Genomic DNA, 72,089 nt, shown 5'->3' on the forward strand with positions numbered 1-72,089 from the left:
TTGTGTAATCTGGATGATAATTAAGTCTTTGTAGAGATTTTAGGAACAAAGGAGGACTGTAGTTACATGAATGTATGGCATGTATTGCAGTGACGAGTCCACCAATGAAGTGACAGCATATTCAGGAGGAGGAGTCAGGATCAAATGCAAATATGAGGAAGGTTATGAAACAAACAATAAATAATTCTGCAAATTAAAAAATGGAGCGAAACACACATGGGTGCATGAAGGCAGATTCTCTCTGCATGATAATACCAGTGCTAAAGTCTTCTGGGTGGTAATGAGAAACCTCACAGTGGAGGAGTCTGGAACCTACCAGTGTGGAGTGGATATAGAGAGATGGACAGACACATACAGACCAGTGAAACTGAAGGTGAAGGCAGGTGAGTTTTCATCCATGTCCTCCATTACTGCTCTTCTTCATCATACTACCTCTTCCAGCATTATTTGATCACAGAACGATCCCCTCTCACTGTCACGTGGTGCGGCCCGCCGTGTGCAGTGGGAGTTAATTGTTTGTCTCGTTTGTAACCATGCCCATGTTGCTTAGCACACACCTGCAGCTGTTTAGTCTTGTTATGTTGTCTGTATTTAAACTGCTGTAGGGGTGTGTGCTTAGTTGTCAGTCATTGCATCTGTTTGCGTTATCTTTGTTTGTTCCTTTTTTCAGTGTTGGTGTTTACGTTATGTGTCAGTGCCACCGTTGTATGTTAATAAACGTTTGTCACTGTCCAGGGAGTCTGTGCGTCCTGCACCACTCGGGCCGTTACATATTTATGACCAACTTCAGGGAGGGTGAAGATCCAAGCTCTCATACAGGACTCATTATAACAGTGTGATGTCAATATGCTTTTGGCAGGTGGTGTGGCCTCTAAAATAGTGACTGCATATGCAGGGTAGGAGTCACCATGAAGTGCAGATATGAGGATGAATGCAAAACCAAACTGAAATATTTCTGTAAGACTGGTAAGGATCAGTGGTGTTTAGGTGAAATAACAACAAATCCAAACAGTGATTGGACGCATAAGGACAGCTTCTCAATTAAAGATAACAGAAGTCCAGGATTCTTCAATGTGTTTATCGGAGAGCTAAGTGTAAATGACACTGGAACATACCAGTGTTCTGTTAATGTGTCAACTGCTCACCTACACTGAATTGAAGCTCAATGTAAAAGGAAGTGAGGAGCTATTGATTTACACTTTAGCCCTGATAATGTGAACTATGGGAAATTATGTGTGCATCAGGTGCAAGATTTAAAAGATTCACATTTACCTGACACGTTTATCCAAAGCAACTTACAATTATGACTGAGTACAACTTGAGCAGCTGAAGGTTAAGGGCCTTGCTCAGGATCCCAACAGTCACTTGGCTTGAACCACTAACCTTCTGATTACTACTCAAGGACTTTCAGCACTGACCTGCCACTCTTAACGTCTTAGGGCTTCTTCTCAATGTTTTTTGACAGACTCATGCTGTGGAAATTCTATGAGTGAGACTCTCTATGTAGGAGGAATTGTAAACATCAGCTGCAGTTTCTCAGAATCCACCAGAAGTGACCCTATGTTTCTCTACAAGAGTGTGGACACTGCTGTTTGTACTTATAAAACATCAATTACAGAGAGTAGAAGATGGATAAATGAGGGAAACAGTTTACTGTATGATGACAGAGCAAAGCAAATGCTGACTGTAACTATCAGAAACGTAACAGTACAGGACTTTGGTACATACTGGTGTGGAGCTGAATCAGACTGGGAATCTGATCATGGGTACAAGGTTTATATCGCACAGATGTACCTGAGAGTGACTGGTGAGTGGATACCATATTGAATATTTTTAGTGAACGATTTGTAGCATTATATTCAAGACTGAAGCAGTGAAATAGAGGGATCAATATACTTTGTATGAATTTTGGAGACTAATACTGATTCTTTTATCCATACTGTATGTTGATCAGCAGGTATTTTATTTACTATAAAAACTCCAGTTTAGAAATAAAAAAATATATAAATTCCCACTTGCCAACAAACCAGTGATGTTTACTATTTATTATTAAACATATCTGGTGTCCTAACAATGCCCTCCTCTTACAAAAGACAATGAGAAAATGTAGACATTTGACCACATGTTTTACTTAGTCAAACTTATTATTAGAGTGAAACAATTTTAACAAGGCAAATTATATACAGAGTGCCAGAAATATGTAAATACATGCTTGCAAGTAGATGGATTGTATGTTATCACAAGTAATCAATGAATTATCAGATGAGGAATTTGAGGATGACCATTTCAGAAACTACAGGTTACTAATTAAAAGATAGAAGTGTATATACATGGTAGGAGAGTTCCCTCTCCCTAGTCTGGGACACCCACGCACATAGTTTATAGTGATCTATAAATTAATTTACTGACAAGCATTTCCAAATAAGTCACCTCATTGCTGAAGACATATTCTGTGAAAGACAGGGAGTAGGCTGACACTCCCATATAAGATAATAATAATAATAATAATAATAATAATAATAATAATAATATTTACATTTATGACATTTAGTTGTAAATGTAAACAAGAACAACAACAACAATAATAATAATAATTGTAACCTTTTTGTATAGCCTTTACTTAAACACAGTTTACAAAGTGCTTTACAGAAAATAGAATGAATAGAGGTATAATAAAGCTTATTGCATCCTAAGATCTATAACCTCACCAAGAAGGTAAATTACAAAGAAAATAAACTTAAAGACAATTTAAAGAATTTAAAGCTGCATTTCCACCCATCAAAGTGCAGCTGCATTGACAGCCAAAGTACCCTTCTTCTTGAAAGTGTTTTAAGCCATCTTGTCCTTCAGGTCATCTAGGAGAGAATTTCAGAGTTTGGGGCCATAGCAGCAGCCTCAGAGCTCTATAGTCAGGTGTTGGGCACCATCAGCATGTTTTTATCAGCTGATCTAGGGCCCTTGACGGTGTGTGCCTCATGATCATACTACTGAGATATAGAGGGCCAAGACCATGTAAGCACTTGAAAGTAAGCAGTAGTATTATAAATTCAATTCTAGATGACACAGGTAGCCAGTGCAACTCTTGTAAATGTAGATGTAAATCTTTCATCTTTGCACATGATAGTACTCTGGCTGCTGCATTTTGAACCCTCTGTAGGCTTGAAATAGCATTCATAGGGAGACATGGGAGCAGTGCATTACAATAGTCCAGACATGCAATCATTGCATTACAGTAGTACAGATGTCCAATCATTGCATTACAGTAGTACAGACGTGAAGATACAAATGCATGGAGATTTTCACTATCAGTTGTTGTGAGGCTACATTACAAAAATGAACACTGTTCTGGGGACAATATGGCATTTAAAGCTTACATCATAGCCAAATTTGACACCTTGGTTCTTGATATAGTGTTTGACCTTAACTGATAGGACAAGAAATGATTACCCATTCAGGACTTGATATCTTCTAGATAGTTAAAAATCAAGTCAGTGGAACCGTAGGGGTAATGCAGTAGTAGTTTTCAATTCCCTGACTTTGGAATGCACCATCGTAATGAAGCCCATTTAACTGAGGAACTGAGAGAGGCCTAAATGAGAACACTGCCGTTATTACTGTAGCCATGCTGAAGACTTTATAGGACCCAGCAACCAGTATTTCTGCACAACACTGACCATTATTTCTGTAATTATGTTATTAGTTGTTACATCGTTATTTCTTGAGTTCTGTCTCTGGATGTCTGGGTTCCTGCAAGTGTACATGACATTCTCAGAATAACAGAAGTTCATGTAGGATGTGTGTGTATGGGTGTGAGAGAAACCCCATCTATAACCTATTAACTGTAACTGTAAATTTAACTGTAAACGTGTCTCAGCAAAGCACAACCCACCCACTGATCTCTAATGAAGCTGAGGACTCTATGATTTACTCCAACATGACCTTCTAAGTGTAACCAAAAAACCCAGTCTGTCCACAGTCATCAACAGAGCAACACATAAGACTGAACAACGGCTCATTTAATCATCCATTTAAAGGCTGCAAACAGTTGAGAACTCAGGAAAAACTCTTCCCTTAGAAACTGCATATCTATCATAACAGTCTATGCACAGCTGACTTGGGGAGGTGTAAGCCACAGAGTAATCGTGAGAAGACGACACTCAGAGTAAGTGTGAGGAGGAGAAGACACATGGAGTAAGTGTGAGGAGAAAACACACAGACTAAGTTTGAAGCAAAGAAGACACTCAGAGTAAGTGTGAGGAAAAGACAACACTCAGGGAAAGTGTTCAAGTCATACACAGTATAACTTGTCATAAACAGTATAACTCGCAGTGAAATGGTTTGAGAGTGCTCTGTCCAAACTGTGGGAAAAAAAAACCCAAAACAACAGGGGTGTATAGGGAAATATCTATCTATCTATCTATCTATCTATCTATCTATCTATCTATCTATCTATCTATCTATCTATCTATCTATCTATCTATCTATCTATCTATCTATCTATCTATCTAACTATATATATATATATATATATATATATATATATATATATGTACAATATATGTACAATATATGTATAATATGTTTATATACACAATGTACAATCTATATATGGATATGTATAAATGTATGTACACAATGTACAATTCCAGCTTACAATTGAATATTTACAGTTACATGGTAGTGGTGGTCCCCACAGTTGAGGAGTTTCCCTGATTCAGTGTCCAAATGCCCTGTGGGAAGAAGCTCCTCTTCAGTCTCTCTGTCTTGGTCATCAGGGAGCGAAACCGCTTCCCTGACCTCAACAGAGAGAAGAGCCTATTGTTGGGATGGGTGGGGTCCTTCACAATCCTCCTGGCCTTGGTCTGGCGCTGCTTGTAATAAATGCTCTACAGGTCAGGAAGTTCCATATGAGTGATGCGCTCTGCTAAATGCACCACTCTTTGGAGTGCTTGTCTGTCCTACTTGGTGCCGTTCCCATACCAGACTGTGATGTTCCCCATGAGGATGCTCTCGATAGTGCAGGTGTAGAAGTTCCGCAGTACCTTGGAGGGCAGTCTGAAGTCTTTTAGGCGTCTGAGGTGGTAAAGATGCTGACGAGCCTTCTTTGCCAGGGAGTTGGTGTGACGGGACCAGGACAGGTCCTGCGAGATGTGAACACCAAGGTACCTGAAATTATCTACTCTCTCCACCGTGGTTCCACTGATCCTCACAGGTTGGTAGTGCCGCTCCTGCTTCTTGCTGCAATCCACGATCACCTTTGTCTTGCTGATATTTAGGAGGAGATTATTTTCCTGGCACCACTTTTCCAGGTGTTTAATCTCCTCCAGGTAGGCCTTCTCGTTATTGTCCGAGATCAGACCCATGACAACTGTGTCGTTAGCATCTTGACAATGATGGTGGAGCTGGAAGTGGCTGTGCAGTTGTAGGTGTACAGTGAGTAGAGCAGGGGGCTTAGGACACAACCCTGAGGAGCTCCAGTGCTGAGGGTGAGGGTGGATGAGACACAGTTGCCCACCCGTACTGATTGTGGTCTGTCTGTTAGGAAGTTGGAGATCCAGTCACACAGGGATGTATGCAGTCCTAGATCCTCCAACTTAGTAGTGAGTAGGGAGGGGATGATGGTGTTAAATGCTGAACTGTAGTCTACAAACAGCATTTTAACATAATTACCCCTCCATTTGTCCAAGTGGGTCAGTGTGTTGTGGAGCAGATGTACAATTGCATCATCAGTGGAGCTGATGTGGCGGTATGCAAACTGCAGTGGGTCCATGGAGGCTGGCAGTGTAGGAAAGTGTGAGGAAAAGACACTCAGAGTAAGTGTGGGGAGAAGACAACACTCAGGGTAAGTGTGAGGAGGAGAAGTGTAAATATTTGTAGGTATTCAGATCTCCTTACTCAACTTGTGGAGCTGGCAGCACTGCACTGTTTAAAACTCTCAAAGGAACGTTTGCCAGTGAGCTGTTTCTGCACACAGGACTCTCAGTAATAATATAATAATATACATGTATCATGTATGTAAATGTTATTCTGTTTGTTCTGTTTTTGTGGCAGTGGAATTTACCTGATGAGTTCAGGAGGAAACAGTGTCATCTGGTGGAAATAATATGCTTTTTATATTAATATGCTTTCTGATATATTAAAGGTTTTCATTTGTAAAAAACCTTTTAACAGCTACAAGAAATTGTCCCAGTGGATCTAATAACAGGGTGTCTAGGACAGACTGTAACAAGAAATTATGTGAAACGTATGCCTACTGTATGTGTATGTGTGTGCATGCGCATATATATGTGTGTGTGTGTGTGTGTGTGTGTGTGTGTCTGTGTGTGTGTGTGTGTGTGTGTGTGTGTGTGTCTGTGTGTGTTTGCTTCTGAATTAAAGAAAAATGACAAAGTGAGGGAAAATAGGAGAAGGTGACTGTATATTTAAAACTCTGTATAATACAAAACACTTCCCTCAGTCCTTAGTTATTCCAAAATCACAGACAGACACACCCAGTTCAGCGCAAATGGCAGCCACACCCTACTCCTGCTGAACTGACCAGAGCATATTTACAAGGGAGTCTGTTGTAACAGGTACCACTTTAGGCCTTTTAAAAAACAACATCACTGTGTCAGGGCAAACTACAGGTTTATTAATATAATTTAACAACCGTAAAGTAAAATACAATGAGCAGAAAATCTGGTTCTGCATTTCAGGCACAAAGGACTTCACTGACATTTAACGTAGCCACCATCACACATGTGCATAAATCACTTCAATACAATTGATGATAAACTAAAATATTTCCACACCATGGCTAATAAATAAAATAAAATAAAATAAAATAAAATTCTACATCACAAAAGTTTTTTCTTTGATCACTACCTATGATCTTGTATGCTCTCAGTTTATAATTGTATGAGTCAAGCCTTCTGACATTATTTATTCAACTGGATTAATATACGTATATCCATTTGAATATGAATAATGAATCCATATGAACAATATTTTATTGTAAATACATTTTCTGATAAATTATAATAATATAAATTATGAATGAATAAGATTACTACTTCCATTTCCTCACATACTATGCATTACTGTGGCATCAATGTTATAAATTAGATCAAATTGTTATTATTTATCATCTGAGTAAATGCTTGAATATAGGTAAAAAAAAACATTCTATAAAAACAGGAATTTACAGGAGTTTACTGGGCAAGGTAAGTTCAGTCAGGTGATTTCTGAACATTAGTAAAAAATAAATAACTTAAAATTTCCTCTCTCGATAACTTGAGTGGATTCAAATGTGTTACAGATCTGTAGGAGCTTGACTCATGTACATTTTATTCATTAGAAATTAGGTGGCTGCTACATTCTGACTGCAGGGTAAGTTCAAACTATCGCCAGACTACAAAAGTTAGAAAAGTCACAGTCAAAAATACAAAAAGAGTGTTAGAAATATAAAGACTGAGAAGCAGACAGAGAAAAGCGTACATAGAGAGAGACGAAACCTGACAGTGATGATTAGACAGAAAAACTGACAGTGTAACATGGAGTGCTAGGGAGGCAGATGCATTTGCTGAAGAGAGTGAAATTTAGTAGGGGCAAATGCAAGATGAAGGTCAATATCACACTCCAAGGTCAGACAACACAGAGAGCCCAGGCATACATAGTACACAAGCAGCAGTGTGAACTAAACAAGCGAACACATAACAGGCTAGAAATACAGTTACCACAGGTAGAGAAACCACATACAAGGAATAAATTAACAAAGACCAGCAACAAGACTGGAAAAAACACAGGGTATATATACACAAGTAGAAGTGAGAACTCACAAGAAACAGGTGACTTAAATGAGACAGCAAAAACCAAAACAAGGACCGGAACAGGAATGGAGAAAATGAAACAATGAAAAAAGACGATGGAGGTAGATGGTAGGAAGGGGCCAATCATGACAGACAGACGACAGGAAGAGTAAACACTGAATCATTCATTGTGCTCACACCATTCAGACGTGGAGTAACTGAGGAAAAAACACACAAGTAAAACCTCATTTTACTGTGTTATTTTTCCCCAGAAACACATGATACATTATTAGGGTATACAGTCTATGCTGACAAGCCTGTTGTACTCAGAGATGAAATGTGTAGACATACTCGTACTGCAGCTGCAGTGATGCTCACTGAACTCTAGATGGCAGTACTGGTATGCTGTACTGTAGCATGGACCTTTGACTAAGTGGGAATATCTTAACCTCCTCCCCTTCCCCTAGGGGGTACAGTCCCCCAGGGGACTGTGGTTTCTGATTGAGAGTAAGCTTTGCATAAATTGGCTCCTGTTTTTCATAGGTATGTGAGTGATTTGATTGTACAAAGCTGGTTCCTGTCTGTAAAGAGTCCTTGGGTTTGAGAAAGGTACTATATAAATGTGTCAGATCAGTGAAAGTTTGAAGTTTGGATACATTAAACTCTACTGGGTAAAATTGATACAGGTCAGAGGGGACCCGACAGAGGACCCAATTTAGCAATGCCAGTGTGCAGAAAACCTTCTTACCACAAGAACAGCAGAGCATACAACTGTGGAACCAGCTACCGATAACTGTACAGCTCCTTATTTGTGACAATGTGTCAAAAAAAAACATGAGACTTTTTAACCTCAGTGGAGATAAACAAGTAAATAAGCTGAGTGCATCATTACTGCAGGCTGTTTTAGAGAAGTTGCACAGCAACTGTGAAAGCATCTGAGAACTCAGTGTATGACATAACAACACAGATACGGACAATGCAGTTGCTGTGTTGGTCTAATGTGCAGTATTTGTTCTGGTTGCTCTACTTATTAGATCAACATGAAATACAGAGCAAAATGTTTAAAATGCAAAATAAAGTTGAAAATAAAATGTTCCCACCTAGCGCTTTTAACCTGAACAAGATGAGCCTGGAGTTGGAGGTTTTATGCAAGAACTTTGCAGCTCGTTGTGATGCAAATAAAACATGAAACTTTTAATCTACATGGAAACAAACAAACCAACCTACAAATAGAGAAGTTGCAGTAATGGAGAAGTTGCAGCAATTGTGACAGCCTCTGAGAACTCAATGTTTGACATAGCAGCACAGGCACAGACAATACAGTTGCTGCCTGTGATTTAATGTAAAGTATTAGTTCTGGCTGTTATATATTGAAACGGTTGATATTGAAATAATGACACACACAGGAAAAGGTGCAGGGAGGTTTAGAAATGAGTCTGAGAAAAAGAAAAAGGAAGTGGCAGGAGCTCACTGTGGGTTTTTTGTTTTTCTGAACATGCATATTGTTTATAAAACACCTGGACAAAACATGTCCAAGACTTCCTTCACATCATTGTTTAACATCAGTGTGTTCACCACTGTGTGTGAGGTCACATTAGGACTTAGGTGATGGCTCTCCAGATATATACTACACCTGATCTTGGACTACGTCACACTCTCAGTGAACTCAGTTCAGTCACACTCTGAAAGAAAGATAGAAAGAGAGAAAAGAGAACAAAATGAGAAATCCAAAGACAGAGAGAAGAGCTCTGAAAAAATGAGAGAGAATAGAGGCGGTGATTGGTTACACACACCACTTTAAGCAGTGATGAGAACTGAAGGGGGAAGTGTCAGACTATGAGACAGTTCTCACAGAACTCTCACCACCCAGTTCAACATGTGGACACTTATACTCGTCTTGTCCAGTCTATTCCCAGGTGAGTTGTCCATTTACTGCTCACTTTATCATCAGACAGGTTCAGCACATTATTAGTTTACCTGCCACACAGAGAGGGACTTGGTAGTGAAGTGAATAGTCATAACAGTGGATCTTCTGCATGTACTGTACATTACTAACACAATGATTTATTTTACAGCTGGAACTGCTGCTGTAACTACAGTAACTGGATACAAGGGCCGTTCAGTTCAGATCAGATGCCCCTATAAGTCTGGATATGAAACCCACTTGAAGTACCTCTGCAGAGGAGAATGTTATACTTTCCAGACTAAAAACATCCCTGTTGATTCTAAAACTGCTAAAGATGAGAGATTCTCTCTGAATGATGACACAGCAGCCAGAGTCTTCACTGTCACCATCACTGATCTGAGATCAGAGGATGGAGGAAAATACTGGTGTGCGACACAGCAGAAAGTGCGTGATCACTACACAGAGTTTCTGTTAGTGGTTAAAGTGGGTGAGTGATGAGCAGATAAGGACAATTATGATGATGATGATGATGATGATGATGATGATGATGATGATGATGATGATTAACTGAGGCAGTTATGTGATGTTGGGATTTATAATACAAAATATACAAATGTTCAACATAAAAAGCATGATTTTTTCAAGTTCATAAATGTATTTTGTATTTGTCCTGTTCTGTATTTATTATTGTTTATTTAATGTTTATTTAATGACATTTTGCACAATATTGGACTGTTTGCACTTGTGTAGCATGTTGTCTGTTGCACTGTTGTTTTTATGTTGCTCCATGGTCCTGGAGGGACATTGTCTCATTTTTGTTGTGTACTTGTATATAGCTGACATGACGATAAAACCTCTTGAACTTGAACTTGTATCTATAAAGGCCTGTACCCACAATGTATGTGAAAGGCTTCCAGACCATATATACCTGCTATTTTGTGTTGTGGAATTAGAGAAGATTCTGACTTGCTATGACCGCAAAATGTGACATGTAGTTACACTGAATCAGATCAGTTCTATTTTCTCTAAGGACAAACTAGCAGAAATAGCAGTATTGCATGCACATATGATTTCATATAAATTCTATGTAGTATATGTGGCCCCTGTTGTTCTACCAGAGACTGAGATCTGTGCTCTCCTCTCTAATGCTTTACTAGGATCCTTCATTATTTTATTTGTGGTTTTGGTCATAATGACAATCATTCTTCTGGTGTGTGTAATAATGCTGCAAAAAATAAAGAAAAAGAAGAAGACATCAAAAGGTAGGAAACACAGAGAGAGAGAGAGAGAGAGAGAGGGAGAGATATTCCACATAATCACTAATTATGTTAAATATCTTTGACATTTAACTGCTTGTACTAAAGAAATCGCCATTTTTAGATGTAACAGTGTGCATCTGCTCCACTTTCATTGGTAAGAAATGGGGTTTATTAGGCCCCAGTGTGTCTAACAGTGACAGCCTGTTGCTGCCCATACTCATTTATCATTTCATTGATTAACTTATGTTTATCTCTTATTAGCTTGTCTTGTGCACTAACTTATACTCCATGTCAGACCTGCTGCTCTTGACACCATCTAATGTTCAAACTCTGAATGGTCTTGAAAGAACAGACAGCATTTACATTTAGCTTTATCCAAGGCAATTTACAGTTATGACTGAGTACAACTTGAGGGTTAAGGGCCTTGCTCATGGGCCCAAGAGTGCCAACTTGACAGGAGTGGGGCTTGAACTAAAAACTAAAAACAAACAAAAAAATAATATTGTATATGTACTATTATATGCCTGGAAATTTGAGAGTCCTGCATAGTATCTTAGCCATTCCCAGGACTGCACACTTCTGGACCGAGATCTCGGATGTTGTTCCTGGGATCTGTTGGAGCCAGTCTCGCAGTTTTGGGGTCACAGCCCCTAGTGCTTCGATTACCACGGGAACCACTGTTGCCTTCACCCTCCAGCTCTTTCTTCTGCACTTCAGCATTTCTCCATATCAGACACTTCCACTACCTGCCAGTGGTACATATTGTACATAATCTCCTCCCAGTCAAACATGCTCTGCAGCATCTGTGTCTTCTACACTCAAATAGTGGCTCAGCACCTTTGCTTAGAATAACTAGTTAGTGCTTTATGACTTTTGAGTGATACACAGGCTGACTAAGCAGTGAGCAGTGTGTAGGTGAACTGCTAAGTAAAGTAAGCAAGTAACTACACTGCCAGAGCTGATATAAGATAATCTGCTCTTGGCTCCACCCATACCCAACAGTAGACTATTACTGGTCAGTGCATCCAACCTCTGAACAGGTAAATCACAAGCAAAGGCATTACCTATGACTCCCTTAGGAAATCCACAGCTATCCAAATATTGTATAACTATAAAACCCATATCACTTAATAACAATATCACTCTGTTTATTAAAATTTTTAAGTGCAGAGTATTACTCATTTGGTAGATTAATTATTTAGTTGCTTTATTGAAATGTATGTTACCAATAACCTTTTTGCAGATATTAATAAATACTCCTTATTAAAATATGATTATATAGCCAAATATTAAATGCCAGTAATGGACTTACATTCATTAGTAGGAGGCTTTGTACGTACAAATTTTAAGTCTTTTGATAGTACAGATTTCTCCAGAGAATTTGATTCTAAAGCACTGGGTGCTCCCTGCCGAACCTGTAATCCCACCAATCACATCCCACTTCCTCGTTCAAGACCTCCTGATTGCTATTCATGTGCACATGTTTGCTGTTTCTGTGTGTGTGTGTGTGTGTGTGTGTGTGTGTGTGTGTGTGTGTGTGTATATCAGCCTTTGTCAGTTCATGCTCTGTGAAGTATCACCAAGGTTTACTCAATGGGTACTGAGAGTTTTCTCTGTTTTTGCCTTTCCTGTGTGCTGACCTGTTTTTGTTCTTTGACTCTGGTCCCTCTCTGATGTTTTTGTCACTGATCTTTTATGTATTGTGTGTCCCTCAAGCTGTTGCTGATGTGTGACTGTTTTGTGACCATGTTTTTGGAAGCCCCGTTTGTTTACACCCACTGCGTTTGTATTTTACTGCATGTATCAGATCCAGTTCTGTAGAATTTAAACTGGGGATGGTGACAACTTTATTGTGGTTTAAATAGGCAGGAGGAACAAGTAGTTCTACTGTTTTCATCTCTTTTCGAAGAAAAAATAATTTATCTACACTCTCAGAGTTTTATAAACGCATGGAAAGAATGGTATGACTTAAACATCAACTCTTTCTGACAAACTGATATCACCTCCTCAGAAGTGCTTTTCTAGCACAGCTGATGAAGGATCTCTGTCTGAAACTTCCTTTTTCTGGAAACCTTGAGTACTTCACTGCAATTTTGACTACTTTTACTCCCGGAAGGCTTCAGATATATATGTGTGTATATAAGAGGGAATATACAGAAGAAAAAAAAAACAATATATTGTTGCTAAATTCTTTTTCTCTTCACTCAGGTTCCACTTTCTGTCTGTGACAGTGAGGAGATTAAAGACACCAGAAGTGATTCTGTCTCAGATGCTGGAGCTCCTACAGCCTACTCTACTGTCAATCTACCCACAAACCCCTGTGATTCCTCCCAAACTGTTTATGCCAACACCCATTTATCCACAAACCCCTGTAATTTTTCATATGCTGTTTCTGCTACTGCTCCACTACCATCAAACTCTCCTGATCAGAACACTTACGGTATGGCTCTTTTACCCAAAATATACTCTGATTCCTCAGTGTGTGATACAAATCAGTCTGAAGGGTTGTTTGCTGAAGCTCAAACTTATACATCAGTTTTATAAGAATGCACACAATTTTAATGATGCTGTGACCAGTGAGACCTCCAAGGAGGACTCGTGTGAATATTCCACTGTTAATCATGTCACAGGATGGGTCTAGGCTTGCATTCTTTCATGTTTTTATGAAGACTGTGTAAGGGAGAGGGGGAGGGGCTGGGGATGAGAGCTGGAAGTACAAGTCACCAGTGTGCTGCCCTGTCTGTTAGCTGCAGCACTGTCAGTGGTACGGGGGCAGATAAACAGCAGCATGTTTGTGTGGATTCTGCCTGGATCATTTGAATGCTTCTAGAAGCCACAATAAGAATCATACAATCAATCAACCAATCAATTATTTACAAGAATATAAGGCCAGCCAGCCTGTGCTGTTCTGAGCCAGAAAGTGGGGGAAGAGTAGGAGAGAGAAAGTGGATGATATAATTCACGAGTGAAGGGACGATTGCTTTATTTTCATTGTTAATATATTATGTTTAAAGCATATACCTTCTACGGTTTTAACATTTTTTCAGAGACAATCTTCTGATCTACTTAAAGCTCACCTAAGTGGAGCATGACTGTTAAGTAAAGAAGACTGTAGATTTCTTCCTGAGAAACTAGTAGGTCACTGCAAACATCTGAACACATAAAACTGTCAGAATGACTGAGAAGATCAGGCAAAGATGATGTCTGAGCTCCCAATCTATAATTTTATGCAGTGTCCACTTGGGGTCTTTTCTTTTGAATAACTGCAGCTGAGGTTTACGGCTCTTCTTACATGCCAGACTTCCTAGTGGACTTTCCACAGCATGAGGGTCAATTATGAACAATCTGATAAATATTCTAATCAAATAACAATTATTAATAATCACTGCATATCCTGGCACTTAATATGCCACTAAAAGGGACATACATGAGATGTTGCTATTCTAACATTATCCTGTCTTATAAACATCAGTTAAAGAGAGTGTGAGATGGATAAATGAGGGACACATGTCTCTATATGATGACAGAACAAAGCAAATCTTCACACCGACCATCAGACATGTAACAGATCAGGACTCTGGACAGCACTGGTGAACTGAATCAGACTGGCAACATGATCATGGATATTTGATTTAATTAAAATGTGTGCAAAGTTACAGCTTTGTTTCTGTTTGAGCCAGTGTTTTATCTTTGTACTTGAAGTCATTCAGTATCTAGATCTGAATTGTGATGGCCATATTTGATGTAAATGATGTAAATAAGGCATTACAATGTAAATAATGTGCTTAGAATGTTGTGCCGTATTGGCAGCAGCAGTGGGCGGGGCTAAACCCTCAGTGGCTCTATTGAACCATCATTATGTGCAAAGGGCTCTGAGGTCACGTGATGTCCACACCATCGTGGCTCAGTAGCACAAAACATCCAGGAGTTTCATTGTTCCGCACTAGATGGGGAAACACCTTTCTTTGTGCTTACAAACCACATAGTGAACAGCTCATGAGGGAAAATAATAAATAAAATAAAAACTTTTAAAAATGTCTGTAAAATGTTCACATTTTAAATATTTGAGTTTTCTGTACAACAAATTTGGGATGAGCTCTTAAAGTGTTGCTCAAGATGATTAAAATATTTTTTAAAAGAGTAAATATTCTTATTTCAGCAGTACGCTGAAAGGTGGTGACATCATGTATAAAATGTAGGAAACAACAGAAGAAATATAGTACAGTGAACAAGTTATGTGAAGGAAACTGACCTGAAGAAAATACAGTGCAGCATGAAATCACCAATTACATACAGAATCCATTAGTTTCTCCATTATTATAACTATATGTTTATAAACCATTACTATAACTATATGGTTATACCATTAGAACTGACAAACAGAATGACTGGCAGGTCCTAAATTAGTATGAAGTTACTTAAGGAAAAATGTGCTAGAATGAAATGTGAGGAGGATTATTGAACTATTTAAGTGCATGGTTGCCTGTGTGTGTGTGTGTGTGTGTGTGTGTGTGTGTGTGTGTGTGTGTGTGTGTGTGTGTCTATATGTTTGCATCAGGGTGTGGTATGTATGTGTGTGTTAATTTCTGCTGTAGCACACTTTCATTTGTACTCTCATTCTTCTTGCAGACATTGATAAAACAATACAGAGACCATCGTCATAGCAATAAACAGCAATAAACCACAAAACACAGTCTACAGGAAAAATGTGTGTGTGTGGGAGGGGGGTGAGAGAGATGGAGAGGGAAAGAGAGAGATTGTTGGGTGAAATGGCTGAAGGTGTCACAACCATATTTTATTGCCTGGCTCTGGGTCATGATGTAAAATTCCACAGTTTTCAGTCAGGACTTTGGAATAACACAAATATTTAATTTTAATAACACAAATATCTAATTTTGAGGATTTGCCATATTGCTGTTTCGGTTGTAGAAATTTTAAAATGTATTTCCTTACCTCATACCGATATAATTAAACATGATTGTTTGAAGATTATTTTAAGATTTGCATGAATAAATTTAAGATTCCCTGACCTTTTATGAAAGTAATGTTTTTTTTTGTTTTTTGTTGGGGTTTTTTTTTGTTTTTTTTGTGCATGTATGTCTCTCATGTGTTCACTGCAGTTGACTGAAGTTGTAGAGGGAGGTGGAATCTCTGGGTGCAGAATCTCTTGGGGGAGAGACCTGATTTCCTTTCACTTGTGCGTACCACAGAGATCTCAAAACATTGTCCAGCCATACATCAGGCCCATCTGATGCACAGCAGAAACACAACTGTGCAGCACAAACAACTATCTGCACCAACATATGATGAAGAACACGCCAGCTACTTCATTTATGGCTAAAGGTTTTTTGATGTATGTGTATAACAGAAATAATATATAATGTATAACAGCTGGTGCTGGGAGGAAGCTATAAAATCTCATAGCAGTGAAAAGTTTCTCATAGTCTGTGGTAACAGCGTGAATGTTCTCATAGTCTGTTGTAGCACTGCAAATGTTGTCATGGTCTGTGGTAGCAGCGTGAACGTTCAAATAGTCAGTGGTACCCATGTGTCATGAATGACCACCCTCCTGGCATCCCTGTTGTCATGATTTCCCTGTCTTCTGTTTTCCTGCACTCCCTGGTTCCATGCCTTAGTTTCATTTTCTCCGCCCCTCGTTTGATTTTCCAAACCTGTCCCTCGTTAAGTTCGTGTATTTAAACCATGTCTTGTGCCCTGTATTTTTGCCGGTCTTTCAATTATTTGTGTATGTGTTTAGTTCATTGAATGTTTGCATGTTTATTCATATGGCAGTTTTGCCTAACCCTAACCCTAACCAAGGGACTCATTCACAGTGTCACAGATGGCAAATAACAAAAGTGGGACTCCCTCATCCCAATCTTTATCAGATTCCAAACAATACATCCTCAGCATATTCTTAAAGGTTTGATGGATCCGTTCCAAAGCACCCTGAGATTCTGGGTGATAGGCTCTGGATACTTGATGTTGTATGTTGAGCTCATGGGTAACCTGGGTAAATAGATAAGACATAAAATTTGTGCATCGGTCGGACTGGATACATTTGGGTATGCCAAATGTGGTACAGAACTTAATCAGTGCTTTGATCACAACTTATGACTTTAGGGAATGAAGGGGAATAGCTTCAGGATATCTCGTAACAGCACACATCAAGGTAAAAAGATAGCGATTCCCTGAGCATGTCTTTGGCAAGGGTCCAACACAATCAACTAAAACTCTTTCAAACGATTCACCAACAGCTGGGATGGGACACAGTGGAGCGGATGGAACAACCTGATTATTTTTCCCAACTAATTGACATGTATGGCAGGTACCACAGAACTTTACTACATCAGTTCTAACTGATGTCCAGAAGAAATATTTTAAGATATGCTCAATGTTCTTTTTGACTCCTATATGGCCAGAGAGGGGATGATCGTGAGCTAGAGACAGTACTTGGGAGTGATATGAAAAAGGAACAACTATTTGAGTCACAAAATCACATTCTTGGTTAGTCGTAACTTGTATTAAAAAAACATAACTTGTATTAAAAATGTAAATTTATTACACACGGGCAACATAATTGGGTTAGAATCACTAATGTATATTTAAATGCACAATAGTTAAATTAATTCAATATAGTTTATTAAATCAAAACTGTTTTTTTACATATGAAGCATAAAAACCCAGAATTCAAGTTTAATGACATTAGCTCTATCACTACCCATAAAGCTATGCAACTTGTGAAAAGAAAAAAGAAAAATCTTGAATACTCAAAATGTTTAACTGTGGTAATTACAAGTTTTCACATCAAAACTCTGTACTGCTGACATGTGTTGTGATCTCATCTCATGGTAGTTTTGCTCTTATAACTTCACACTATTATTAACATTTAACACTACAGAGTTAAGTGTGAGACCAGGTGACCCCTATACAGGGGCTGGCGGAAAAGACAAACTCCATGGGTCTGTCCCATTACTCAAACTTGTAGCTTCACTCCCTTCACTGTAGGAAAACACATTTATTTCATTATCCACAACAGTAGTACTCATGAGTGCCCCCTATGCACACTTGATGCACCTCTCCCACAAGTGTGCACCGGAGCCATGATAGAGACCCAATAATGAAGGCTTAAATTAATTTTGGGCAAGTTTCATTCATGCTTACTGACTGGAAGTAAGAGATTCAGGATAAAACATAAGAGTAATATTACATGGACCGCTCTATAAATAATTTAGATTAGTATGGACTACCCTCTCATGTAATTAAACTTAGTGTATGCAGTGTCTGATAAAACTTATGTAAGCTATACCCACATTACGACCACCAATTTCACACCAGAAAAGGAGAAATTTGACAAAATTGGTAAATTAGTAAATTTTGGAACAGTATTCTTTGGACACACTGAGTATATGTCCAGTTTGTGGCTAGAAGAGCAACTTTGAAAATATTAAAAATATTGAGTTTCCTTGGACTTTAAGACCAATAAAAATATGTGGATAAATATACTTAAAAAATGAAAAAAAAAAAATTATGCACATTAATATTTATATCGATCCTCTCTCTCTGTTCCTCTGTAGGTGTAATCTGTTCTTACTGTGCCATAGATCACTGAGGCCTTCTCCATTTTCTGAGTTGGTGACCTAAAGAACAAATATACATGATCACATTCAACACTGCAAAGTCACATACATTAACTAATGTATTGCAAGAAACTACAAGGGCTACAAAAACAGTTTTTGTCCAGCAGATGGCGCTACAACCCTGTTCCTAAATAACCCAGTTCTGCCTGCAGTTGCGCTTAATGCTGACAGCATTTTCACCTCCATGAAAAATTTTCGGGACCTTTGTCTCTTCAGGTGAAGGAACGTTTTTTAATCAACTTTACATTACAGGGGTCATACTTACAGAACTCACTCAGTGGCAGCAGTATGATGGTGGAATGTAACAATGGCATACTGGGCCTCCCCCTGCTGGTCAGTGCTGGTCACACTATCACACTGAACCCTGAGTGTAGAGTACTGAACAACATCCTGTACAGGTCTGGATCTGCTGGGTGTAACAGTGCCATACTGAACATCGTCCTGGGGGGAGACACATTGATGGAGATGGTAAATAACTATGCAGGAGTGAGAAAATCAATACTTAATGTTTTACACACTAAATATTTTCTATACATTATGCATGTTTTAAAGATATTTTCCATTTTTGAGGTGGTGTGGTGGGTGTGGGGCTCAATTACAATAAAGAAGGGAAAAATTCCAAAAGAGATGACTGCTACTAGACTAATTTTAGTTGTCATCTTACCTGTGTGGTTCCATGTTTATCGTTTTCACTGGGATTTCTATGTTTCCTTTGATTAGCGAGAAGGAGATCATTATTTTTTTTTTTCATTATTGTAGAAATACCTGCTAAGTTACATATTGTACATAATGATTAATAATTATAACTGGCCTGTATATGCAGATGAAGACAGTGAGAAGTAGAAAGGCTCCTCCTCCCACTATAGACCAAACAGCAGACAAACTCTGACCTCCTGAAGGAACAGGATCATCACCATCACTTAGTCTGTCATCAGTTTATGGACACTGTTATGTTCTCTAATTATTTACCACTTACTCTTAACACTGATGGTCACAGATACATTGAGAACTCCATGTTCATTCTGAGCTACACAGTAGTACAGTCCAGTGTGTTCAGCCATGATGTTGATGATGCTGTAATTCTGTCCAGATCCTACAGGTGAGGTTCCTTCTTCTTTAAACAAGGTGTAGCTCTGCACAGGTGGGTTGGCATCACTGCTGCAGGTCAGAGTCACTGAACTGCCCTCCACTATTTCACCAGAGGGACTGATGGACACTGATACATTCTTTGGAGGATCTAAAGACCAGGAAACAATGGCATGATTTAATCATCAGAGGAGGTATTTTCTTTATTGTACCTTTACAAAACACATAATTTCAAATTGTACAAAGTAAACAATAACTTACACATAACATTCAGTATTACAGATGAGTATTTTGATCCATGTTTGTTACTGGACTTGCACTTGTATTCTCCACTGTCCTCAGAGCTGATATTAGGAATAATGTGTGTGCTTTCTTTTCCTAATAATGTTTTCTCCTTGAACCAGTTGTAGCTCTGCACAGGTGGGTTGGCATCACTGCTGCAGGTCAGAGTCACTGAACTTCCCTCCACTATTTCACCAGAGGGACTGATGGACACTGATACATTCTTTGGAGGATCTAAAAAGCAGGAAACAATGGCATGATTTAATCATCAGAGAATGTATTTTCTTTATTGTACCTTTAAAAAACAAAATAATTTCAAATTGTACAAGGTAAACAATAACTTACACATAACATTCAGTATTACAGATGAGTATTTTGGTCCATGTTCATTACTGGACTTGCACTTGTATTCCCCACTGTCCTCAGAGCTGATATTAGGAATAATGTATGTGCTTTCTTTTCCTAATAATGTTTTCTCTTTGAACCAGTTGTAGCTCTGCAGAGGTGTGTTGGCATCACTGCTGCAGGTCAGAGTCACTGAACTACCCTCCACTATTTCACCAGAGGGAGTGATGGACACTGGTACATTCTTTGGAGGATCTATTAGTAGAAATTATTACTTTAAATGTAATATTTATCTTTTATTATGAAGATAATATAATTATTTCACTGTCAGTGCAAGATCGTATGGTGTTTAATCAGTTATTCATTTGTTTTACATTTGATTTTATGTAATGGAAGTAATGTATGAAAGCAAATATATAAATAATATATTTATAATATATAAATGAATATATTTATAATATATAAATGAAGCTATGTAAACTCACATCTGAAAGTAAGAGTTTGAGCAGGAGAGGGGATATGTTCATATCCTCTTACAGCACACCTATAACTGACTGAAAAACCACAAAGCACTCAACAAGCTCTGTAGCAGTAGTGTGGGGCATGTGGGAGGCTTTGGTAACCAATGTAAATTAACTTCATTAAATGGGAACATTGTGTCAGAAATTCGTTAAATGAGATATGAGAATGTTCCTAATATTTGTGCAGGTTTCAACAGTTTTGGAAATTTTACAAAGAAAAATAAAATTTTGATGAAGAATGCAGTCTTACCCAGAGACATGAACAGAGTGATGAGAGTGAGAGTTAGAAGAGGAGTTCTGAGTGACATCATTAAACAAACCTGCACAGACACACAACAGCACACAACACAGCTGAGTGCATCACATTTCTGCTTCTGTTTACACTGTTTCAAATATCAGTCAGACTGATCTGATGACACATCTGTATTACTGAAGAGATTTGGCTTTTGTCATCTCATTTCAATTCAGTTTTATTTCTTGAGTTAGTTCATGATTAAACAATCAATTTCTAGGAAATTAAACCATAATCTCTATTCTGTTAATTTTTATTGATGTTGCATTAATACTGTTGTGACCTAAAGAAAGAGTCTTACCGTTCTGTGACAAGAGTGATCACCAATGTTCAAATATCAAATGATAAGAACAGAGTCAGCACAAAACTAAAAAGCTAGATGTGGTTAACACATTTATTTCCTTCCTCTTTTAGAGTATGCTTGACCTTCTTGGCTAAAGCAGCTTTGTTGCATGCTCATGTGGTTTTTAAACAGGTGTTGAGAAAGAAGGCCCCTGCAAAGAGGCAGCAAAAATATGTTCCAGTGAGTTTTTATTTATAGCTTGTGATAATGCAAAATAAGAAATATGCATATCTGTGAAAAGTGAATTTCAAAAATACTAAATGTAGTCACCTGCTGCCATCCTCCGTCAGCCTTGGGCTGTCATCAAAGTACAAATAAAGCTAAAGACAAGCTCAGTCTATGACACTGCACCACCCCAGACCTCCAGAAAGAAGCACTGAGCCAAAGTGGGAATGTGACTAACACTCCAGACAAGCTCAATGAAATAGCTCATGTGTGTCACATTATATACAAGCAAAGGACTTCATTTTACTTACAAAAGAAAAAACAAACTTCACTGTTATCCCTGCTCTTCAATTCATGGGTCCGTTTTTTAGACCACATGTGAAAAGGATGTAGATGGGCAGCCTGCATTATCAGAGAGAAGATAATCAGTCAAACGTTTTGCTCTAGAAGAATGCATTCTTGCACCCTCTAGTGGGAAAATAATTAATTGCTTAAGCTTACTGCAGAACAGTTTCACCGCTGATTAAATGTGAGTACTGAGAGTTTAATCTAAATATCTCATTATCTCACAGCCCGCTATGGCAGGTTTTGCCCCCCCCCCTCCCCCAGTGGGGCATGCCACACAGGTTGAAATCTACAAATTTAATGTGCAAAACACAAGATTCTGTAAAAGCATATTGAACTGTGTCAGTATCACTGACACTGTTTTACCACACATTCCTGTACACAGTCCAAAGCTCAGTTCCACCTGTTCTGCTGGTGCTGTATGATCCAAAGATCAGCATTGGTGGATTTCTAAGTCCTGATCTCAGGACAGTGGGACCAAGCTCATCTTGTGCTGTTTAAAAAAAAAAAAAAAAAAAAAAAAAAGTGATCACATAATCTAAAGTTTGTTCCTTAAAAGTATCTCTGTAGCAGACATGAGGTGTTATGTCATAGGTGATCATCTCACAGAGACACACTAATTCATTGATTATGCAGCTCAGCTCCCTACTCTCTCATATACCTTAATTCACAGTATACACATGACCCAGTTATAACATTACTGTTACTGTTCCTATGGAATTATATCGTAATGTTTATTAATGTTTAGTAAAACCATTTTATCTACAAAGTTTCAGAAAATTAGCAGCAAGTCAGAATATAAGGATCAGTAAGTCATGATCACATGTCTGTTCCACTACTGTAATAAAATCAAATCAAATCACGCAACTGAAGCTGGCTGACACAATATGTTTCAAAATAGTTTTGAGCAGGCTGTCATTACAAGTGTCTTTCTCTAACAGTTGGATGGTTCTAATGGATGCATTCCAATTGCATACTTAGAACCAGTGATTTTTGTGTATGGTTTGGATGGACACTATTGTCCCATAATGCAATGCAAAATCGGAAAGGGAGGAGCTATTCTACTAAATCTACTCACATCATTTATAAAAAATGGTAGACAATAACAAGTTTAGTAGTGATGGTGGCTGATGAATGTTTAAATGTGACTTAGATTTCTTTTACTTTAGTAAAATTATTAATAAATATAATAAATGCTCACTATTTTGGTAAGAAAACTGTTTGAAACCCTAGTTAATTTATGTAAAGTAGTCACGGTAGACAACTAGTCTTTGGCCTTTGTAAGCAAGTTAACTAGCCAGCTGATGGCAGCTACATTTATCTGACTTATTCATATTTGCATATGAGGTAGAATGTGAGGAATATCTAATTTGGTTTAATATCCTAAATTTTACCCTGTATCTAATGTGAAGTGATCACAAGTATCTAATGTGGAGCAATCACAAGGAGGACGCATATGTGGAGAAGAGCGAGATTTATTAAGGGCAAATCCATTATCAGAGTTATTAGTATGGTCCAGGGTCAATGAGACAACTGATCATTTTTTGATATTCCCTTGAGTGCAATATCCATCCCTGCTCAAATGTTCTGAACTTTATCTTCTGTATGTAATTGGTGATTTCATGCTGCACTGTATTTTCTTTAGGTCAGTTTCCTTCACATAACTTGTTCAGTGTACTATATTTCTTCTGTTGTTTCCTACATTTTATACATGATGTCACCACCTTTCAGCGTACTGCTGAAATAAGAATATTTAATATTTTAATCATCTTGAACACCACTTTAAGAGCTCATCCCAAATTTGTTGTACAGAAATCTCAAATATTTAAAATGTGAACATTTTACAGACATTTTTAAAAGTTTTTCTTTTATTTATTATTTTCCCTCATGAGCTGTTCACTATGTGGTTTGTAAGCACAAAGAAAGGTGTTTCCCCATCTAGTGGAGAACAATGAAACTCCTGGATGTTTTGTGCTACTGAGCCACAGTGGTGTGGACATCACGTGACCTCAGAGCCCTTTGCACATAATGATGGTTCAATAGAGCCACTGAGGGTTTAGCCCCGCCCACTGCTGCTGCCAGTACGGCACAACATTCTAAGCACATTATTTACATTGTAATGCCTTATTTACATCATTTACATCAAATATGGCCATCACAATTCAGATATAGATACTGAATGACTTCAAGTACAAAGATGAAACACTGGCTCAAACAGAAACAAAGCTGTAACTTTGCACACATTTTAATTAAATCAAATATCCATGATCATGTTGCCAGTCTGATTCAGCTCACCAGTGCTGTCCAGAATCCTGATCTGTTACATGTCTGATGGTCGGTGTGAAGATTTGCTTTGTTTTGTCATCATATAGAGACATGTGTCCCTCATTTATCCATCTCACACTCTCTTTAACTGATGTTTATAAGACAGGATAATGTCTGAATAGCAACATCTCATGTATGCCCCTTTTATTGGCATATTAAGTGCCAGGATATGCAGTGATTATTAATAATTGTTATTTGATTAGAATATTTATCAGATTGTTCATAATTGACCCTCATGCTGTGGAAAGTCCACTAGAAAGTCTGGCATGTAAGAAGAACTGTAAGCATCAGCTGCAGTTATTCTAGAGAAAAGACCCCTACTGGACACTGCATAAAATTATAGATTGGGAGCGCAGACATCATCTTTACCTGATCTTCTCAGTCATTCTGACATTTTTATGTGTTCAGATGTTTGCAGTGACCTACTAGTTTCTCAGGAGGAAATTTACAGTCTTCTTTACTTAACAGTCATGCTCCACTTAGGTGGGCTTTAAGTAGATCAGAAGTTTGTCTCTGAAAAAATGTTAAAACCATAGAAGGTATATGCTTTAAACATAATATATTAACAATGAAAATAAAGCAATCGTGCCTTCACTCGTGAATTATATGATCCACTTTCTCTCTCCTACTCTTCCCCCGCCTTGTTCTCCCAGAAGCCGTGCAGTAGCTGCACTGATCACATGCGCTCATGCACACACACCAGTTACAGTATGTGTGTCTGTGGTGTGGTGGCTGTAAAAAGTCAGTCATTCCCAAGTCTGGGAATGCTGGTCCAAAATAATTTTAAAATGTACAAAGCTCTAATCCTAGAATCGCCCCTGCTTCTAATGAATCATGTATTTCTACCATGGTGATCATTGTAACTTACTCACTTTGTGCTCTAAATGGCAGTACAGACTTTCTGGCTCAGAACAGCACAGGCTGGCTGGCCTTATCTTCTTGTAAATAATTGATTGATTGATTGATTGTATGATTCTTATTGTGACTTCTAGAAGCATTCAAATGATCCAGGCAGAATTCACACAAACATGCTGCTGTTTCTCTGCCCCCGTACCACTGACAGTGCTGCAGGTAACAGACAGGGCAGCACACTGGTGACTTGTACTTCCAGCTCTCATCCCCAGCCCCTCCCCCTCTCCCTTACACAGTCTTCATAAAAACATGAAAGAATACAAGGGTAACCAATTAAAAATGCAAGCCTAGACCCATCCTGTGACATGATTAACAGTGGAATATTCACACGAGTCCTCCTTGAAGGTCTCCCTGGTCACAGCATCATTAAAATTGTGTGCATTCTTATAAAACTTCACTGATGCATAAGTTTGAGCTTCAGCAAACAACCCTTCAGACTGATTTGTATCACACACTGAGGAATCAGAGTATATTTTGGGTAAAAGAGCCATACCGTAAGTGTTCTGATCAGGAGAGTTTGATGATAGTGGAGCAGTAGCAGAAACAACATATGAAAAATTACAGGGGTTTGTGGATAAATGGGTGTTGGCATAAACAGTTTGGGAGGAATCACAGGGGTTTGTGGGTAGATTGACAGTAGAGTAGGCTGTAGGAGCTCCAGCGTCTGAGACAGAATGACTTCTGGTGTCTTTAATCTCCTCACTGTCACAGACAGAAAGTGGAACCTGAGTGAAGAGAAAAAGAAAACAGAATTTAGCAACAATATATTGGTTTTTTTTTCTGTATATTCCCTCTTATATACACACATATATATCTGAAGCCTTCCGGGAGTAACTGCAGTGTACTGTAGTAAAATATGTAGAAGTAGTCAAAATTGCAGTGAAGTACTCAAGGTTTCCAGAAAAAGGAAGTTTCAGACAGAGATCCTTCATCAGCTATGCTAGAAAAGTGCTTCTGAAGTGTTAGGAGGTGATATCAGTTTGTCAGAAAGAGTTGATCTTTAAGTCATACCATTCTTTCCATGCATTTATAAAACTCTGTGAGTGTAGATAAATATTTTTTTATTTGAAAAGAGATGAAAACAGTAGAACTACTTGTTCCTCCTGCCTATTTAAACCACAATAAAGTTGTCACCATCCCCAGTGTAAATGCTACAGAACTGGATCTGATACATGCAGTAAAATACAAACGCAGTGGGTGTAAACAAACGGGGCTTCCAAAAACATGGTCATAAAACAGTCACACATCAGCAACAGGTTGAGGGACACACAATACACAAAAGAGCAGTGACAAAAACATCAGAGAGGGACCAGAGTCAAAGAACAAAAACAGGTCAGCACACAGGAAAGGCAAAAACAGAGAAAACTCTCAGTACCCATTGAGTAAACCTTGGTGATACTTCACAGAGCATGAACTGACAAAGGCTGATATACACACACACACACACACACAGAAACAGCAAACATGTGCACATGAATAGTAATCAGGAGGTCTTGAACGAGGAAGTGGGATGTGATTGGTGGGATTACAGGTTCGGCAGGGAGCACCCAGTGCTTTAGAATCAAATTGTCTGGAGAAATCTATACTATCAAAAGACTTAAAATTTGTACGTACAAAGCCTCCTACTAATGAATGTAAGTCCATTACTGGCATTTAATATTTGGCTATATAATCATATTTAATAGCGACTATTTATTAATATCTGCAAAAAGGTTATTGGTAACATACATTTCAATAAACCAACTAAATAATTAATCTACCAAATGAGTAGTACTCTGCACTTAAACATTTTAACAAACAGAGTGATATTGTTATTAAGTTATATGGGTTTTATAGTTATACAATATTTGGATAGCTGTGGATTTCCTAAGGGAGTCATAGGTGATGCCTTTGCTTGTGATTTACCTGTTCAGAGGTTGGATGCACTGACCAGTAATAGTCTACTGTTGGGTATGGGTGGAGCCAAATTTCATATTTATTATAATGGTTTAGTATATATTACAAATCTAAAAGTTTATCATAAGTTAGTATATATTTCAAAAGTAAGTTTTTTTTTTTTGTTTTGTTTTCCTACTGAACCTACAATACATGAATCAGTTTGTTTGGCCAAGAGCAGATTATCTTACATCAGCTCTGGCAGTGTAGTTACTTGCTTACTTTACTTAGCAGTTCACCTACACACTGCTCACTGCTTAGTCAGCCTGTGTATCACTCAAAAGTCATAAAGCACTAACTAGTTATTCTAAGCAAAGGTGCTGAGCCACTATTTGAGTGTAGAAGACACAGATGCTGCAGAGCATGTTTGACTGGGAGGAGATTATGTACAATATGTACCACTGGCAGGTAGTGGAAGTGTCTGATATGGAGAAATGCTGAAGTGCAGAAGAAAGAGCTGGAGGGTGAAGGCAACAGTGGTTCCCGTGGTAATCGGAGCACTAGGGGCTGTGACCCCAAAACTGCGAGACTGGCTCCAACAGATCCCAGGAACAACATCCGAGATCTCGGTCCAGAAGTGTGCAGTCCTGGGAATAGCTAAGATATTATGCAGGACTCTCAAATTTACATATACAATAGTACATATACAATATTATTTTTTTGTTTGTTTTTAATTTTTAGTTCAAGCCCCACTCCTGCCAAGTTGGCACTCTTGGGCCCCTGAACAAGGCCCTTAACCCTCAAGTTGTACTCAATCATAACTGTAAATTGCCTTGGATAAAGCTAAATGTAAATGCTGTCTGTTCTTTCAAGACCATTCAGAGTTTGAACATTAGATGGTGTCAAGAGCAGCAGGTCTGACATGGAGTATAAGTTAGTGCACAAGACAAGCTAATAAGAGTGATTTACTGAGATACCTTTAAAGGGACTATCTATTTAGACATTTATATTTATAGATAATTTCTTAATAAATTCACTCAGCTTCCAGAACATAATTGTTATTAAGATGTTCCTTAATTACTTGTGGTACATATTTATATTTGCTCACTTATATCAAGTAGGTAGGAAATGCATCACAATCTTATACAACATAGTGCACAATTCACTCGTGAATGTGGTGAATATCTGTTTCAAGTGTGACCAGGACTCACCCCATGGCTGTGAGAGGAGTCATGCAGACACTGGGTTTGGGGTGAGGCTGAGAGAATGTTGACAATAAACCCCAAATTAATTAATGACAAATATGTTGTAACGGTTAATCAATTTAAAGATAAACATAAGTTAATCAATGATAAATGAGTATGGGCAGCAACAGGCTGTCACTGTTAGACACACTGGGGCCTAATAAACCCCATTTCATATGAATGAAAGTGGAGCAGATGCACACTGTTACATCTAAAAATGGCAATTTCTTTAGTACAAGCAGTTAAATGTCAAAGATATTTAACATAATTAGTGATTATGTGGAATCTCTCTCTCTCTCTCTCTCTCTCTCTCTCTCTCTCTCTCTCTCTCTCTCTCTCTCTGTTTCCTACCTTTTGATGTCTTCTTCTTTTTCTTTATCTTTCCCAGCATTATTACACACACCAGAAGAATGATTGTTATTATGACCAAAACCACAAATAAGGGAATGAAGGATCCTAGTAAAGCATTAGAGAGGAGAGCAGATCTCAGTCTCTGGTAGAACAACAGGGGCCACATATACTACATAGAATTTACATGAAATCATATGTGCATGCAATACTGCTATTTCTGCTAGTTTGTCCTTAGAGAAAATAGAACTGATCTAATTCAGTGTAACTACATGTCATGTTTTGTGGTCATAGCAAGTCAGAATCTTCTCTAATTCCACAACACAAAATACACATGGTCTGGAAGCCTTTCACATACATTGTGGGTACAGGCCTTTATAGATACATTTATGACCTTGGGTATGTGTCACTGGACCACTGGCTGTACAGGCTTTATCGGGTTTTGGACCAGTTTGGTTGCTGATAATATTAACCGTGTATCTATCTATTTATTTATTTATTTATTCATTCATTTATTTATTTTATTTATTTATTTTTTTTTTTTGGGGGGGGGGGTCCTCTAGCAGTAAGCCTGGGGTAATAGTTGTAGACATGCAGATGCAACAGAGGTAGTGATGTACATGTATGCTGTGCTGTTATACTGTGTGTGTAAAGTGTGTAGGAATGAGTGTGTGAGGGAGAGGTGACAGGGATGTGTGATATCATAGAGTGAGATAATGTGGTTTGAGCCAGGCCTGGTGTGTCACGTCCCTGTAGTGATGTCGTTCACGGCCCTGCCTGCCATCTAAACCGACAGAGAGGTTTTTAGCTTTTACTCTTTACCATAATTAATTCCGTTTCTATACGTTTGTGGTGAGTTTTGTGTTTCAAAGAAGCATATCTTCCTAGGTAATAGAGTGTAGTTTGCTATCCACTAAAATGGCCCAGGAACAGCTCACAGGAATCTACACCAGTGAGATTACACTCTAACGGTTTCCAGGAAATATACAAGTGGATACATTCCAATCATCTTGGAATTTAATTTTAATTATTTCATATAGATGCAGCTGGAAGTATTAAAAGATGACATTACAGCTGAAACATTAAGTTTCTCAAAAATCCAGTGTTACTAAAATCTTATTTAGAGTTTGCTTGTTCACAACCATGTTCAGGCAGCCAGATTAAAAAAAAAAAAGTTTGTCAGTGGAAAACAATTATTACATTTAGCTAATGATCCTGTATGAATCACAGATAACTGCCGGCAGAAAGCCATTTTTACAGAGGGTTCATTTTAAAGAAGTGAATGCTACTGCAAAATGCTAAGGACAAACATCGCAGCTGTACAGGAGACATGACAGTTATAGAAAACAGAAGCTCTTCACACTCTAACCCGCAGTGGTGATTTGCATGGTTCAAACTCATATGTAACCATGGCAACACTTCCTGTGTCTCTCTCTGTTCTATGGTGGTGCTGTGCTTGTTTTCTCTCTCATTATTTCTGTCTCTCTCTCTCATATTAAAGAACTGCTAAACTCAAAGTGTATAAAAGCAGCCCAACATATATGAACAAGTTAAACTACTTGACTAATTGGTCCATGTGAAGCTATTCATATCCACAGTGATTATTTGATTATATTTCTATATTCCTGTTGAGGTACTATTTAGCAGGATAGTATCAGTGTTTAAGACTATTTATATATTCTAATAGTAACATTTAGTGTCCTCTATCCTACACTGACCACTTTTAATCACTTTCTGTGTATTGGTCAAGCAGTGTTTACACTGTCACTCACCAGTATGTTCCTCCATCCTCTGATCTCAGATCAGTGATGGTAACAGTGAAGACTCTGTCTACTGTGACATTATCCAGAGATAATTTTCTACAGCATTTAATGTTAGTGTTTATTCAAAAAAAGAAAACCTTACAGGGAACAAGTACATGTGCAAGTGAGAGTGGCCTTGCTCAGGGGCCCAACAGTGGTAAGCTAGCAATGTTGGGGCTTGAAACAGCAACCTTCTGCTCACTAGTCCAGTACATTAACTGGTGGATCTTAGACGCTCTTTGCTTTTCCAGACTGAGAGTTAACATGGATATCTGTAATAGTTTTAATCATTGCCTGTTTATTACTTTGTTTTCTGTAATGTCCTCCTGGTCTGTGAGCTTTTATCAGTAAATCTTTTGTTTTACTGAAAATACACTCGACTCAACTGCTGCCTGTTCATCCTGACAATGGTACATACCATGGAGTGAGGGACTGTTGCTTTGGAGGTTTACATCATTTACTGTGTGAGCTGGAAAAAGAACAGTGGAACATTATAAACCATATGATCAAGATATAGCAAAGGAGATGTGCAAACCCCTTTTTAGGCATGTAGATAGATAGATGTCTCTCTCCCTCTACCTCTGCCTACCTCCAGTTGACCATGTGGAGTCAGTATTTACTGATGTGCTGAGATCAGGTGTTGGAGGGGTGTGGGTGGAGTGTGAGACAGTAACATTCATAGATGTGTCTGAAAGACAGAAACAAACTTATCTATCAACAAATCTATCATCTCATTTTCAGTACACAAAAATCATGCTTTTTATGTTGAACATTTGTATATTTTGTATTATAAATCCCAACTTCACATAATTGCCTCAGTTAATCATCATCATCATCATCATCATCACCATCATCATAATTGTCGTTATCTGCTCATCACTCACCCACTTTAACCACTAACAGAATCTCTGTGTAGTGATCACGCACTTTCTGCTGTGTTGCACACCAGTATTTTCCTCCATCCTCTGATCTCAGATCAGTGATGGTGACAGTGAAGACTCTGGCTGCTGTGTCATCATTCAGAGAGAATCTCTCGTCTTTAGCAGTTTTAGAATCAACAGGGATGTCTTTAGTCTGGAAAGTATAACATTCTCCTCTGCAGAGGTACTTCATGTGGGTTTCATATCCAGACTTATAGGGGCATCTGATCTGAACTGAACGGCCCTTGTATCCAGTTACTGTAGTTACAGCAGCAGTTACAGCTGTAAAATAAATCATTGTGTTAGTAATGTACAGAACATGCAGAAGATCCACTGTTATGACTATTCACTTCACTACCAAGTCCCTCTCTGTGTGGCAGGTAAACTAATAATGTGCTGAACCTGTCTGATGATAAAGTGAGCAGTAAATGGAACTCACCTGGGAATAGACTGGACAAGACGAGTATAAGTGTCCACATGTTGAACTGGGTGGTGAGAGTTCTGTGAGAACTGTCTCATAGTCTGACACTTCCCCCTTCAGTTCTCATCACTGCTTAAAGTGGTGTGTGTAACCAATCACCGCCTCTATTCTCTCTCATTTTTTCAGAGCTCTTCTCTCTGTCTTTGGATTTCTCATTTCTTTCTCTTTTCTCTCTTTCTATCTTTCTTTCAGAGTGTGACTGAACTGAGTTCACTGAGAGTGTGGCGTAGTCCAAGATCAGGTGTAGTATATATCTGGAGAGCCATCACCTAAGTCCTAATGTGACCTCACACACAGTGGTGAACACACTGATGTTAAACAATGATGTGAAGGAAGTCTTGGACATGTTTTGTCCAGGTGTTTTATAAACAATATGCATGTTCAGAAAAACAAAAAACCCACAGTGAGCTCCTGCCACTTCCTTTTTCTTTTTCTCAGACTCATTTCTAAACCTCCCTGCACCTTTTCCTGTGTGTGTCATTATTTCATATATATACTGTTGTGCTTTCCTTTACTTTAGACTTTTTGCTTTACTGTACATCAGACCAAAGCAGCAACTGTATTGTATGTGTCTGTGTTGCTATGACAAAGACTAAGGTCTCAGATGCTGTCTGTCCTAAATAGTCTGCCGTAATGACGAACTAATCTTATGTATTTGTTTGTTTCCATTTAGGTTAAAAAAGATTCATGTTTTGTTTGACACATTGTCACAAACAAAGAGCTGTACAGTTATTGGTAGCTGGTTCCACAGTTGTACACTCTGCTGCACCACTGTGCCATTTAGTGGTAAAAACATTTTATGCAACCTGGCATTGCTAAATTGGGCCCTCTGTCTGGTCCCCATTCCCCTGTAGCAATTTTACCCAGTAGAGTTTAATGTATCCAAACTTCAAACTTTCACTTATCTGACACATTTATATAGTACCTTTCTCAACACAAGGACTCTTTACAGACAGAAACCAGCATGTTACAATCAAATCACTCACACACCTATGAGAAGCAGGGACTGTACCCCCTAGAGGAAGGGAAGAGGTTAAGATATTCCCAGTTAGTCAAAGGTCCATGCTACAGTACAGCATACCAGTACTGCCATCTAGAGTTCAGTGAGCATCACTGCAGCTGCAGTACGAGTACAGCTGCAGTAGAGTATGTCTACCCACTTAATCTCTGAGTGCAACAGGTTTGTCAGCATAGACTGTATAGCCTAATAACTTATCATGTGTTTCTGAGGAAAAATAATCACACAGTAAAATGAGGTTTTACTTGTGTGTTTTTCCTCATCTGAATGGTGTGAGTGCAATGAATTTTATGGCAGGGATTTATTAGGCGTGGTGTGGAAATAAGCTAAAATATCATGAATTGTATTGACGAAGTGATTTATGCACATATGTGATGGTGACCACGTTAAATGTCAGTGAAGCCCTTTGTGCTTGAAATGCAGAACCAGATTTTCCACTCATTGTATTTTACTTTATTCAAGTTCAAAGTTCAAAGTTCAAAGAGGTTTTATTGTCATTTCAGCTATATACAAGTACACAACAAAAATGAGACAATGTTCCTCCAGGACCATGGTGCAACACAAAACAACAGTGCAACAGACAACATGCTACTCAAGTGCAAACAGTACAATATAGTGCAAAAATGTCATTAAATAAACATTAAATAAACAATAATAAATACAGGACAGGACAAATACAAAATACATTTATGAACTTGAAAAAATCATGCTTTTTATGTTGAACATTTGTATATTTTGTATTATAAATCCCAACATCACATAACTGCCTCAGTTAATCATCATCATCATCATCATCATCATCATCATCATCATCATCATCATAATTGTCCTTATCTGCTCATCACTCACCCACTTTAACCACTAACAGAAACTCTGTGTAGTGATCACGCACTTTCTGCTGTGTCGCACACCAGTATTTTCCTCCATCCTCTGATCTCAGATCAGTGATGGTGACAGTGAAGACTCTGGCTGCTGTGTCATCATTCAGAGAGAATCTCTCATCTTTAGCAGTTTTAGAATCAACAGGGATGTTTTTAGTCTGGAAAGTATAACACTCTCCTCTGCAGAGGTACTTCAAGTGGGTTTCATATCCAGACTTATAGGGGCATCTGATCTGAACTGAACGGCCCTTGTATCCAGTTACTGTAGTTACAGCAGCAGTTACAGCTGTAAAATAAATCATTGTGTTAGTAATGTACAGAACATGCAGAAGATCCACTGTTATGACTATTCACTTCACTACCAAGTCCCTCTCTGTGTGGCAGGTAAACTAATAATGTGCTGAACCTGTCTGATGATAGTGAGCAGTAAATGGAACTCACCTGGGAATAGACTGGACAAGACGAGTATAAGTGTCCACATGTTGAACTGGGTGGTGAGAGTTCTGTGAGAACTGTCTCATAGTCTGACACTTCCCCCTTCAGTTCTCATCACTGCTTAAAGTGGTGTGTGTAACCAATCACCGCCTCTATTCTCTCTCATTTTTTCAGAGCTTTTCTCTCTGTCTTTGGATTTCTCATTTCTTTCTCTTTTCTCTCTTTTTATCTTTCTTTCAGAGTGTGACTGAACTGAGTTCACTGAGAGTGTGGCGTAGTCCAAGATCAGTTGTAGTATATATCTGGAGAGCCATCACCTAAGTCCTAATGTGACCTCACACACAGTGGTGAACACACTGATGTTAAACAATGATGTGAAGGAAGTCTTGGACATGTTTTGTCCAGGTGTTTTATAAACAATATGCATGTTCAGAAAAACAAAAAACCCACAGTGAGCTCCTGCCACTTCCTTTTTCTTTTTCTCAGACTCATTTCTAAACCTCCCTGCACCTTTTCCTGTGTGTGTCATTATTTCAATATCAACCGTTTCAATATATAACAGCCAGAACTAATACTTTACATTAAATCACAGGCAGCAACTGTATTGTCTGTGCCTGTGCTGCTATGTCAAACATTGAGTTCTCAGAGGCTGTCACAATTGCTGCAACTTCTCCATTACTGCAACTTCTCTATTTGTAGGTTGGTTTGTTTGTTTCCATGTAGATTAAAAGTTTCATGTTTTATTTGCATCACAACGAGCTGCAAAGTTCTTGCATAAAACCTCCAACTCCAGGCTCATCTTGTTCAGGTTAAAAGCGCTAGGTGGGAACATTTTATTTTCAACTTTATTTTGCATTTTAAACATTTTGCTCTGTATTTCATGTTGATCTAATAAGTAGAGCAACCAGAACAAATACTGCACATTAGACCAACACAGCAACTGCATTGTCCGTATCTGTGTTGTTATGTCATACACTGAGTTCTCAGATGCTTTCACAGATGCTGTGCAACTTCTCTAAAACAGCCTGCAGTAATGATGCACTCAGCTTATTTACTTGTTTATCTCCACTGAGGTTAAAAAGTCTCATGTTTTTTTTTGACACATTGTCACAAATAAGGAGCTGTACAGTTATCGGTAGCTGGTTCCACAGTTGTATGCTCTGCTGCTCTTGTGGTAAGAAGGTTTTCTGCACACTGGCATTGCTAAATTGGGTCCTCTGTCGGGTCCCCTCTGACCTGTATCAATTTTACCCAGTAGAGTTTAATGTATCCAAACTTCAAACTTTCACTTATCTGACACATTTATATAGTACCTTTCTCAAACCCAAGGACTCTTTACAGACAGGAACCAGCTTTGTACAATCAAATCACTCACATACCTATGAAAAACAGGAGCCAATTTATGCAAAGCTTACTCTCAATCAGAAACCACAGTCCCCTGGGGGACTGTACCCCCTAGGGGAAGGGGAGGAGGTTAAGATATTCCCACTTAGTCAAAGGTCCATGCCACAGTACAGCATACCAGTACTGCCATCTAGAGTTCAGTGAGCATCACTGCAGCTGCAGTACGAGTATGTCTACACATTTCATCTCTGAGTACAACAGGCTTGTCACCATAGACTGTATACCCTAATAATGTATCATGTGTTTCTGGGGAAAAATAACACAGTAAAATGAGGTTTTACTTGTGTGTTTTTTCCTCAGTTACTCCACGTCTGAATGGTGTGAGCACAATGAATGATTCAGTGTTTACTCTTCCTGTCGTCTGTCTGTCATGATTGGCCCCTTCCTACCATCTACCTCCATCGTCTTTTTTCATTGTTTCATTTTCTCCGTTCCTGTTCCGGTCCTTGTTTTGGTTTTTGCTGTCTCATTTAAATCACCTGTTTCTTGTGAGTTCTCACTTCTACTTGTGTATATATGCCCTGTGTTTTTTCCAGTCTTGTTGCTGGTCTTTGTTAATCTATTCCTTGTATGTGGTTTCTCTACCTGTGGTAACTGTATTCCTAGCCTGTTATGTGTTCGCTTGTTTAGTTCATACTGCTGCTTGTGTACTATGTATGCCTGGGCTCTCTGTGTTGTCTGACCTTGGAGTGTGATATTGACCTTCATCTTGCATTTGCCCCTACTAAATTTCACTCTCTTCAGCAAATGCATCTGCCTCCCTAGCACTCCATGTTACACTGTCAGTTTTTCTGTCTAATCATCACTGTCAGGTTTCGTCTCTCTCTATGTACGCTTTTCTCTGTCTGCTTCTCAGTCTTTATATTTCTAATACTCTTTTTGTATTTGTGACTGTGACTTTTCTAACTGTTGTAGTCTGGCGATGGTTTGAACTTACCCTGCAGTCAGAATGTAGAAGCCACCTAATTTCTAATGAATAAAATGTACATGAGTCAAGCTCCTACAGATCTGTAACACATTTGAATCCACTCAAGTTATCGAGAGAGGAAATTTTAAGTTATTTATTTTTTACTAATGTTCAGAAATCACCTGACTGAACTTACCTTGCCCAGTAAACTCCTGTAAATTCCTGTTTTTATAGAATGTTTTTTTTTACCTATATTCAAGCATTTACTCAGATGATAAATAATAACAATTTGATCTAATTTATAACATTGATGCCACAGTAATGCATAGTATGTGAGGAAATGGAAGTAGTAATCTTATTCATTCATAATTTATATTATTATAATTTATCAGAAAATGTATTTACAATAAAATATTGTTCATATGGATTCATTATTCATATTCAAATGGATATACGTATATTAATCCAGTTGAATAAATAATGTCAGAAGGCTTGACTCATACAATTATAAACTGAGAGCATACAAGATCATAGGTAGTGATCAAAGAAAAAACTTTTGTGATGTAGAATTTTATTTTATTTTATTTTATTTTATTTATTAGCCATGGTGTGGAAATATTTTAGTTTATCATCAATTGTATTGAAGTGATTTATGCACATGTGTGATGGTGGCTACGTTAAATGTCAGTGAAGTCCTTTGTGCCTGAAATGCAGAACCAGATTTTCTGCTCATTGTATTTTACTTTACGGTTGTTAAATTATATTAATAAACCTGTAGTTTGCCCTGACACAGTGATGTTGTTTTTTAAAAGGCCTAAAGTGGTACCTGTTACAACAGACTCCCTTGTAAATATGCTCTGGTCAGTTCAGCAGGAGTAGGGTGTGGCTGCCATTTGCGCTGAACTGGGTGTGTCTGTCTGTGATTTTGGAATAACTAAGGACTGAGGGAAGTGTTTTGTATTATACAGAGTTTTAAATATACAGTCACCTTCTCCTATTTTCCCTCACTTTGTCATTTTTCTTTAATTCAGAAGCAAACACACACAGACACACACACACACACACACACACACACACACACAGACACACACACACACACACACACACACACACACACACACATATATATGCGCATGCACACACATACACATACAGTAGGCATACGTTTCACATAATTTCTTGTTACAGTCTGTCCTAGACACCCTGTTATTAGATCCACTTGGACAATTTCTTGTAGCTGTTAAAAGGTTTTTTACAAATGAAAACCTTTAATATATCAGAAAGCATATTAATATAAAAAGCATATTATTTCCACCAGATGACACTGTTTCCTCCTGAACTCATCAGGTAAATTCCACTGCCACAAAAACAGAACAAACAGAATAACATTTACATACATGATACATGTATATTATTATATTATTACTGAGAGTCCTGTGTGCAGAAACAGCTCACTGGCAAACGTTCCTTTGAGAGTTTTAAACAGTGCAGTGCTGCCAGCTCCACAAGTTGAGTAAGGAGATCTGAATACCTACAAATATTTACACTTCTCCTCCTCACACTTACCCTGAGTGTTGTCTTCTCCCCACACTTACTCTGAGTGTCTTTTCCTCACACTTTCCTACACTGCCAGCCTCCATGGACCCACTGCAGTTTGCATACCGCCACATCAGCTCCACTGATGATGCAATTGTACATCTGCTCCACACCACACTGACCCACTTGGACAAATGGAGGGGTAATTATGTTAAAATGCTGTTTGTAGACTACAGTTCAGCATTTAACACCATCATCCCCTCCCTACTCACTACTAAGTTGGAGGATCTAGGACTGCATACATCCCTGTGTGACTGGATCTCCAACTTCCTAACAGACAGACCACAATCAGTACGGGTGGGCAACTGTGTCTCATCCACCCTCACCCTCAGCACTGGAGCTCCTCAGGGTTGTGTCCTAAGCCCCCTGCTCTACTCACTGTACACCTACAACTGCACAGCCACTTCCAGCTCCACCATCATTGTCAAGATGCTAACGACACAGTTGTCATGGGTCTGATCTCGGACAATAACGAGAAGGCCTACCTGGAGGAGATTAAACACCTGGAAAAGTGGTGCCAGGAAAATAATCTCCTCCTAAATATCAGCAAGACAAAGGTGGATTGCAGCAAGAAGCAGGAGCGGCACTACCAACCTGTGAGGATCAGTGGAACCACGGTGGAGAGAGTAGATAATTTCAGGTACCTTGGTGTTCACATCTCGCAGGACCTGTCCTGGTCCCGTCACACCAACTCCCTGGCAAAGAAGGCTCGTCAGCATCTTCACCACCTCAGACGCCTAAAAGACTTCAGACTGCCCTCCAAGGTACTGCGGAACTTCTACACCTGCACTATCGAGAGCATCCTCATGGGGAACATCACAATCTGGTATGGGAACGGCACCAAGTAGGACAGACAAGCACTCCAAAGAGTGGTGCATTTAGCAGAGCGCATCACTCATATGGAACTTCCTGACCTGCAGAGCATTTATTACAAGCAGCGCCAGACCAAGGCCAGGAGGATTGTGAAGGACCCCACCCATCCCAACAATAGGCTCTTCTCTCTGTTGAGCTCAGGGAAGCGCTTTCGCTCCCTGATGACCAAGACAGAGAGACTGAAGAGGAGCTTCTTCCCACAGGGCATTTGGACACTGAATCAGGGAAACTCCTCAACTGTGGGGACCACCACTACCATGTAACTGTAAATATTCAATTGTAAGCTGGAATTGTACATTGTGTACATACATTTATACATATCCATATATAGATTGTACATTGTGTATATAAACATATTATACATATATTGTACATATATTGTACATATATATATATATATATATATATATATATATATATATATATATATATATATATATAGTTAGATAGATAGATAGATAGATAGATAGATAGATAGATAGATAGATAGATAGATAGATAGATAGATAGATAGATAGATAGATAGATAGATAGATATTTCCCTATACACCCCTGTTGTTTTGGGGGTTTTTTTCCCACAGTTTGGACAGAGCACTCTCAAACCATTTCACTGCGAGTTATACTGTTTATGACAAGTTATACTGTGTATGACTTGAACACTTTCCCTGAGTGTTGTCTTTTCCTCACACTTACTCTGAGTGTCTTCTTTGCTTCAAACTTAGTCTGTGTGTTTTCTCCTCACACTTACTCCATGTGTCTTCTCCTCCTCACACTTACTCTGAGTGTCGTCTTCTCACGATTACTCTGTGGCTTACACCTCCCCAAGTCAGCTGTGCATAGACTGTTATGATAGATATGCAGTTTCTAAGGGAAGAGTTTTTCCTGAGTTCTCAACTGTTTGCAGCCTTTAAATGGATGATTAAATGAGCCGTTGTTCAGTCTTATGTGTTGCTCTGTTGATGACTGTGGACAGACTGGGTTTTTTGGTTACACTTAGAAGGTCATGTTGGAGTAAATCATAGAGTCCTCAGCTTCATTAGAGATCAGTGGGTGGGTTGTGCTTTGCTGAGACACGTTTACAGTTAAATTTACAGTTACAGTTAATAGGTTATAGATGGGGTTTCTCTCACACCCATACACACACATCCTACATGAACTTCTGTTATTCTGAGAATGTCATGTACACTTGCAGGAACCCAGACATCCAGAGACAGAACTCAAGAAATAACGATGTAACAACTAATAACATAATTACAGAAATAATGGTCAGTGTTGTGCAGAAATACTGGTTGCTGGGTCCTATAAAGTCTTCAGCATGGCTACAGTAATAACGGCAGTGTTCTCATTTAGGCCTCTCTCAGTTCCTCAGTTAAATGGGCTTCATTACGATGGTGCATTCCAAAGTCAGGGAATTGAAAACTACTACTGCATTACCCCTACGGTTCCACTGACTTGATTTTTAACTATCTAGAAGATATCAAGTCCTGAATGGGTAATCATTTCTTGTCCTATCAGTTAAGGTCAAACACTATATCAAGAACCAAGGTGTCAAATTTGGCTATGATGTAAGCTTTAAATGCCATATTGTCCCCAGAACAGTGTTCATTTTTGTAATGTAGCCTCACAACAACTGATAGTGAAAATCTCCATGCATTTGTATCTTCACGTCTGTACTACTGTAATGCAATGATTGGACATCTGTACTACTGTAATGCAATGATTGCATGTCTGGACTATTGTAATGCACTGCTCCCATGTCTCCCTATGAATGCTATTTCAAGCCTACAGAGGGTTCAAAATGCAGCAGCCAGAGTACTATCATGTGCAAAGATGAAAGATTTACATCTACATTTACAAGAGTTGCACTGGCTACCTGTGTCATCTAGAATTGAATTTATAATACTACTGCTTACTTTCAAGTGCTTACATGGTCTTGGCCCTCTATATCTCAGTAGTATGATCATGAGGCACACACCGTCAAGGGCCCTAGATCAGCTGATAAAAACATGCTGATGGTGCCCAACACCTGACTATAGAGCTCTGAGGCTGCTGCTATGGCCCCAAACTCTGAAATTCTCTCCTAGATGACCTGAAGGACAAGATGGCTTAAAACACTTTCAAGAAGAAGGGTACTTTGGCTGTCAATGCAGCTGCACTTTGATGGGTGGAAATGCAGCTTTAAATTCTTTAAATTGTCTTTAAGTTTATTTTCTTTGTAATTTACCTTCTTGGTGAGGTTATAGATCTTAGGATGCAATAAGCTTTATTATACCTCTATTCATTCTATTTTCTGTAAAGCACTTTGTAAACTGTGTTTAAGTAAAGGCTATACAAAAAGTTTACAATTATTATTATTGTTGTTGTTGTTGTTCTTGTTTACATTTACAACTAAATGTCATAAATGTAAATATTATTATTATTATTATTATTATTATTATTATTATTATTATTATTATTATTATTATTATTATCTTATATGGGAGTGTCAGCCTACTCCCTGTCTTTCACAGAATATGTCTTCAGCAATGAGGTGACTTATTTGGAAATGCTTGTCAGTAAATTAATTTATAGATCACTATAAACTATGTGCGTGGGTGTCCCAGACTAGGGAGAGGGAACTCTCCTACCATGTATATACACTTCTATCTTTTAATTAGTAACCTGTAGTTTCTGAAATGGTCATCCTCAAATTCCTCATCTGATAATTCATTGATTACTTGTGATAACATACAATCCATCTACTTGCAAGCATGTATTTACATATTTCTGGCACTCTGTATATAATTTGCCTTGTTAAAATTGTTTCACTCTAATAATAAGTTTGACTAAGTAAAACATGTGGTCAAATGTCTACATTTTCTCATTGTCTTTTGTAAGAGGAGGGCATTGTTAGGACACCAGATATGTTTAATAATAAATAGTAAACATCACTGGTTTGTTGGCAAGTGGGAATTTATATATTTTTTTATTTCTAAACTGGAGTTTTTATAGTAAATAAAATACCTGCTGATCAACATACAGTATGGATAAAAGAATCAGTATTAGTCTCCAAAATTCATACAAAGTATATTGATCCCTCTATTTCACTGCTTCAGTCTTGAATATAATGCTACAAATCGTTCACTAAAAATGTTCAATATGGTATCCACTCACCAGTCACTCTCAGGTAGATCTGTGCGATATAAACCTTGTACCCATGATCAGATTCCCAGTCTGATTCAGCTCCACACCAGTATGTACCAAAGTCCTGTACTGTTACGTTTCTGATAGTTACAGTCAGCATTTGCTTTGCTCTGTCATCATACAGTAAACTGTTTCCCTCATTTATCCATCTTCTACTCTCTGTAATTGATGTTTTATAAGTACAAACAGCAGTGTCCACACTCTTGTAGAGAAACATAGGGTCACTTCTGGTGGATTCTGAGAAACTGCAGCTGATGTTTACAATTCCTCCTACATAGAGAGTCTCACTCATAGAATTTCCACAGCATGAGTCTGTCAAAAAACATTGAGAAGAAGCCCTAAGATGTTAAGAGTGGCAGGTCAGTGCTGAAAGTCCTTGAGTAGTAATCAGAAGGTTAGTGGTTCAAGCCAAGTGACTGTTGGGATCCTGAGCAAGGCCCTTAACCTTCAGCTGCTCAAGTTGTACTCAGTCATAATTGTAAGTTGCTTTGGATAAACGTGTCAGGTAAATGTGAATCTTTTAAATCTTGCACCTGATGCACACATAATTTCCCATAGTTCACATTATCAGGGCTAAAGTGTAAATCAATAGCTCCTCACTTCCTTTTACATTGAGCTTCAATTCAGTGTAGGTGAGCAGTTGACACATTAACAGAACACTGGTATGTTCCAGTGTCATTTACACTTAGCTCTCCGATAAACACATTGAAGAATCCTGGACTTCTGTTATCTTTAATTGAGAATCTGTCCTTATGCGTCCAATCACTGTTTGGATTTGTTGTTATTTCACCTAAACACCACTGATCCTTACCAGTCTTACAGAAATATTTCAGTTTGGTTTTGCATTCATCCTCATATCTGCACTTCATGGTGACTCCTACCCTGCATATGCAGTCACTATTTTAGAGGCCACACCACCTGCCAAAAGCATATTGACATCACACTGTTATAATGAGTCCTGTATGAGAGCTTGGATCTTCACCCTCCCTGAAGTTGGTCATAAATATGTAACGGCCCGAGTGCTGCAGGACGCACAGACTCCCTGGACAGTGACAAACGTTTATTAACATACAACGGTGGCACTGACACATAACGTAAACACCAACACTGAAAAAAGGAACAAACAAAGATAACGCAAACAGATGCAATGACTGACAACTAAGCACACACCCCTACAGCAGTTTAAATACAGACAACATAACAAGACTAAACAGCTGCAGGTGTGTGCTAAGCAACATGGGCGTGGTTACAAACGAGACAAACAATTAACTCCCACTGCACACGGCGGGCCGCACCACGTGACAGTGAGAGGGGATCGTTCTGTGATCAAATAATGCTGGAAGAGGTAGTATGATGAAGAAGAGCAGTAATGGAGGACATGGATGAAAACTCACCTGCCTTCACCTTCAGTTTCACTGGTCTGTATGTGTCTGTCCATCTCTCTATATCCACTCCACACTGGTAGGTTCCAGACTCCTCCACTGTGAGGTTTCTCATTACCACCCAGAAGACTTTAGCACTGGTATTATCATGCAGAGAGAATCTGCCTTCATGCACCCATGTGTGTTTCGCTCCATTTTTTAATTTGCAGAATTATTTATTGTTTGTTTCATAACCTTCCTCATATTTGCATTTGATTCTGACTCCTCCTCCTGAATTTGCTGTCACTTGACTCGTGGACTCTTCTATCACTGAAATACATGCCAAACATGTAAGCAGAGTCTTCCTTTGTTTGTAAAATCTTTACATTGGCTTTATTAATTATTATCTAGATTACTACACAACTGATGTCATGAAACTGCGAGAATCTTCCTCTAAATTAACAGCCCAGCCAACCCTTCATTTGATACTGCTGGGATTTAGAAGTGTCTGTTCTTACCTGAGATCAGGTAGAGGATGAAGAGGAGGAGGATCTTCATTGTAAGTTCAGGATCACAGATATCCAGACCAGCTCCACTCCACTCCAGACAGATATCAGAGGTTTTGTAGCTCAGTGCTTGGTCTCTTTATCTGCACTGTGTTTCACCCACATATTAACTAGTTTATGATAGGATGCCCATGTCCTCTTCTGACCCAGAGAGAGACAGCGAGAGATCTGCATGTCCAAGTTGTATGATATAATTGTATCTGAGCCAAGTTGCGAAGGAAGTGATCTCCAATGAGTTCAAAACATTTAAGTGAACAAACAGATGTTTTGGCTTCATGGGCTAAAGATGCTTCCTGACTTATTTCACTGCTTTCTCCAAGTCCCTCTTACTTGATAAGGTTAACCAGCAATTATCACACTTGTGTATGTTTCCTTCTGTTTCAGTTATTTTCCAGTTCATTCACTGTTACATGTACATATCTAACCTCACACCTTAATAACTTGATTTATGTACAGCTCCAACTACAAGCTACCAGTCTTGTTCCAGAAAGAGCTATTCTTTAAGACCTGGTCAAGGTCAGACTGAATTGAGAAAAGGTGTGTGTGTGTGTGTGTGTGTGTGTGTGTGTGTGTGTGTGTGTGTGTGTGTGTGTGTGCAAACGCAACAAGGGGGAAAAATGTTCAAACGTTTCAACAACTTTTGCCTCCCAGTATATTTTTATTGGTTTGCAATATTAAGATATGCTGCATTTTTATATACAGAGGGAAACACATACATATATAAAGGAATGTATATATGTGTATAAAGTGATGAGACAGCGTACACTTGACACCAAGTCTGTACTGCTATCTAGAGGACAAAGCAAGATAAACAATTATGCATCAATTGAAATGTAATTTTGTAAAGGTTTTTTTTTTGTATGAGCTTTGCATTAAGCATGTTAATGTGAATATCTGACCAGGACCAAAATTTTTATGTTCCTATCATTATTGCATTCCTATCATTATTCTTCTATTTGTTAGACTGCTCATATTAGTTAACTTATTCAAACTTCCAGAGGATTTGTACACATTAAAATGAAGTATGCAGAAGCCTTGCTTTGTTTTTTGTTTTTTTATACTTTCTATTTTCAGATTTCTAACAACAATTTACAGTCTATGTAAGAAACTGAAAGAGGTGTTATTATTACTAATGACAAGCACATGACACCTGTCCAGGTAGACATTGCACAAATCTAGATAAAAAGATCCTTCTGGTGAAAACATTGTGATTTCTTTCTTAAAGGTCTCCTTGGTAACAGCATCTTTAGATCTATCTGCATTCTTATAGAACTTCACTGTAGCATAAGCTGCAGCTTCAGCAGACATCCCTGCTGACTGCTGAGCAATCAAGATAGAAATGTGGGTAAACGAGCAATGCAGTAAATGTCCTGAGAGAGATGGTTATAGAGCAGTAGCATAAACAGAATGTGAGAAATCATAGAGGGTTGTGGGTAACTACTGCTGTCTTCAAATTAGTCTTCAATCCATATGGAAGTCCTGTGTGCAACCAGTGTGTAAAGAACATATCAAGCCAAACTGTAAATGTATGTCGCATCTGTAAACAATGGTGGTGATTGTTTATGAGAACCACAAAACCATTGTTAATGTGGATCAACCACTCTCCCACCATCTTAACTTAGAGAAAATAAAACACTTGAGTCAAAGGGAGAGTTATACACTTTCATAAACAATCAATAAATGCATTTTCAGTAAAAACATACAACTCTAACTTAACCACTTCCTGGGTCATGATTGACAGTAGCATAGTCGCATAAGTTTTTCTCCTTCTTAAAGGTCTCCGTGGTAACAACATGTTCATATATGATATCAGAGTTCCTGTAGCTCACACTGCCTGGGCTGTGTCTTCATCTGATTATTAAACAAAAAGTGGAGATGAATTTCCCTTTTTCATGACAGAGAGGCAGCGGAAACATGTCAAGTCAACTGTAAAATCTTATAGTAAAATATTTTCAAATAACTAACAAATTTAATGGCATTAGTTAAAGCTGTCTGATATCAGTATGAATTTTTTAAAGGAATCTAACAAAGGATACTTCCATTATTGCAGAAATATTTGTTGTTTGTTTCATGTCCTTCCTCATATTTGCATTTGATCCTGACTCCTCCTCCTGAATATGCTGTCACTTCATTGGTGGACTCTCCTGTCACTGAGATATATGACAAACAACTATGTAAGCAAAGCCTTATTTTGTTACTGCTAATACCGTTGATTATTTTGATGTATATTTCCAGATGTTTATTTACTGATATTTTTATTTTGTTTTCCATCTGCTGTCTCTTTTCACTTCCCCAGACTGTGTAGGTGTAGTTCAGTCCTAACCCGAAAGATTGAGTGAGACACCTGCTTCTTTTTCTGACTCTAAAGTGCAGATTTCCCAGGTCTAAAATGATTTGCATGGTTATCAGTTTGTTTTGTTCTCCATACCTTTTTTCAGATTACATATGATGTTCATACACAGGCTAAAACAGCACAGAGACACAGCAGGGGATCACAGTGAGGGAGTGAGTTTGGGAACCTTCAAGGTAGTGGCATATTCTGTTAAAGACTTCTTTTAAATAAATGGCAACCTACTTAAATGCAGATTTCACAGGTACACACATGCAACCAGTCTATTCACACTGAATAGGTCGGCGACATGAAACTGTTTAATCTAGTTTATTTATGTATACTTCATGCTCTTTTCTGCACTTAGTGACTCGACCCCACATATGCAGTTATTTCTCACAAGGCCTGAATTCATAAGTCTTAAGTTTCCAGAATGATCATTATTCTGGTTTTCTGGCTCTTCTATCCTGGGGAGGGACTTTCACACAAACCAATAAAAGTAATGATGGAATAAAGGTATAAAAAGTAAAGCTTATTCCATCTCCAGATCTATGGGGTGCTTGTGCACATGTTGCATGTGTACGTGTGCACGTGTGTGTGTGTGTGTGTGTGTGTGTGTATGCGCACGTGTGTATTTGTGTGTGTACATGTGTGTGTGTGTGTGTGTGTGTGTGTGTGTGTGTATGTGTGTGTGTGTGTGTGTGTATATGTGCACATGTGTGTATGTGTGTGCATGTCTGTGTGTGTGTATATGTGCACATGTGTGTATGTGTGCGTGTTCTATTGGCTGGGTGCCAACCGAATTGTGACACATTGATGCATGTTCTAAATCAGAACTGCACACTACTGAACTGAATTGGTCAGAGGCTTTCAGACGATATGGTAAATGGTACCCTCTGAAATGCTATTGGTTGAAATACTACAAGTTCTTTTCTTTTAACTTAACCTCTTTCTTTCTGTAGCCATAGAGAACCAGACAGTGGAAAGAAGTCATTTGCAGTTTAAGTGTTTCTTGTCATTTCAATCTGGAACACCTGCTTCCCCTTCACCCTGAGGGGCAGGTCTGCAGACCTCCCAGCGGTGTGACTCATGTTCTCAGTGTTCAAAATCCAGTGACTCTAACTATTTTAAATGAGCTTCTGTAACACTTGATTATTATTGTTGTTCTTGTTGTCTTTGATATATATAATTTATAATTATACATGTACCTGCCTGAGTGAAAATGTATTCAATCAACAATATCATAGACCTGGGCATGAGAGACAGGAAGCTCTTTAAAATCAGTAAACCACAGTACCTGTCAATGTGGTTGAGACATTTGTGTTGCCACAGTGACACATGCTAGGCCTCTCTGTGACCTGTAGTGTTGGTCTGGGAGTTGTTTATTTCTCACAAGCACAAACTCTACGACTCAGAAAAGCTAAGGGAAACATATATACACTATAGATATTTTTATAAAGAAAATCATTGTTTTATTATTGTGATTTGGTAATTAAATATTGTGAATGCAAAATCCCTTGCAATACTAGTTAACCTTTAATGGCACTTGGTTCCCTGCTTCATTTAAACCTAAATCAGTTATGTTTGTTGGGTCCCATGAATTGCATAACTCTTTGCAGAATCCATGGAACCATAAACATCTGAGGTTGGTGATTAATTACTGGACTAATCAATATTGTGGATGTCGATGTTAATATATCAATGATCAGTGATATATTGTTCAGCTGTGCCATACATAATAAGATACATTACTATAGGATGAAGAAATTGCTTTGATGGTTAATTTTTAAGCATTACTCAGGGTGTGAGCTGGAAAAAACAAACAAACAGATAAAGTGGTGACATGAGAGGTGACATGATGTTTATGTAAGTCACAAGAACAAAAGAGAGACGCAAATCACGTGTTATGAAGGGAGGGAATCAGAGACAACCTACCTGACTGTGTGGACCCAGTATGTACTGATGTACTGACGCAGAGAGTTGGAGTGGAGTAGCTGAAGTGGATGATGGTACTGTTATCAGAATCTGAGGGAAGGAAACGGTGACAGACTAAAATCTGTGGCAACAACTCATATTGTCTGTCCATACATAAACCAGTCTTTGTTGTAATGAGGAATCTTGTGTAATACTGTGATATACTCCACTTTGGTAGCTTGAATTGTGCATTTTAAAATTGAAAATCTGATTTGGTTACAACATATTCATAATTAGCTAATTTGTGTGTGTGTGCGTGCGTGTGTGTGTGTGTTTGCTGGCTTATATACCAGGACTTTTTTTGTGTCAGCAGCTACATCATAATGTAGTTTCATCATTAATTTACATTTGTTTGTTTCTCTTAGGACTATTATTATTATTATTATTATTGTTATCTGCTCAACACTCACCCTCTTTAACCTCTAACAGAATATCTTTGTAGTGGTCATGAAATCTCCCCTCTATCCCACACCAGTATTTTCCTCCATCCTCTGATCTCTGATATCACAGTGAAGACTCTGGCTGCTGTGTCATCATTCAGAGAGAATTTCTTATCTTTTGCAGATTCAGAATTAACAGGGATGTCTTTAATTTGCAAAGTATAACACTTCATGCGGGTTTCGTACCAAGACTTATATGGGCATCTGATCTGAACTGAATGCTCTGTATATCCAGTTACCGTAGTTACAGCACCAGTTCCAGCTGCAAAATAAATCATTGTGTTAGTAATGTACAGTAAATGTAAAAAATTCATTGTTATGAACATCCACAGCACTACGAGACTCAGAGATCTGAATCTAGAGACAGCCTGCAACACCACTATATCAGCCTGCTGTATTAGCTGATCTTTACCTGAAATAATAATGTGCTGAACATGTCTGATTGATAAACTGAGCAGTAAATGGACAACTCATCTGGAAATAGACTGGACAAGACGAGTAGAAGTGTGCACATGTTGAACTGGTTGTTTTGTGAGGAGTTCTGTGAGGACTGTGCCTCACTATTTATCAATGGACATCAAAGAGCCTTGTCAAACCTCACTGTCATTCCCCCTCTCTCACTGAACCTGTGTTGTATCTCTTTTCTCTTGTTTCTTTCCCTTGATCTCTATCTGTGTCTTTGTTGAAGACATTTGTATTTAAACATAATTTTAAGGATGAAGTGAAATCTCTATTGTAATCACATCAACAACACATTGTTTATGTCTTAAAGTGTAGGAAAGTTGAAACAGGGGCTTACAGGTTTCCTTACAGACATAATGTATTGGATAATTTGCTTGCACAGCTGTTGAAAAATCTCTGTCTAAAAAGTCCTTCTATAGGAACCTTGTGTACTTCACTTCAGGTTTGAATCCCTGTACATCTTTTACTAGAGTACACTGCAATTACTCCCTGAAACCTCTTCTTGTGCTCAAAGAGATGTTGTAGTTCACTCTTAAACAATTACATTATTTAATATCTTCCCAAAGAGCATCACACACCACTTCCTGTGGCCTGTCACTCTTTCAGTGTGAGCTGCTACTCTTTGGTCTACTGCATGCTCCAGAAGCTTGAACAAACACAACATATTAACATTAGAAATGGAAGTGTTTTATGGGCCTTAATTCTCGGGCATTATGTGGAGGATTCTGGATCTGGGTCCTAAATTCCTCCTCACACATGACTGAGCTTGGCTGAATTCTGAGTACAGGGAAGCATTTGCATTGTCTGGGGCAGTGTTGCTATGGCAATGGATGGGGAAATGTGCACAGTCCCACACTTTCTTGCAACTTGTGCAAAACTAGCATGCTTAGTGGTGTATAACTGTTTCAGTGTGAGCTGCTTCCCTTTGGTCTACTCTGCTCGAGAAGCTTCAACAAACACTGAACACATTAACTATTATTAATGTGAGGGATTCTGTATCAGGGTCCTAAATGCTGCTTCACACACAGGTCAATATTTAGTCAACTGCTCTGCCTATGATAGTTCCTTTAGAATGGAGTTCATCTGTTTTATTAATTATATATTAATCAATGAACATAATGAATGTAAACAGGACAATGTAAGTAATTGCATGGTGACAACAGATGATGAAACAGTCCTGTGTTGCCACTGTATTTCATACATATCACAGTTTCAAAGAATCACTGGATGATTAGTAGAAATGAACATTTTGTTTTTCTGTTTTGTTGAACATTACATTAGAATACACCACAAGAGCACAGGAGTGTGCAGCACTGATTAAAAGTTAAATTCTCATTTTATGTTGTCAATATTCAGACTTCCACATCTTACATAATTGTATGTGATTTTTAATGTGTTTTTGTATTAACTTTTTTTGTGGCATTACAGATGCTGACACATTTTTCCTTAAAAGTGAACATTATTTTCCCATTTAACATTTAATTATAGTTAAGTATGACTGGATGATGTTACATCCATTAAGTATTCTCTGTGATCTTAACTAGTGAATGTTTATTGAAGAAAGCTTAAACATTGTAGCTAACTGTTTGTTACAGCTTGCTTACTTTTGATGTTAAAAGTTCATAATGCTGATTTTGTTTTGTTGCTGCTATTTGTGTGTGTATTATTTGTGTTGAACTTGTCATTGTTTGATATAGTACTTTTGCTATTTTGCATTCCTTCTAGGTACTAACATCAGTTCCTGTATCTAGCAGTGTTACGATCCTGTCTAGGCTGCGAGGTCGTAACAAGGAAAAAGAAATGTAAACGACTCAGAATGTAAGTTGTAAAAAGTGAACAGCAACAAAACAAACAGAAGCACAAATGGAAGTCTCCTTTTTGGTGTATTTCACAGTGGATATTAATTACAAACAATCTTACTGGAGCAATGTCTTCAGGAGTGACCTAGGCCAAAACAATACACAAAACTTTAACATTGAGCGGTAAGGAAGTGGACGCATGTGCGGAGAGGAGAGAGCTTTATTGGGGACAAGTCCAAAATCAGAGTCATTAATGCAGTCCAGGATCATAGAGCCGACACGGATAGCACGAGGAAACATGATTAAACAAAACAAACACACGAAGGCACACGGGAAAGCAGGCTATAACTAAGGCAAGGGAAACACGAAGGCTAGGATAAACACAAAGGCATGGAGTACAAAGAAACAACCATCAAACATTCAAACAGTCAAACATTAATTCAAAATGAAACACACAAAATGAAACAGCCACAGTCAAGGCACACAACAGGGTTTAAATACATGAACTAGAAACGAGGGACAGGTGTACGCAATCAAACAACGTGAGGACAAAACGAAACTATGGAACGGAACCAAACACAAAGACATGGAAAACACGGAACACGGAAGATGGAAGGGACTGATCGTGACAAAACCCCACACTAATGAAAGAAAAATACACACTAAATAATCCTAACAAACAAAAGAAACATACAACAGACTTTCCTAACTGGAAAAACCCACACCAAACAAAAATGGCACTCACTCCCTACCACCAGTGTCCAACACCAAATAGCAAACAAACAATATTTACACTCTTTATACAATAAATGTATATATAAAACTGCTACCGAAGCAGGAGGGGTAAAGCCAAAGAGTAGGAGCAGTTGTCTTGAAAAGCCGGCGAGGAATGTTGGCGGAGTCTCAAACGGAGGGAAATACTGGCAGTGAACCTGGAACAAACACACACAAACACACACACACACACACACACACACACACACACACACACACACACACACACACACACACACACACACACACACACAAATATCTTACAAGCAGTATCCTAGTTTAATGGCATTTTTTATTTTAAGCTACTTTACAGGCTAGTATACATTATATGATCTGATGACAAAGCATTTTTGTAATTTGTCCAATAAATAACATAAATGTAAATGGAACAGCATTCTATCAGAGGTAGAAAACACCAAGGCATGCTTTCTAGCTGTAAGGTGTGAACCATCAGCCTCATTTTAACTCTAATAATTTTATCCTCTGACAAAAGTAATGGTTTGGGTTTTTTTAATGATTTATGTTTCTCCATTGTATAAATACATAAGCACCAGAGATATTTGTGATATGTGCAGTGTTTAGGGGGAGCAGATGTGAGAGACTTTATGTATACCATTTGATCTGGACTGTGGCTATAACACTCACAAACACAAAGCAGGCAGTTAATGCTTTGTCATCACAGTGCACAGACAATTTTTGTTTTAATTGCTGATCTAAGGTCAGTTGTGTGAGATCACATATGTTTCATGGTCATGTTTACATAATTGTCAGGTAGCTTTTCCCTGGAACAGTGCTATACAAATAAAAGCTGTAGTGTACAGCAATGTAGAAGCTAAACACTGTGAATTGGTAAGTGTGGATAACATCTGAAATTTGCTGGGCTGAAAAACTGAAAGTCCTTTTCTCTAACTGTTAACCTCCTTTCTTTGTAGTTACATTTACCCAGAAAGACAAGACAGAAACATTTCTGGTTTTACTGTTTATTGGTTTCTTTGTATTGTTTATACTAATGAACATTTCATTAATATTTATTTAACTAATGACAAAAACACAATGCAAATGTAATCAACTGAAAGAGAACAATAAATTAAATGCATTCACAAATAATCACTTGGGGCTTGTTTCACTGGAAGCTCCCTCACTGGCATGGCAAATGGAAAAATTTGTTGGTTATAGGAAACTATATTACTGCATGGTGGCCATACGTAGAACCTCCCGGTTCTTTGTGCCACTGGACAGTGGTGTAGACAACCTGTGATTCCCCTAAGAAGGGAGTGCTGTCATTGGCTATGAGAGGGAGCTGCCCAAAGTCGATAGAAATATATTGAAGAGAAAGTGACCATGATAAAGTGGAAGGTGACTCAGGATGCAGGTCTCGGCACTCTGCATAGGAGCGTGGGTCCCCTGCAGGAGTCCTAAGGGGCAAGATCTGGGGATTTGAGGAAGTGTGCTGTGTGGTGTTATGGTGTCTGCTCTCTGATTGGTTGAACATCCAGTGTTTGTGGGGAACATTTCATCATAGAAACAGGTGTCCTGAAAGGTTTGAAAGATAGACTGAGCACAATAAAGTGTGTGTGTGTGTGTGTGTGTGTGTGTGTGTGTGTGTGTGTGTGTGTGTGTGTGTGTGTGTGTGTGTGTGTGTGTGTGTTGAATTATACTTCTAATTATATTGAATTATACTACTCTTTGTGGGGTATTTCCACACGCAACTTGTATATTTCACACGTGACCCTAATCTCAGTAGTACCACAGTAATAACCCCACACAAAACACACACACAAAAACAGACACACATGAATGCACACAAAATGTGCAAAAATGCACACAGGCCCACAAATGCACATACAAACACCCCTACACCCATACCTACACCCACACCCACACCTACACCCACACCCACACCTACACCCACACACATATTGGAAGTTCTTGCCCACTCACCCTGATGGTTTCAGCATTATTCCCAGATTGTTTGGAAGCTTTCGAAATAAGTTTTTAAAACTTTTAATCATAATGTATTCAAATATGATGCACAAAAAAGTGTGTGTGTGTGTGTGTGTGTGTGTGTGTGTGTGTGTGTGTGTGTGTGTGTTATAAAGTACCTATTGCTCTTTTGGCATTGTTCTTCTGAATCATCGCAAACATGGCACTCACGATCCAATCACACCTGCAGCCAGGAGGCCTCCGACATATCCAGAATTATCTGCAGCAATTGGTAAACAAGCAGGAGGAGAATATGTGGATATGGTCTTAAAGTGGGACAGACATCCTAGTTACATGTTACAGAGTTTATACATTATAGACCTTAATAAGGTCACACAGACCTTTTTGCTTGCATTCAAAGGCACTATAGATACTGTTATGCATTTGTATGACTTTTTTGAATGGGTTATGTGCATGTTATAAATGCTATAAAACACTCTTCAAATCATCATGCGTTCACTGATCTAGCTCCTGTTTGATATGATTGGCTCATTGCCGAGCCCCTCTTGAGCTGCAATTACGTGCAGCAGACGAGCTTCCACACGGAGGACTGGCACATTCCTGCTCAGTGCTCCAGGCATTAGATTCCCTATTGATATTACTGACCAGGAAGAGGATTCATACAGCACCTCATCAAGGTTGATATCTGTAAGCATGTTTGCCCCTTCCTCTTAAAACATTAGGACTGCATCCTGTGCATTGAGGTTCACCATGGTAACTGTGACGTGATCTCCCTCTCCTCTCTGTTCCTAACTGCAGGACAGGGAGCCTCACTGCAGAATGGACAGCTTCACTGCAGGATGGAGAGCCTCACTGCAGGATGGAGAGCCTCACTGCAGGATGGACATCCTCACTGCAGGACGGACAGCTTCACTGCAGGATAGACAGCCTCACTGCAGGATGAACAGCTTCACTGCAGGATAGAAAGCCTTACTGCAGGATGGAGAGTTTCAGTGCAGGAAAGCCTAGAAAAGCCATGGAGCAAAAGAGTAGTACAGAGGCTTACATGTGGTAGGCCAAGGTGTGACCGCAGTCTCTCTCCACCCTGTGATGGAAGAGCATGGTGTGGTCTGGCCTAGAGGCACACAAAAACCATTCTCAGCCTCGGTGGTAGTTCAGTTTTAGGTGGAAACTGCACACTTATGACTGCATGCTTATTTTTCTTTTCAAAGCAAAAAGGGAAGTGCTCTTTCAAATGACACTTTGAGGCTGAAGACAGGGACATTACTCTTGTATGAATTTAGGCAAGCAAAAGCAGCACTGTAGACTGATGTTTTATAAAATAATAAGCAGTAAGAAATGTATTTATGCATATGATATTCATTAACTCTTTAAGAAGCACGAGCAGGAAACATCCAGTTTCTGCTGTCACTTTCTAAAACAATAGCATAGAGAGAAATTCAGCTTTCTAGCTAATAACATTTTTTTGGCCAACATGAGATAATTTTAATTGAGATTTTCATTTTTAGTCATGTCCAGATGCATTATCCTGGATGGATATAACAATAGCATTTCATTAGATGAAGTTTAGTTCCACACTGATAGAATTAAACTGAATCAAATATAGGCATCTGTTATAGGGAGAGAGTACTGTACTGTACTGAGAGTACTGTGCTGCTAGAGTACTGTACTAAACCAGCACTGTACTCTGAACTGTTCTGGCTGCTACCGGTGACTGCTATGTTCAGGGTAGCATGCCATTGATTCCTATGCACAACTCATTTTACATATGCCCAGTACTGTGTACTGCACTAAATAATTGCACTGTCTACTCATTTTGTATTTGTGCTGTTCTGTATTTATTATTGTTTATTTAATGTTTATTTAATGACATTTTGCACTATATTGGACTGTTTGCACTTGTGTAGCATGTTGTCTGTTGTACTTTTGTTTTGTGTTGCACCATGGTCTTGGAGGAACATTGTCTCATTTTTGTTGTGTACTTGTATATAGCTGAAATGACAATAAAACCTCTTTGAACTTTGAACTTTGAGAGAGCAAGAGAGAGAGAGAGAGAGAGCAAGAGAGAGAGAGAGAGAGAGAGAGAGAGACAGAGAGAGAGAGAGAGAGAGAGAGAGAGAGACTGACCTGGCAGGAAGTTCTCACCATTGTTTGTGTTGAAGCTTTCTGAACTGGCTGGCATAGGTTGACCTCTGTTAGAACATCTGTTAGCACTTCAAGCGTCTGCCAGTGCCACATCAGTACATACCAGCATCCTCTACACTGACATTCCTGATGGTCACAATGAATTCCCTCTGCTCTCTGTCATCCTCCAGAGAAAACCTTCCATAAGCCGATGAAATTTTATACCTGCTTGCAAGAGTTCCACCCTTTGTTCACGCCTGCCTTAACTGAAGTACTTTGGGTAAGATTCACTTCCTCTGTCATATGAGCAGTGAACAGTGGCATTTCCACCTAGTGGTGCTTTCACTCTGATTCCAGATATCACACTGTGGAGAACTGAGGTGAAAAACTCACACAGACAAGAAACACAGACAAACAGTAAGATGGGCCCACAATCAGACACAGACAGAGAGCGAGGGACGTTGACAATCAGACACAGAGCGACAGTAGCACAAACCCACAAACAGACACAGAGAGATGGAAAATAAATAATCACTAGTCATAATAGTGAAGCTTGTTTTAGTCCCTTTTCTTGAACAGAACCTTTAAGATAATTTGGACAGAGACATGGAAGAGCTCTGATTTCTTTTGGTCAGAAAATGTATTGTCAGCTTTAAAGGAAAATAAAAATCCCATCAAGTTCCTCTGTGATAGTTGGAAGCCTGTACATATGCAACAAAAACTTAAACAAATAAACACATGAAAAGCTCAAATGATGTTGTCATAATTGCACACAGAGAACAAAGCCATGAGTGATGTCAGCAAATGGTTTGAATTCTAAGATTTTAAGCTTTAAGATTTTAACGGTGAAAGATAAAAAACCAAGGAACTCACCACCAAGACGCATCAGACTCGTTGCTGTAATGCTCATGCTGTCTTTTGCACTTTGTCAGTCCAAACTTAGATGAAAATTCCAAGACAACAAAAAAAGGTTAAAAAAAAAAAAGTGCTTACTTTGCCTTCTTGTGCTGTTCAATTATAATAGTTCAGGTGGAAAAGAATTAAACATCAGCCCTAGCCAGCAGACCTTGAGTTTGTGTGGAACCAAACAAGCCACTCAGTTTTTCTTCCTGCCCCAGCTAGTAGGCTAGAGTTTGTGGGTCTCTTCTCATGTTGTACAAAGTGTGTGTGTGGGCAGGTGCTGTTTTTCATTCTGTGCTGTGACTTTTTACCAAGTCCACGTTTCTGTTTTAGTCAATAATGGCTTGAACTTCTGCTCATACAAACATTCATTCACAGTCTGGTTGCCCGACCCTATTCTATCATCCATTATACAACACTGCTTTTATCATGTGCATTTATCAGTCTATAAATACCTGTTAATATGTGTAAAACAAAACTCAGTCCAAACAATTTAGTCATAATTGTTTAATTGCCAAATAAGTCAAACATGAAAGACATGCACATGATTGAGGAAAAATAGAGCAAGCAAAATTTTTTGATCTGCTATATCATGGTTGCATTTATATAAGCAATTTGTTCTACATCTTTACCACAACAGAAGGTTCAAGTTTGAAAACCATGTATTGTTAAGAACCTTCCGAAAGGATTATTACTCAAAAACCATATTACAATAGTGGAGGGCATATGGCACTGAAGAGAATTAACACCTCAAAGTTTGCATCTGGTCATAAGGTATAACTGAATAATTCCAAATTGTAAAACTGATAAATCAATCACCTAACTGATCACTTATAAAACAATAATCTATTTTAAACTCTTATTGTCATGTCTGTCTTGTTACTTTCATGCTGCTTTCCAGGAAACAATCAATCAGTGTTAATCAACCAACCATGCCCCCTCGAACACGATCACCTCCTGGCATATGTTGATCGCCTTATCTATATACACTCTTATCTTCTGTGTTTTAGGCCCAGCTTGTCTGGACCAGAAGCAGCAGCCCCTGGAGCATCTACAAGATCTTGGTGGCATCGATGGACCGGAGAAGCTGCAGAGGATCTCAAAGTCCGCACTCAGTGGTTAGAGAAGAGCAGATGACGAACATTGTATCCCGGTGGGGTCTCCACAGAGCAGGTGGTGAAGGCCTGCTCAATCCGGCCAGGTTCCCCTGGGGGAACCCGGAGGATGGGACCCTCTTTATGGAGAGGGTCCCATTCATACAGAAGGTCCTTTTTGGGGCTCTGCGACTGATGCCGGGGGACCTCATTTGTGCCCAGCGGGAATGGGCCCCTGGGGTTCTACGACGTCACGCTCTCCTCCACGGAGATCTACTGTCAGGTCCTGGAGCAGAAGGTAGAGCTCCATTACCTTGTGGGATGGAAATCAGTGGGTGGTTACCACCCACATTTTCAATCCCCACATGCCCATGGATCTCATCTGCAGGTTACTCAAGAGGTTTAGGTGTGGTGCATCCAGGGGTTGTCCGGGATGATTGTCCGGGACGAGTTGGGAATATGGAATGGGCACTGCCAATTCCAGATGACTTTTAAAGAGGACAGAAAGGGGAGGTTGGTATACCCCCCCGGCCCTCTTTGCCATTGGCTCTAACCGTGGGTATCTCTTTTACAGGGACCAGCCGTTTTTTTTGCCGGGGCCATGGATACAGGATGGAGGACTGCCTGGACATGGGGTGCCTGAACTGCTTCGATCGAGGATATATGGCCCAAGACTGCAAGGGTTCCCGGAGGTGTCGGCGGTGCCAAGGCGAGGGACATCTTGCCCGCTCCTGCCCCACCCAAGGGAGGACTTATGCTGCTGCGGTCACTCAGGGTGGGAGCGGAGGAGCCACGGTCCCCGAGGTGGTCCCTGGGAGTCCTGGACTGGAAGTAGGACCGGGGAATCTGGGGAGGAAGGCAACGACCCTGGGAGAGGGGGAGAGGACGGAGATGACCCCCTCTACAGTCCAGGCTTCCCACAAGCAGAGGAGTGGATCTTCAGAGTCCAGGCAGTCCCAAGTGGCAGAGGAGGTGGCCCCGGCGGCAGTTCAAAAATGGGTGAGGACCGGCTGGAGGACCCCCGGTGACCACCAACAGGTGACTAAGGCGAGGAGGGCCAGCCGGATGGAGGAGGCGGCGTGCAGAGGCCCCCCTACCTCTACCCCCATACAGGAGAGTATGGGGAGTTTCCCGTCTCCCTCCCCCTTAATAATTAATTTGGACTCTACGGAGGATAGTGGGGAGGGAAGTGTGATAAAACCTGGAAGAAGGACTGATGTGTTTTTAAACAATACAGGTTTCTGGGAATTAGTTGGCCTGGGAGATAAATGGGGGGGGCTCTTGTTTTAGTAATTTTAAATGATTTCAAAGTTTGGTTTCTTTCATGCTTTTAAAATCCTTAGGGATTTGATTGTTTAATGATGGTTTAGTCAAATTAGGAGGGGTGTTTACTGTTTGTATTTTAATATTTTAGAGTTTTTAGATGAAAGACAGTTGTTTTTTATGGAATGTGTGATTGAATGTTTTTTATTGTTGAATTTGTTGAAATGAATGGTTGGAATAAAGTTATGGTAAAAAACAAATCTATATGCACTCTGTGCTCCACCCCCTCATTGTGAGGTATCATTTGTGCTCCACCCCCTCTTTTTGAAGTCCTGTTTGCTCTATGCCTACATCGTGAGTGTTCTCCCATAATACTGATTGCTCTGGTTTTGGCCTTTTTTAACTGTTATCCATTGTTTGCTTAGATTTTTTATACTTCTGCCTTCTGTCCATCTGTCCCAGTCTACCTTTACCCTGTTATGGAACAAGGTTTTTGGACTGCCTTAAATAAATTCAATGCTTTGCAAATGAATGCCCTTGGTTTGCCCATTATAGCACTTATAAACCAATCACTTAATATTTGTAACTGTTATGAACCAATTACCTAAAGGTTACAATATTTTAACTCGTATTAACTCCATATGGACACATTGCCAGTTAATAGCTTGATCTGTCATAAAGGCATTTTACCATCTAAAATCTTCGTATATTAATTTTGTGGTAACCTAATTGTTGCATAATCTGAAATTACTTTAGCAGAATACTGGGAAGTAACAGTGGCTGGGTAGACAGGCCTTTGATTTTGATAAATACAGACCTCCATATTCTCCTGTGAATTTGGCAGACTTGTGTCTGGGAAAGAGAGAAGCATAACTTAGTGCAATGCCTTTATCGAAGGCATCTAGAAGATGGTTTTGTTTTGTTTTGATGGTTAATGTTACATACCTGCCCTGCATCTTAAGGCAAAGAAAATTCCAGAAGTAATTGGCAGTACAAGCAGAACTGTGCTAAAAGCACCCCCAGCATAGATAAAGGTACCTGTATATTTTTGGATAACAAAGAAAACACCACACACACACACACACACACACACACACACACACACACACACACACGCACACACACACACATAACACACACACACGACTATCTATGTGAAATTTTGACAATTATTTAGAACCAGTGAACAAAACAGTAAATGTTAGTAAAATCCCCCTTTGATTAAATCACTCTCTCAGGAACTGCTTAAATATCTCCATATTTTAATTTTACTTGTTTACTGAATATTATCTCTGATCACATTATCTAAATTCCAGACTAGAAAATTAGGATGCCTTTGTGTTACACCCTTCGCTGCAACTCGATCTACTGCGGACTATGCATCCCATAAATCTCCTGTACGTTCCCAGTCACCTGAGTTCTAACCTCACCTGGGTCTCGTTCTTCTTAATGTTTTCACTCTATATAGCCTCTTGTCTCTATTTGTCATTGCAAAGTCTCGTTTGCCAGCCTTGCGTTTCTGAGCTGAGCTGTAATTTGTTGTCTTGATTATTGTTTTGGATTATTGGATTGCCTGCCTGTTTTCAGATATTCTCTTGCTTGTTCCCTTTAGATCTGTTTGCTCTGTGCCTCTACTTGTATCGACCATTTGCCAGTATTTGACTACTCTTTGGATTGCCTCTATTAAGCTATATATCTTTACTGCATTCGACTTTGTCTCTGTTCACAAACCTGACACGTTGTGTGATATCTGTAGTGTTAATGTTCCATCAGCTGTCTACTCGACTGCCCACCTTTATTTAAGATCACGTTTATATTTAACTAATTTAATTAAGGTATTTAACACACTGTTTATTACTATTTTATTAAAGACAACACATCAACAATTGAAAAGCACTGAACTAAAGGGGAATCCTTACATTAACTGAAAGAGGAACACTACTCTGAAACACATGCACACAAAATCTAAAACTGTTACAAGTTGATAGAAACTCATAGAAGGTAAATGTCACTGAAAGAAGGAAAATGTGTGTTGTGGTTGTTGTACTGGTGAGCTGTCACTTTGTTCTGGTGGTTCAAGCATATGTTTACCACCTAAGAAACCTGAAATTGAGACCAAGTGTGTTGCTGCCTTTGTGGTTTCTGGTACCTGAAGGCTGAGTGGAGTTTCCTGTTTCCTGTTCCATTAGTAGAAAGTGGCAGCCCTGCGTGTTCACAAACATTCTCACACTGGAACCAATGCACATAATGTAAATGTGTGTTTGGTATTCTGACTAAACAAATACTAATGAAATTAATCTTTTGAATTATGGAAATATGTGATTTAACACTTAATTACCATAAATTTAGTTTTGGATTTAGCATTACAAACACTGAACTGCAGGTTTAATTGTACTTCGTCTGATTGGCTTCTTGCAACATCAGCACAGAAAAATTCATCAAGTCAGAGCTGAGCTTAGCTCTCCACCTACTGCTTTATATTAGCAATCAAGTGATATTTTACTGTTCAGTCAAAACACCTTCAAGGGGCATTGTAGGACAGAAGTGGGAAGATCTTACCTTTAGTGGTGTGGGGGTAGAGTGGAGTGGAGGACTTGGGTGAGGGTTTAGGTTGTGGAGTCTTAGGAGCTCGTGGAGAGAGATTGAACAGATTAAAAATGCAGGAGTCCCACAATGAAAACAAAATATTCAATTTAGATACTGAAAAATATCCAGATTCTGAATCAAGATACTGAAATGTTCATGAAAAAAACACGCACCCTTACTCACAGTCAGATGGACTACAGTGAACGGGTCTAACCCGACTGAATCAATTCCACAACAGTATTGTCCTGTGTCCTCTATTCTGAGGGCAGTGATGGTCACTACAAACATTTTTTTTTTCTCTGTGTTGTCATGCAAAGAAAACCTTCCTTGAAACGCCCAGGGCTCCTTACCATCAGTTTTTACAACTGAGACACAGTCTTTATAGGTTCCCTTACAGAAATACTTGAGATAGGCTTCATATCCTTTAGCATAAGGACACTGGATAACTGCAACATTGCCCTCTGTTCCTGTCTTTCTGATCTGGGCACACAGCATACTCCCAACAGCAGCTACAAGAAAGCAGAGAGTGTAAGTGCTTGGTTCTCTTCACTGAGAGCTTTCCAAAAACACAATCTTCTCAGAGTCTCAACATCCTGTTGTGTAGAGTCCAAATGCTCTTTTTTAATTATCAGAGCCACAAGCTCTGGAATTCTTTACCTGACAATCTGAGACCAACTGCCATCCTTAATGCCTTTAAAAACATAGCAAAATGTTTTTATTGAGTACTGCATTAGTTACAACTTCTAGCATGCTGTCTTATATTTCACTATAAAACACTTTTGTATGTACCTTCTTATTGTTCTTTTCTCTATAAAATTTATTTTATTTTATTTTGTATTTAATTTTTATCTTCATCATTTAAAATATTCTTTACAAATAATGCTTATTATTATTGTTATTAGTAATATTATTATGTCCTGTAAAACTGGTTTCAAACTGGTTTCAGTTAGTCAGTACTCATGGTAGTCTTAATAAATGTGCACAGTCATTATTTTTGTCAAGCACTTAATTTCATATGTCTTGACAGTTTGAGTGTTCTTATAAAAGAAGATTTTAAAAATTCTAACACCTCATCCGATAATAGAGTACAAGAGAGGCTGACAAAGGTCTTCATCTCTCAGGAAATTCAAGCATCAAGCACGTTTTGAAACTCTTCAGGTCTTCGTCAAATGCACTTTCACCCCTGAACTTCCATGGGAACCCTTCAGTGGTTCTTCATATTCTTATTCCCAAAATATTATTTTGTTGCCCCTTTTAGATGTTTTCAGTGTCCAGTTCACTTCAGTGCTCTCACTGCTCCAATGCACTGGCTCCCACTCACACAGGGCTCAGTGTGTGAATCAGCAGGTTGACTGTAAGAAGTGTTGAGTTGCTGACAAGTGAAACAGGTTACCCCAGGGACAGGGCTCAGTGTGTGCAGTGCTGGTGTTCCCTGCAGGACTGGAATCAGGCTTCTTTGACTTTAGTGCCTGCTATTGTTTTGATATTAGAAGCAAAAGCTGCTTTTTAAGTGCACTGTACTTTGACTATTCTATCATACTCTTCTATCATAGAGTATTACATCTGCTTCTTCTTCTTCTTCTTCTTCTTCTTTAAATTCTTTGTATCTCAAAGTTGATTTATTTACACTTTATTTACACTTTTAGGAGTATATCCTACCCACTAATGGTGTAATAATCAGAAGCCACTGCCATGCAAAACCTAGTTATGTGTCCAATAATTAATAATAAATGAAATGTACTTTGCAGTCACTTCGTACATTTCATTTTAGTGGTTGTTTGCATTACCACTAAAAAAGTTTGTTTTGGTTGTTTTGATAGGTCTGTTTTGATTACTCTGCTTTCTTCATAGGCCAAATCCAAATTCTGAAAAAATTAATCGCTTTATTATTAGTGTAATAATAATAATCCATGGACACATAATTGTGGAAATAATCAATCCATCGACACATAATCGTGGTTTGTATACAAGCTAGCTAATATTTTCAATATATCTACAAATTACCTAATATTCTCAATTAATAATGAGAATAATAATGTTAGATAGCTAAAGGTGAATAAAGTAGATTTGCACAGAAAGGCTGCGCAGCTGCTGTCCTGCCCATAAGAAACAAAGTAAAAACGTTTAAAAAATCAGCATTGGGTATACCAACATAACAATATCTCAGACTCACTTTTACCTGATAGTTTTTATTGTGGAAGTTGTTCAGTACTATATGACAGATCAGTGGTCCTACTACATATTTTAGGACAGCCAAAACACACACCAGCATGACTGAACTCCACAGAGAACAGCCAGGACAGACCACGTCATTGTGACTGTACTTCAGAAAGTGCAGCCAGAATATGTCGCATGAGTGTGACTGTGCTATTTAAAGTGTAAATTTCTCAAAAATCATGGCATCGAAAAACAAATGGTGGCTGTTTGTTTGTTTGTTGTTTATTTATAGTTGTCTACAGACCTTTTACTGGTAATGAACCTGAAATGCATTCACATTTGTTACTGTAAGAGATATTTAGGTGTGAAAGAAATGGACCAAGCTCCTGCATCCAATGTTCATTCAAAGTTGTACACTTTTAAGCAGAAGGAAAGCACATTTAGCCTTGCCTGACATTTGACAGTTACGCTCTATTTTGATTTCCTTACAGTTGAATATATGACATTATCTGTATCTTTAACGGAATGTGAACTGCCCATAGGAGACCTACCTGAGCCTTCCAGAGATGTTGTTGGGTTGTTGATGTTGAGATCACTTCCTCTGATGAAGATAACTGAGGAGTAATTGAGGTCATCAGCCTTCCTTGTGAAGTTTACATTCACATAATTTAGAGAGTCGTGTGAGTCTGTTTCTGACATTATAGTTGAGTATTCAACTGAGCTGGCATCTAGGAAGGACCTATTATTGGCTGTAGGGGTGTTCTCTAGGCATGGAGCCTTCATGTGATTGGATGTGGAACTGGTGTCTTTCTGGTGATTGGTTGTAGTGAAGCTGATGAAGTTCCTGACTGGACTGTTATTGGTGGGCTGATTTACAAAAGGATGAGCCTGTGTAAACAATCAGATTAAAAATTAAACACAGAAAGTAAGCCAGGTCTGTTAACTTTTTCTTATTCTACAATATGTCTTTCTCTCTCTAACATACCTAGATGCACATAAAACTAATTATTATTACCTTCACTATTTTTTGTTCCGTGACTTTCTTGTGCTTATGTTTTTGTTTTACCAGCATGAAAAGGAAGATGGCAAGAAGGAGCATCACTGCAGCCAGACCAGCACCTATATACACCCTCTCTGGAAAACAGAACAGAGCAGAATGAATTAACTTTTTACACTCTATTTGGAATACATAAGAGAGCAAATTAAATCTGACCAATTTGTTTAAAAATGATTTGAATTCACTTTAACTTTTATTGATATATCTTGTCATCAAATAATGCTTAATTCCTAGGATGCACAGGTACAGATGACACCGTTGCATGCTAAAAGCAGTGAAATGGCACAAAAACATTTGAAGTACTGTTACTAGGTGTGCTAGTTGTACTAGTTGCGTGTATGGTTGTCCCATGCCATCTTGTTTTGAAAGAAACGGTCACTTCTCTTACTTCTGTTAAAACAATCAAACAGAACAGCCCAGCTTTGTGCTTTTAATAGACAGAAACCAACCCAAACCAAGCAACCATACCAACCCAAAACAATCGTCCAAATCAACTGAACTGTGTGCTTTTAATAGATTAAACCAACGCAGCTGTGTGCTTTTAATCACTGATGTTGAGTGTTATGCTGAAGCAGTGAGCCATTTTAATTTGCATCCTGATAAAAGTTCAGGTGATTTATACCATTTACCTGTTTCCTCTGGGGTCTTGTGGTCTGGAAGCCTAAATGAGGTTACAATTGATGGAGGAGTGGGCTCTGAAGCTAAAATAAAGAGAAAAACAGATTGCTCATTGTTTTTCCAACTAAGCAGATTAAGGTTGGGATGGAAGACTTGCACTTTAATTGAACCAAAAATAAAATGACAAAACATTTATCTAAGCTATGAAGTATTTCAAATCAAACCACATGCTATGAATCAATATAGCTTTGTGATGGAATCGAACATTAGAACTGCACTTCACTGTTAAATGGATGATGCATTACAAATACATTCATTTTGTTTCTGAGCTAAAGTTTGGTCATTTTGTTTTTGTCCATCACCAAATTTGCCTCGATCTGCATCCTTCACTTCCTCACCTTCTGATATGGTTAGGATCACCTCATGATATGTGTCTTTAAAGACTCGCTCCACCCCGCACCAGTAAGTGCCCGAGTCTGACTTCCGTAAGTTGGAGATGGTCACAGTGAACACTCCGGATCCCTCATCAAACAGCGCAAACCTCCCGCTGACAGATAGTTTGTTTTTCGCACTTTTAATGAGAATGTCCTTCTCTGTGCATGAGGCTGTGCAGAAGTACTTCACATTTGTGCCAGCCAAACGATGAGAACAGTGGATCTGAACCTCTCCTCCAACACCGCCTTTCACAGTAAGTGTGTCAGTTGTAACACTTCCTAAAACTGACATGAGGGTGGGGTGAATAAAATAAGCAGAAAGTAAGCTCAAAAGATGAATTAAGAGCCTTGTGTTCAGATTTACCTGTGAGAGTCCAGAGCTTAGCAAGAAGCATCCTCATATTTATTCACTGTCCCTGAGGACTCTGTGAGGGTTCTTTACTGTTGTTTAACTTGTTTTCCTTTGTGTGTGTGTTTGTGTGTTGTAACCTGCTTCTATTACTTCAGATGGCTTCTTGCTTTCTTTCCTTTTTGTTTGCTGACTTTCTCTCTGTCACAAACACACACACACACACACGCACACACAGATACGCTTCCTTATATGTCTTTCAGATATATTTACAAGCTGTGCTAATAATAGAAACAAAAATGTGAAATTAAAGCAGATGCATATTCTCACCCTTGTCCTTAACCACAAGCATTTTCCTAACATCTCTGCGGCACTATCCCACATCTGACACCACATATGTTGAAGGTAGAGAGCAGGAACCCCACCCAGTTCTCTGACTCAGATCCTACAGGCAGTAAACACATGCCCTGACCACCAGACTAAAAAGCCAGCTCAGTTTTTACTTGGTCATAAGCCCTTCTAAGCAGTACTAGAGCTGGCTCTGCCCTGGCTAACATTCTTTTGGTACCAGGAACCCAGATGAGTCTACATCATGTTATGTGTGATGTAAGTATGTCTGTAATATATGGGTCCAGGGCCTCTGACCTCATCACACACCCTCTCTCTCTCTCTCTCTCTCTCTCTCTCTCTCTCTCTCTCTCTCTCTCTCTCTCTCTCTCTCTCTCTCTCTCCTCCCTCTCCCACCCTTTCTGTCTCTCTCCATTACAGAATTCACCTACAGACAAATTATGTCCTTCACTCCTTTTCACTATGAATGACATTAGTTTTGCTGTACCTGCAACATTATCAGTTTCATACAGTAAAAACTGTTATTTTTGGTTTTAATACAGAATTGCTTATTCAAACTTATTAAACTACTGTCCTCAAAACATTTCAGGGCACTTTTCACATTGACGTTGTCCTTGGTATTAAATGCCTATGAATATACTGTGTTAAGAAATGTGTGCTCATCATTACATTTATTTGGAAGCTAGGTCTATCACACTATAGTGTGATAGACTGACTCTAGCAGGGAGTTCATTTGGATTTGTTCATAATCATTACTTTGTCTTTGCAGGTTTAGATCCATGTACTCAGATTCTGTATCCATGCCTTCTGCTGTGATGGCTCCTATAGCATACAGATGTATATCTGGGCTGTTCAGATGAGCCACTGCTGTGTGTGATGTTTTTCTGATGTGGCAGGAAACTCTACCTGTAGGTGGAAATAGGCAGCTAGTAAGAGGGAAAAAAATCTGTTATTTTGTTATTTCAGATCATGTGTATTCAGAGGTTATCAGCTCAGATTTTTGCCATCAGCTCACAGTGGAGTCATGCTTCGGGAACTATACCGAATTATTTTGTTACAATGTGTGAGTGTGTTTGTGTGCAAGCATGCTACTGTGTGAGTGTACTTATGTGTGTACACGTTTTTCATCATCAAACCATGATCCTTCTGAATTTCCTGTGTGTTTTGATTTCCTCTATCAGTTTGAGCCAGTAGCAATGTCCTGTCTGAATGATATCACTATGAATATGAGGTCTACAACTTGCTCACTGGATCTGTTCCCTACATGGTTTCTTAGAGGCTGTGATGTAGGTAGTTGGTCCTAGTATATTTTCTATAATAGACAGTAGCTTAACAAAGGGTGTATTTCCATCCTGCTTCAAATATGTAGTTGTCCATCCTCTTTAGAAGAAGCCAAGCCTGGGCCCATCAGGTCTTCTTATCAAACCTGATAAGTTTTCTTCATTTTTAAGCACACCCAATATTTTTGATAAATGCCAGTCAGGTTGAAGACCATTCCACAGTACTGAGTCTGCCTTCCTTGGAGTATCTAATGATCTACTACAAGCTTCTGTCTCTGGAAAGTGTGTTTTTTTAAATGCTTTTCATACTGTTGACACCTGCTGGGCAGGAGATGTGGGTGTATATGTGGAAGGGTGGGCATGTGAGTGTGTTTCCATTCACCTACCTGAGTAGCTGCAGTTGGTGATTAACTGGAACATGTGAATGATACTGAAAACACACGCAGGTTGGCATTCCCACGCATACCATCATCATCACACTCCAGAACCTGAAGGGAGGGGGGGAGAACAGAGAGTGAAACTTGTGTGTGAAGGAGATGTTTTTGTGTTATTCTATCACATAAAATATGTTTAATTAAAATCATAAAGATAGCTAAAATGGTAAATGAACCTTCCTAAATAAAATGGTACAACTAAAATTTTCCTTTAGGTGAAGATACGGGTTAGGTGTTTGTGGGTGTGTGTATATGTCTGGGAGAGTGTGTTGGTCACATACTCCGTGTTGGACTGTTTTGTATTGTCACAGCTGTAATCCTGACTTCTGAGGTAATGCAAAAATGAGACAAATTGTTAAGATTGACACTGAATGTTAATGAGCAAGAAAGTGTGTGTGTGTGTGTGTGTGTGTGTGTGTGTGTGTGTGTGTGTGTGTGTGTGTGTGTGTGTGTGTGCATGTATGTGTCTCACTTTGCTCCTCCTGGCTTTTCTCTGTCACTTTGGCTGGCGTTGTGGTTTCCCTTCTTTGTTCTACATGGAAAAAGGAAGTGTGAGTTATGCTTACCCAGTGCTACATGACACCTGTCACCTGCTCTTCTGGGTCTGGATACATTAGAAGCAGATTAAATTGCTTTTACCACACATAAAAAATGTAGGAAGTAAGTAGTATACAATACAGCTGTAAAGCCAGTAGTGTACAAGAGAGCAGCATATGATATAGTACAGACTAAGACATAAGGCCACCACCAAACACCTTTTGCGAAAACGACCTTATCTGACTGACACCCACACGTACTCTCACTCACCTCCCAGGACGGTAATCCGCACCACTGCATAGCCATTCTGCGGTCCACTGGCGTCTACGCCGCACCGGTATTCGCCAGAGTCCTGAGAGCTGAGGTGCATGACACGAAGGGTGAAGATGTGTGTGCTCCTGTTGTCGAAGAGGCTTAAGCGGCCCTTCCAGGCCAGACGTTTGGCACGGCCACACACACATGCTCCTCGCATGAGGAGCCTGCCACCCAGCAGAGATACTTTTCCTCATAGTCAGCATGGTAATGACAGTCATGGCTCATACTCTCTCCCTCATACCCCATAAGTTCATTGCACTGTGCAGTCGAGCACAGACCTAGCTCAGAACGTATTAATCATACACACACAGACACACACACACACACACACACACACACACACACACACTTATCAATGTCAGTAATTAGTGACAAATCAGTGGATTAACCAGTTACATTTTTATTCAGCAATTTATTAAAATAATTTCAATAGTTTAAGGAAACCTTAATGTTGCTGTCTCTGTCTATCTATTTATCTATCTACAATGTATTTTTTCTGGTGAGAAATAAGGAAAAGGTGTTATTCTTGCTGTATTGTTAATAAAGGCATATTTTCACCCAAAAAGGTAAAGAATTATTAATAAGTGTCCTTTCAGAGTGTAACTTAGAGCGGTGAGGAGGCGGATGAATACACTGAGAAGAGTAAAATTTATTGAGGGCAAATCCATAATCAGAGCCATTAGAACAGTCCAGGGTGAGTGAGCCAATACAAAGAATATGAGAGTTTATCATAAACACAAACACATGGCAACATAAAAGGGAAGAAGTTTAAAAGGAACAACAGGACTTACATACTGAGGTATATGCATAAATAACTAGGACAGGCATACACAACAAAAGCTAGGCATACAAATACAGGTAGCAAGACCACAACAGGGCATTAAACAAACAGAGCATTGGATTCACAATGACCAGCAACAAGACTTAACTAATGCAGGGCTTAAATACATGGTCTAACTAGCATTAAACAAGGCACAGTTGGTATAAATAATGGGTGGGGGAAAATGAAACACATACATAAAACAAAGACATAAGACAGGGAAACCATAGAGACAGGATACTTGGGAGAGCCAATCATGACACAGAGAGGTTAATGCACATAGACATGAAAAACTTACAACCATTCACTACCACTCACTCAAGCATGGTGCACTAAAGCAGTGTCAGCTAAATTCTAAAGTATACAAACATTCATTTGTCATGAAAGTTTGATTACACAGATGTAGCTGTGGAGGTGGTGTCCTTGTTGGATGTGGTGCTGGAGGGCAGCTGGGTGACGCTGACCTGTGGGACATGCATCCCTTCCCTCACCCTCAGTACCTATGTGTGGCGTAAAGACGGTCGTCCATGTGAGCAGAGGCATGGAGACAACCAGCTGGAGCTGCCTCAGGCTGACCCGGCTGACAGCGGCAGCTGCACCTGCTCCATATTAGACCATGAACACCTGTCCTCCTCCTGTCCATCACAGTTGAGTGTGAGTCGATCATTTATTATGATTAAGGGCTTCACAGAGAATATTGGTTGTTCAACCAAGTTTTGTTTGGAACATGTAACCAATATTTTATCTATCAGTACAATTAAATTACATTTTTCTTCTTATTTATTTACTGTCTACAAATGATATATTTTTGTCTGTAGTCTGTAGTATTAATACTTAATGTAGGGTATTGTTTATGTTGTTTATCAAACTCTAGCACTTATTGTTTATAGTTTTTAAAATACTCGAGATACAGATTGGGCATTGACCACTGACATCATGTGTTGAGGGATTGGTTCATTTCTGACTTTTTAGGGAAGCATCAAGGTTTTAAATCTGATTTAGGCAGATAATGGAAGCTAATGAAGGGAGAGCAGCAGTGGAGTCACACGTGTGAACTTCAGAAGATAGAAGTCTGCTGCATTCTGGACAAGCTGTAGAATGCTGCTGCATTCTGGACAAGCTGTAGAATGCTGCTGCATTCTGGACAAGCCGTAGAGGTCTGATGGTACTTAGAGGAAGACCAGCAAGTAGTGAATCGCAGTAGCCTAGCTCTGATGATATCAAGAGATTGCAAAAATAACTGGGCAGGTTCCTGTGACAGAAAAAGCCAAATCCTTCATATGTTACAAAGAAAAAATCTGCAAGATCAGGTCAGATTTGAAACATGAGTTGAGAAGGACAAATGGGTGCCCAAAATTATGCCCAGGCTACGAGCAGCTTCAGATTGTGATACCATGGAATTCACAAAGGAAAATGTGAGGTCATGGTAAAGGTTGGGAGTTGCTGGGATGTACAGAAGCTCGATTTTACTGGGATTGAGCTTGAAGTGGTGGGCTGTTATCCATGACACAATGTCTTTCAAGCATGCTGAGATGCATCCTGAGACCTGCTTGTTGGAGGGTGGGGAAAAAAAGAAATAATTGGGTGTTGTCAGCATAGCAGTGGTAGCAGAAGCCATGAGAAAATATTACATCACCAAGAGAAGAGAAGAGAGGAGAGGGCCTAATACTGCGCCCTGGGGGACGCCAGTGGAGAGTCTGCATGGATTGGATGTGGATCCTCTCCATGTTACCTGATAGGGCCATCCCTCCAGATAGGATTAAAACCATTTCCATGCAGAGCCAGTCACACCAAGCCTGGAGAGATGAGAAAGAAGAATGTTGTGGTTTACTGTGTCAAAGGCTGCCAAAAAAGAGAAATTTGATTTTAAACTACATGTTCAATGGCTTTTGAGAGGAAAGAGAAAAGTGATAACAGTCTGTAATTGGTTATGTTGGAGCCATTGAGTG

The 72,089-nt window shown here is 39.0% G+C and overlaps 5 protein-coding genes across 6 annotated transcripts in view; 2 read left to right on the plus strand and 3 right to left on the minus strand.

Moving 5' to 3' along the window:
- The window catches only part of LOC118242659 (polymeric immunoglobulin receptor-like), a 1,947-nt gene extending 120 nt beyond the window's left edge, over positions 1 to 1,827 (plus strand). The window contains exons 2-3 of the mRNA XM_035534713.1: positions 207 to 383; positions 1,466 to 1,827. Of these exons, the coding sequence (XP_035390606.1) occupies positions 207 to 383; positions 1,466 to 1,827 (539 nt within the window). The remainder of the gene's footprint in view (positions 1 to 206; positions 384 to 1,465) is intronic.
- A 7,788-nt stretch (positions 1,828 to 9,615) lies between these two features.
- Positions 9,616 to 13,621, plus strand: LOC118242608 (CMRF35-like molecule 5). 2 transcript variants are annotated; one of them, XM_035534581.1, is made up of 3 exons: positions 9,616 to 9,703; positions 9,863 to 10,137; positions 13,161 to 13,621. In XM_035534581.1, exons 1-3 carry the CDS (start codon positions 9,664 to 9,666, stop codon positions 13,494 to 13,496), a joined length of 651 nt encoding a protein of 216 aa, XP_035390474.1. In that variant the 5' UTR covers positions 9,616 to 9,663; the 3' UTR covers positions 13,497 to 13,621. The 2 variants fall into 2 exon arrangements, with proteins under 2 accessions (XP_035390474.1, XP_035390475.1); XM_035534582.1 differs by having other exon boundaries at positions 9,863 to 10,180; positions 13,161 to 13,248.
- Positions 13,622 to 18,063: 4,442 nt separating this feature from the next.
- LOC118242660 (B-cell receptor CD22-like) lies at positions 18,064 to 24,682 on the minus strand. Its single transcript, XM_035534714.1, has 6 exons — positions 24,666 to 24,682; positions 19,940 to 20,166; positions 19,569 to 19,829; positions 19,404 to 19,485; positions 18,858 to 18,998; positions 18,064 to 18,592 (listed from the first exon to the last, which is right to left on the minus strand). The coding sequence occupies exons 1-5, from the start codon at positions 24,680 to 24,682 to the stop codon at positions 18,863 to 18,865; spliced, it is 723 nt and encodes a 240-aa protein (XP_035390607.1). The 3' UTR covers positions 18,064 to 18,592; positions 18,858 to 18,862.
- Positions 24,683 to 25,445: 763 nt separating this feature from the next.
- LOC113568745 (CMRF35-like molecule 5) lies at positions 25,446 to 31,876 on the minus strand. The gene is made up of 7 exons (XM_035534715.1): positions 31,837 to 31,876; positions 31,362 to 31,679; positions 31,067 to 31,165; positions 30,896 to 30,946; positions 28,679 to 28,783; positions 28,295 to 28,341; positions 25,446 to 25,933 (listed from the first exon to the last, which is right to left on the minus strand). Exons 1-7 carry the CDS (start codon positions 31,874 to 31,876, stop codon positions 25,496 to 25,498), a joined length of 1,098 nt encoding a protein of 365 aa, XP_035390608.1. The 3' UTR covers positions 25,446 to 25,495.
- A 1,845-nt stretch (positions 31,877 to 33,721) lies between these two features.
- On the minus strand, positions 33,722 to 34,258 carry LOC118242615 (CMRF35-like molecule 5). Its single transcript, XM_035534591.1, has 2 exons — positions 34,219 to 34,258; positions 33,722 to 34,063 (listed from the first exon to the last, which is right to left on the minus strand). Exons 1-2 carry the CDS (start codon positions 34,256 to 34,258, stop codon positions 33,738 to 33,740), a joined length of 366 nt encoding a protein of 121 aa, XP_035390484.1. The 3' UTR covers positions 33,722 to 33,737.
- Positions 34,259 to 72,089: the final 37,831 nt, after the last annotated feature.

Source organism: Electrophorus electricus, chromosome 16, assembly GCF_013358815.1.
Source record: "Electrophorus electricus isolate fEleEle1 chromosome 16, fEleEle1.pri, whole genome shotgun sequence".
In the NCBI taxonomy this organism is placed as follows: domain Eukaryota; kingdom Metazoa; phylum Chordata; class Actinopteri; order Gymnotiformes; family Gymnotidae; genus Electrophorus; species Electrophorus electricus.

Excerpts from the sequence above, each read along its gene's own strand:
- LOC113568745 (XM_035534715.1), bottom strand. The coding sequence starts at position 31,876 with ATGTGGACACTTATACTCGTCTTGTCCAGTCTATTCCCAG. Across the intron at positions 31,680-31,836 it reads CTTGTCCAGTCTATTCCCAG|CTGTAACTGCTGCTGTAACT; the intron begins GTGAGTTCCATT and ends TTTATTTTACAG. Across the intron at positions 30,947-31,066 it reads CTCCACATGGTCAACTGGAG|CTCACACAGTAAATGATGTA; the intron begins GTAGGCAGAGGT and ends TTCTTTTTCCAG.
- LOC118242608 (XM_035534581.1), top strand. The coding sequence starts at position 9,664 with ATGTGGACACTTATACTCGTCTTGTCCAGTCTATTCCCAG. Across the intron at positions 9,704-9,862 it reads CTTGTCCAGTCTATTCCCAG|CTGGAACTGCTGCTGTAACT; the intron begins GTGAGTTGTCCA and ends TTTATTTTACAG. Across the intron at positions 10,138-13,160 it reads GGTGTGCGACACAGCAGAAA|GTTCCACTTTCTGTCTGTGA; the intron begins GTGCGTGATCAC and ends CTCTTCACTCAG.
- LOC118242660 (XM_035534714.1), bottom strand. Across the intron at positions 19,830-19,939 it reads TGTAATACTGAATGTTATGT|ATCCTCCAAAGAATGTATCA; the intron begins GTAAGTTATTGT and ends CCTGGTCTTTAG. Across the intron at positions 19,486-19,568 it reads TGTGACCATCAGTGTTAAGA|GAGGTCAGAGTTTGTCTGCT; the intron begins GTAAGTGGTAAA and ends CTGTTCCTTCAG.
- LOC118242615 (XM_035534591.1), bottom strand. The coding sequence starts at position 34,258 with ATGTGGACACTTATACTCGTCTTGTCCAGTCTATTCCCAG. Across the intron at positions 34,064-34,218 it reads CTTGTCCAGTCTATTCCCAG|CTGTAACTGCTGCTGTAACT; the intron begins GTGAGTTCCATT and ends TTTATTTTACAG.